The following is a 59698-nucleotide window of genomic DNA, read 5'->3' as shown; positions in this document are numbered from 1 at the left end:
CATCACTCTCGGACCAAACCCAGTTCCCGGTTTGCTGCCAACTTTTGAGTGGGACTGGGGAGGGGTGGGGAGCCCTGGAGGGGATGGTGGATGCTCGAGAGAGCTGGAGTCGGGGGGCAGGGGGGGACACGGCCGGGGGGGTGTCTGCCCCCAGGGACAGGAGGGTGACAGGGAGGGTGACCAAGGCCGGTGTCTGCAACGAGGGGTGGGGGTGGTGAGGGGATGACATGGGGAGGCTTCTGCCTCTGGGAACAGGGGTGGTGGGGGGTGACCAACAGGGTGTCCGCAGCCGGGGCATCGGAGTGACCACCGGGATGTCCGCACCAGGGGGATTGGGGTGACCAGGGGGCGTCCGCACAGGGTGGTGAGGTGTGTCCGTGTGCCAAGGATAAGGGTGAGGGCGAGTCTCCGCGGCACGGAGCCGGGGCCTTGAGTGCTCAGGGGATGTCCGGGCCGGGGGCTGGCGGCCAGGGATGAGCGGGGATGTCCGGGGGATGCCCGGCGCCGGGACAGGCGGTGGGCCCGGCGCTGCCCGCGGCTCCTCCCCGCGCTGCGGTAGCTCCGCACCGGGGCCGCGCCCCCCGATCGCCCCCCCCCGCGCCAGGCAGGGCCGGAGGGGCGGCCCCGCAGCCAGCCGGCCCCGGGGGGGCCGCGCCGCAGCCCCCGCCACCTACCCGCAACCATCCGGGGGCCACCGTCGCGCTGCCGGGCGAGCGGGGCCGGAGCTTTCCTCCTCCACCTCCTTCTCTCCCTCCTCCTCCTCCCTCCCCGCCCCCGCACCGGGAGCGTCCCCGCCGCAACGCCGCCGGTGCCCCGGGCGAGGGGAGGAGGCAGAGGAGGAGGAGGAGGCGGGGGCGATGGAGCCTGGGCGCTGCGGGCTGCGAGGAGGAGCCGTGCCCGGCCGGAGTGGGGCTGCGCCGGGGGGGCGCGGGGGGGATGCCCGCGCTGCTCTGCCGTAGGCGCCGCCCGCCCGCCCCGCTCCCGGGCTTTATTTTTTTTTTTAATTATTTTTAAATTTTTTTTCCAAAAAAAAAATTTTTTTTTTTTTTTTGCTTGCCTTCCGAAAATACCCATCGCGTCCCCCCCACCCGCCATCCCCCAGCCCCGCCACCCCCACAGCGCATAAGGCCGGGCCGGGCGCGGGCTCCGCGCTCCCGCCGCCCGTCACCGCCGCCCCGCGCCCCCCGCCCCGCAGCCCGGCCCCCCGCCCGGAGCATGGCCCGCGGCAGCGCGACGGAGCCGGAGCGAGGGTGACCGCCCGCGGGGGACACTGTGCTGTGCCGCTGGCCTCGGAGGACTTTTACTATAATTACCATCCTTGTTGTTATTATTATTACTGGGTTTTTAATTTTTTAATTCTTTCGCGGGGCAGCGGTTTTTTTCTCCTCCTTCGGCGCGGTGGAAAACACACGTTTTAGACCAAAGTCACAAACCAGCCCATCCATCCTCTTTGCTTTGCGCTTCGCAGCAACTTGGAGCCCGTTAATTGCACTTGGCGATGGTAGGTCCCATGACACTTTCGTTTTCTCTTCTACTTCCCCCCTCTCCCCTTCACCCCCCCGTGTGCGCGTGTTTGCGGGTGCCCCCACGAGCAAAAGTTGCTCTCGGGGAGGGGGCGGCGGGGAGAGTTTAATACGGTGTCGGGGCGGGGGGGCGCGGGGCGGCGGGGGCGGGCGGGGGGAAGCTGCCGCCGTCTCTCCTCCCCCTGCCCACCCGCCCCGCGGTACCGAGGGGCGGAGGCGGCGGCGGGAGCCGCCCGGCGGGGAGGTCGCGGCGCGGCGCGGGGGGGAGCCCTCCGCAGCCAGCGGAGGGCTGGATGTAGCTGAAAATGGCCGCTAAAAAAGGGGCGGAGAGGCCGCCAGCCGCACCGACTTGAACTTGGAAGTGACGCCCGGGAGGGTCGCGCTCAAATCCGCGCTGCGCGGGGCCGCCCTGCCCGTACCGGGGTGGGAGAGGGGAATCACCGTCCTCGATGTGAGAATAAAAGCATTTCCCGCGGCCCCGCTGTGCGGGTCTTCTCCCGCTTCTCCTCCTGCCAGGCCACGGGGGGAGCGCGGCGACACAGCCCGAGCTGCCCCGGGAAGATGCAGGGAGCGGGCCCGCACGGCCAAGTTTGCGCGGAGCCGCTGCATCCCGCGGGGACGAGGATGTCCCTGCGGGGGGAGTGTGCGGGGTGAACCCCAACCCTGGGCAGGGCTGGGGCGCGGGATCCGGCAGAAGTTGAGAGTGAAAATCAGTTCTGCGGGGAGAGGCGCTGCGAGGGCTTGTCCCCGGAAAAAAAAAAAAAAGAAAAAAAAAAAAAAAAAAAGCGGTTTTCTTATTTTTCGGGGGGAGACAGCGCTGGAGCCGCGGCTCCGCGCCGTGAGCGGCCGCGCTGCGGGTCAGGTCCCCGAAGGGAGCGGCGACCGCCGGTGCGGGAGGGGAGCGGGGCGCGGCGCGGCGCCCCGGCCCGGGAGATGCCCGGGGATCCCCTTTGTGTTCCGCCCGTGGCGCTCCCTGCGCGCTCTCTAATTAGCGTCATTAGCGCCCGCGATCGGCCGGGGCCGGGGGTTGCGGAGTGAGAACTTGAGGTTTGGACTTTGCCGAGCGCAGGCTCCGCTTTTTTCGTCTCCCGCTCTCTTTGTGCGGGGGTGGTTGCGGGGCTCCCCGGGACGAGGGGGGGCGCGGGGCTGCCCGTGGCACCGTGATACTGTCGGTGGTTAAATAACGCGGGGGAGGGGGCGGGGGGGCGGGTGTGGAATAAGCGTCTTGGCGGGATGAGCGGGATGCGGCGGGGGCAGCGCGGGGCTGGCGGGGCGGCCCCCCCGCACCAGGGCTGGGTGCGGGCAGTAACACCACTACCAACCCCCTGCGCCAGGGCCGCTGCCCAGAAGTTGCACATGAATCTGCAGGGTTTTTTTTTCTCTCCCATCGCCGGATTTGCTCCGTTAAGTTAAAAAAAAAAAAAAAAAAAAAAAAAAAAAAAAAAAAAAAAAAAAAAAAACTAAATACCCAAAGCCGGGCGCTCGGCGCTGGCCGCGCCGGGCCGAGGGGGGATTCGCCGTCCCGCGGGGGCCCCGTCCCTCCCCCGCCCCCCCCCCCGCTCCGCAGCGCCTCGGCCCTGCGAGCCAAAGGGGGTTCCTACATCTTTAAATGGGATGTAATATTTTGGGATGGGCTTTTTTCATAACGTCACTTCATTCCTCGTTTTTTTTTTTGGTTTTTTTTTTTTTTTGTTTTTTTTTTTTTTTCATTTTCTCATTCTTTCTTTCCTCTCTCTCCGCTGCCCGGGTCTCGGATGAAGCCGCTTCCCTTCTAACTTCCCCGCCGCCCGTGCCTGCAGGCTGGGTGCGGACCCCCGACCCCTCCCCGGGGTGAGGATGACCCTTCTGCCTCTTTAAACCGCCTCCCCAAACCCCCCAAACAATCAACCACAACAACAAAAAAGCGCTTTATTTTCCAAGGGGGGGAATTTTGCTTTTTATTTTTTTAAGGGTTGGTTTGTTTTGGGGGTTTTTTGGTGGTTTTTTTTTGTTTTGGTTTTGGTGTTTTTTTTTAGTTTTTTTAGGTTTTTGGCGGGGGGGTGGAAGTTGGAATCTTTTTATTTCCTCCTCGGCCCCCCCTCCCGCGGGGCCGCCCCCCCGTGCCCGGCTGCCCCCCCCCGGGCCCCGCAGAGCCGCTCCGGAGGAGAGAGAGAGAAAAAACGCCCGGACTGCTCCAGCCTCCGAAATGACTCAGTAACTTTTACGCCTCGAGTCTCAGCCCTGCAATTAGGCACTTTCCCAGCACGGCTCGGGATGTATTCGTCTCCTCTCTGCCTGACCCAGGTAACCGGGACCCCCCCGCGTCCCCCTCCTCCTACCAATTTGCTCTTTTCGCTGCAGCAGACTTTAACAGTTGCAATACCAAAAAAAAAAAAAAAAAAAAAAAAAAAAAAAAAAAAAAAAAAGCGCAACACCCCCCTCCCTAAAAATAATCATAACAGAGAAAGGCGGGTTGGGGCCGTGCAGGGCTGCTCAGAGGAGCCGCGTTCCCCTCTTGTCCCCCTCCCTCGCCTTTTGCAGGGTTTTTTTATGGTGTTTCTGGTGCTTTTTGGGTTTTTCAGCCTTCACTTTCACTTGGGGCGTGGGGGGGTTGGAAGATTGCGTTGTGGTTTGGGTTTTATTTTTTGTTTGCTACACCCAGAGGTGTGTGGTGTGGGGAAGCCGCCAGCTTTGGGGGTGAGGGGGGACACTGTAGGGTGCAGGGGGTCCTCGGTGGGTTCGGGGAGCCTCAGGAGGGGCTCGGCATTGCAGGCTCGGGCTCGGCCGTGCTGTCTCTTACGTAGTGTGAAACTTTTTCCTTCCCCCCTAGTCTAGCTGCACATGGTGGGGTGCAAAGGGTGTGGGGGGCACGGGCATTTTGTTCTAAATCCTCCAGCTTTGGGACAATGTGCACCCGGCCATGCCACGCTGCGCCAGTGGGCGAGAGGGCAGGGGGGGCTGTGCACAGCAGGATGTGGGGGGCACCCCCTCAGTATCCGAGGTGAGGGGCAATGCCAGCCCCCGTCAGGGTGTCGGAGTGACGAGGGGCAGCCCCAAGCCGTGCATGGGGACACTAGTGTCACCCCAGGCCACACTGCCGTGGTCCAATGGCATGCGGCAGGGTGGCTGTGCTGGGCCCACGGTACAGGGGCGTCCCCGAAATCTCCCCGCAACAGCTGGTATGGCCACAGTGGGGAGATTCAGGAACCACCCCCCCCCCTGCTTGCCCACAGCACGACCACTGCGGCTCTGCCTTTGCATTGTGCTTATTGATCGCTGATATTTATTTAATTATTGAGCAGGCAGCTTTCCCCGCGTCATAACCTGTTCCCTGCTGGCAGACGCTGCCCACTCTGGGCCCGGCCTCGTGCTGCACCCCGCGGGGGCTCTGCTGTGGGGAGGGGGTGCTGCTGCAGGACCACCCTGCCCGTGCCAGACCCCCTCCCTCGGGACGGAGCTGCGGGCTGGGTCTGGCTCTACCTCGGAGCTTGGGCTTTGCTGCCCATGGGGCCCGTGGGGATCCCCTCGTGGCATTGTGAGGTGTGGGGGCAGTGCAGGGTCTGGCCCCGGCTCTCCCTGGCAGCAGCGTGAGGCTGGTGAGGACACGGGCAGGGTGGACAGCACCAGGGCTGCTCAGATGACCCTGAAGTGGTACTCCCTGTCGTGTGGTTGACTTGGCAAGGGTCACACCTCAATCTGGCTTATTTACTTCTCTTTCTTTCTTTCTTTCTTTCTTTCTTTCTTTCTTTCTTTCTTTCTTTCTTTCTTTCTTTCTTTCTTTCTTTTTCTTTTTTATCTCTTCTTCTTTCTTTTTCTCTTTCTATATTTTATTTGTGCTTTTTTCTTTTTTTCCCTTCTTATTTTTTTTTTTTATTTTCCCTTGCTTTTCTTCTTGCTTGCTTGCTTTCTTGCCCTTTTTTTTTTTTTTCTTTTTTTTTTTCTTTTTTTTTTTTTTTTCTTCTTTTTCCTTTCCTTGCCATCCTGCCTTTCCCACCCTGACTTCATCCCTCCCAGGGGTCCCACCACCTCCCAACCCTCCCAGTCCCCAGCTGGTGCTGGTTGGCAGCGCCTGTTGTTGCCAGCTCACAGTGCTGGTGTGATGAGGGAAGCCGTCGCTGGCCGGGCCGGGGCTGGCAGGAGCCCTTCTCACCAACCCGTGCTGTTCCCAGCACTTCTCCTGGCCGACGGAGGAGAGCTGGTTTTTCCTCCACGGATCCTCTGCCCCACTGCCTGGGCACGGGGAAAGCTCTGGAGTCCTCCCCCTCACCCTGACATAGCCTCAGCTCCGATCCAGCCCGGCTCGGATGGGACCAGCCATCGTCCCCCACCGCCAGCCCAGCCATTCCCGTTCCCATCCCACCCGCGCGGCGGGCAGGCTCGCCCGGGCTCGAGAACTGCGGATGGTGATGTGGATACATTGGAACGTGCGCGGGAGCCGCCCTGCCTTAGCCTTTGCGCATCTCCCCACCACCACCACTGCCAGCCCCTGGAGCCCGGCACGGCCGCTGGGACCGCGGGACCCCTCAGGCAGGCGCCCTTCCCAGCCGGAACAGGCCCGAGCTGGAGAGCCCAGCGGCACCAAAATAGCCCTGGCAAAGGCATCGCCCATGACACGCTTCTGGCCACGGCCTCGGCCGTGTCTCCCATCAGGGAAGAGGGTGGCTTTGTGCCCTCCCCAGCTCTGTGTCCCTGCTTGGGGACTTCCTCCCGCTTCTGCAGCTCACCTCTGTCCCCTCTCAGGGACAGGCCGGGAAGTCAAGAGGGAGCTGCCTAGATTAGCAGGGAAGCAGCACCGGAACTGCCGCCACTCACAAGGCCTCACCCTGCCCACGGGGAAGCAGGGCGGGGTGCAGGGGGTGTCCGGCTGCCCAGGCTCCAAAATAACCCTGGAGCTGAGCACCTGCCAGGGACCTGTACATGTGTCCCCTGGGATCTGCTGCCGAGAAGCCGAAGGGATTTCCAAAGCCATAACGGTTATCCTTGGCTCCTGGATCTGCAGTGGGGAGAGATTTGGGATATTTCTGGTGGGGGAATATTGCAAGTTTTATGACTGGTGATGCTCCTACACCTCTGGCTCATGCCTGGTACCTGGCAGTGCCCCCAGTACTCCCCCAGCCCCCCACCCTGGTACCTGCAGGATGGGAATGAAGTGAGATAGGCGCCATCCTCCAAGGCAGACGCAATGCTGGAAGCTGAGCATCCCGCCAGGATCTGATCAGAGACCCTCTTCCCTCTCCCCAGGCTCTATGCTAGGGGTGCAGAGCTGATTTTGGGATGGCAGAGGCAATGCACCCGCACTGCCTGACCGAGAGCCAGTGGCCAGGCATGGACCCCCATGTGTGCCACAGTCAGTGGCTCAGCATCTGAGGGGCGTTGGACTAAACTGGCCTGGCACAAACGTCGGTACCAGCAAACGGGCACAGCTCAGGGCCTGGGGGTGGAGCTGGGCTGCCAGAAGCATTGCAGCTACGTGGCACGGTCACAGCCACATCTCCAGGCATCCGAGGGGATCCCACCTCTTCCCGGCCACAGCCAGACTCTGGACATCACTCGGCTGCCACCGCTGCTGCAGGCATGTGGCTGGAGAGGGGAGCTGCCTGCTGGGAACATCTCAGGGGGCATCCTTTGGCAAGCTCGCTTCCCAAAAGCACTGGGGCTTTTCAGCACCGGTGCTCACCCCCTCCACCAGTAGCTCCGGAGAACTGGTTTCCAGCCGGGAGCTCAGATCAGCTGCCAAAGGATGGGAGCAGCAAGCCGGGCATGGCGGGGGAAGAGAGGGAAGGTTGCAACACACTTTCAATTCTCCCATCTGCTGAGTATTGTTTGGGAAAAACAATGAGGCTGTTCTTTAAATGCAACCTTCGGGAGATCCTCGCTTTCCCTGCGGCGCCCGCCACGCTGTGCCCGCCTGCCCTGGTGAGCCCTGCCCCACTGCTCGTGCCCACTGCTCCTCCTGCCTGATCCCATCTTAAATCCTCACCCAGGAAAAACTGATCCTGTTTTCAGTGAGGTTTCTGATGCTGGATTGGAGGGCCGGAATGGGCATGTGGAGAGGCAGACGGGATAAAGCCAGCTGCATGAGGGGCTGCTGGCCGGCGCTCACGCTGTGCTGCCCTCCCCCTCATCACCTTGAACTTGTCTGGGGCCTCGTGCAGTAAATCAGCTGCCCTTTTTGAAGATACCTGCCGATTTCTCTCCTCCCTGGGCAGCTTTGCCTTGCCCACGGTTCCCTCCCTGACCATGGTTCAGGTCCCTCATGCCTGCAGTTCCCTCTGTACCAGGGCAGGGAGTGATCCCACCGCATGCCCAGCGCTGCCGGTGTGCACACGCCTTTGCAGACTGCTGAACAAAGCCCAGCTGCCAGAGCCCAGAGCACTGCCTAGAGCTCTTGGAGCAATTGAGAATGGCTCCCTTTGGCGTTTTTCTATTCCCCTGAGCCTGGTAGGACTGGGGATGGATGCTGGGAGCCGTAGTCTGACTCTGTTTTGACCTGGTGGATTTCCCCCCTTGCAGGGGTGGCTGTGGCATGGGCAGCATGGCCAGGGCAGTGCTGGCGTGGCAAGGCTCGCTGGGCAGAGGAACCATAGCAAGGGCCAACCCAGCCAGCCCTTATCAAGGCACAGCAAAGAGCAAGAAAGGCGGCTCCCCGAGGAGCCCTGGGCAGCCCTGGAATGGGGAGCTCAGGGGCCCAGGGCAGAACTGCCACAGTGGCACTGAGGGATCCATCCCAACCCAGGGCTGTGCACTGTGAGGAGAGCCTGAATAGGGATTTGGTACTCACAGGGAAAGGGAGAGTCAACGTCTCCTGCCTTTGGAGGTGGTAGAGGTAGATCCCTGCCAGGCAGGGCTCTCTGGGAATGGCCCCAGGGACAAGGACAGCCCACCCACCTTCCTTGCCCAATGGTGCCTGTGCTAGCCATCCCTGTGCCTGGCCCCTGGGTATGTCCCTGCAGCCCAAGGGGTGCCCATTTCCCCCCATCACTCCCATTGTGCCTGCATCTGTTCTAGCCACAATCCAAGCCCTTGGTGGCAGGATGGGGATGGTGACAGTGATGGGGAGCATCCCCAGAGTCCCTCACTGGAGGGGAAGAAAGAGGGTTGTCGGGGAGGTAAAATCCCTCCCTGTGAAGCTGGCATGCTGCCTGCCACCCCCAGCTATGCTGTGGCTCCTCTGTTTAGGGATGGCAGTGCTGCTACAGAGCATCTCCAAGGGGGCTGGCTTCCCGTGGGAGGGGGCTGGGGGGACTGCTGTCCCCATAAGTCCTTGCACCCAAGCCGGGAAGTGTAGGCAGGGCCCTGGGGCAGCAGGGATGTGCTCCTTAGGGACCCATGGGGAGAGGATTTCTCCCACAGCTCCTTGGGGTGTGCCGGGCAGGTCGAGGCAGGGTGGCAAAGGCAATGGGAGCAGCCAGGGCATCAGTGGGGGCCAAGCCCTGCCAGAATCATGTGGCATCACTCTTGACATCCGCATGTCATGGCTGAGGGCTGCTGGTGGGGCTGAGTCTGAGTGGGGCACCCCTTCACCAGGGGTGGGTCACGAGTGCCCAGTGCCAAATCCTCATGGATTTTTGGTACCAAGATGCTTTTGGATGCACCAAATTGGTGCAAGCAAAAGCCTGAGCTCAGCCTCCCTCCCTACCCTGCAGCCAGACACCCTGAGATCTTCCCTGCGAGGGGGGTATGCAGACCTCTGGGATGCGCCAGCTGCAGGCAGGGGTACCCCTGGGCATCCCAGGGCCTGGCTCACACTCGGGCGGGCGGCTGAGCTCGCCATCCGTCATGTTGGCCCCGGGCAGGCATCCCCCGCGGCCGGGCGCTCTGTGCCAGCTTGGCCGGGACCCAACACCCAGCGCCGGCCGCCAAGACCCGGAGCTTCCCAAGTCCTGGAGAGGAGCTGGGAAAGGATCCCGTGGCTCAGGTGCGGCAGCGCTCACGCGTTGGGGGACCTGGGGCCAGCCACTGCCAAGGATTGATTTCTCGGTTAACTCACCACTGCTCTAAAAGCGCATTAATCCTCCTTCCCCGGCCAGCAGCCAGTGCTGAGCAGCATTTTGGGTGAAATTTCCAGGTCTGGGCTTTAGGCTGCCTGGCGTGGACATTGCCCTCCCCACCACCACCACCACTCCAGCAGCACTGCCTGGCACAGGAACACTGGGATCCGTCCCTCCTGCTGACCCCTCTTCCCTGGGAGCTTATTCAAGTCCAAAGCCAGGTGGATTTTTTTTTTTTTTTTTTTTTTAACTGGGGGTTTTATTTTGTTTTTTAATAAGGCTTTCACTCTCCTTGCGAAGGGCCCCTGCATTCCCTTCATGGAAAAAATGGTATTTGACCGGCTGTTGTCCAAAAAAACCCCCAACATGTTTCTGATCACGAAAAACCAAGAAATATTTTTGCTTTCAAAGGAAAAAAAAAAGTCCATGAGAGAGAAATGTTGATTTTCCACTCAGACACTTCCCCTTTCCCCAAACCAGCCCTGAAAAAGGGAGGCACCGCTGCACCCTCCACACCCCAGGATGTCATCCTGGGGGTACAGTCCCACCAAGGGGCACGGTGGATGTCACCCAGGGTTCATCCAGGTGCTGGTAGGTGGTGGCAACGCCAAGTGTGTACCCCTCTATCTGCTCAGACCCCCTTTTCCAGGTGCTCCCACGTTGCACAGGCACGTGGGGCTGCCGGGAGGACGGCGAGTGCCGGTGACCTGCTGGCTGTCCCCAGGGAGCCACCCATCACTGTGTGCTGCAGAACCGCCGCTGCCAGCCCGCCTCACCCCGCTGCCACAGGCGACGAGGCTGCTTGGTCCCACGGTTGCCTGGCGGGAGCTATGATGTGCCGGATCCTGCACCCCCTCCCGCCGTCCCTGGCTGCTGCCCAGCGATTTGGGAAAGCGAGACGGCGCAGGCTGAAATGTGACCCCCGCCACGCTGCGCCGCAAAATCTCCTTTAGTAACCTGTGCGCCAGGACAGCGAGCGCGCAGCGTGAATACCAATGAGGAGAAAAGTGCCGAGTAAAGAGTTTTTGATGGAAATGGCATCGCATGAGAAAGAGAGCGGGAGCGAGCGGGCGAGTGCGTGCCCGGAGCCTGCGCTGCGCACGGGCACAGTGGGGCAGACACGTGTGCGCACCTGTGGCCCGGGAGGTTGGAAGCTGAGCATGGCACGGTGCCAGGGTCGTGCCACCCCGGCGAACACGAGGGAGATGGGAATGGGGGTGATGAGCGGAGGGGGCTGCGAAGCAGCAGTTCAAGAGACACGTGGCAAATAGTTGCCAGGGGCAGCGTGTCCGCAGGGTCCGGGACACTTCCGCGGCACATCGTGGTCCCGGCCACAGGGAACGGTTCCCGTCCCCCGGCGCAGTGCGCTGCTGATCAAAGGCGCAGGCGGGGAGGGAGCGGGCCTGTGTGAGCAGCGCCCTGGCCGCGCGCCACCCCACCTTCCCGCTCCGCTCCCCCGGGAGTTTGTTAAACAAATTTCTCTAATTGCACAACCCAAGGAGTTTGTTGGAGAAAAAAGCCGGGGAAATTCCCCTCCTCTGGGCCACCCCTTCCCCGCTTCCCCCGGGGCAGCTGGCACAGAGCGAGCAGGTCCTCCCCACGACCCCCGGCTCTGCGGGAGGCTGTAACCCCGACGCCTGCAGGGCGCAGCTGCGGGGTGTCCTCGTGTCACCCCTGCCTACGCAAGGACGTCCCCTGCTCGACCTCTTCGCAGCCGGGTCATACACATTCCCTCCCGTCCAGCCCCCGGGGTCAGACTCTGTCACCTAACGCGGTGACACCCAGCACCGTCGTCTGCCCTTCCTGGCTGACGTTCTCCATCGCTTGGCTGAGCACCCCTGGAAACGGCCTTTGTGAGCCTCCCGTGGGCAGCCCCTGACATCGAATCCTGTCGGATTAGCAAATGTACGGGATAAAAGCCTCGGCTTGGCGGCAGTTCTGTGCCGGGTGGGGGCTGAGGCGGTGGCCCTGCCAAGAAGGGACGATGCGCGGCCGGGTCCTGCCCCGGCTCTCGCTGAGGTCATGGCTATAGATAGCCTGAGAGGGCGCAGCGCCGAGGGCAGGATCCTCGTGCCCTTGCCAGCTGCACCGAGAGCCCTGTGGGCACCCGCTGCCTGGGAGAGACGCTGCCAGGGCGCTGGGGGTTGCTGATGGACAGGTTGGCTGCGCCAGCCACTGGCCATCGCCAGGTGACAATCTGGTGCTGCAGGGTTTGATTCTACACCTGCAGGGATGCTCAGACTCAGCCACTCTCCATCCTCCATGGTGAGTGGGGTCCTGCAGCCTCCGCTGATGCAGTGACTTGGGGTGGCTTTTTCTGTGGCTTCCCACCATGTTTCTTTCTTCCTCTGCTCCCAAGCAAATGCCAGGCTGAGGCATTTGCACCCCCAGGGTGCGACCATGGATGCAAAGCTGCTGGGTTGAGGAGTGCAGGGCCAGGGTTTGTCCCCTCCAGCCACCCAGTCTGTGTGTAGCTCAGCTCCCCGCAAAGCCAGGCAGGCGTGTGCCTAGGGTGCCTCCGCCAGCCCCATGGGGCTCTGGAGCGCCAGGGTGGCTGGGAAAGGCGTTGTTGATGAGGGCACTAAAAATAGAGTGGGACTGGGATCTTAATGGGACTTTGTGGGAAACCTGGAAACATTTTCTCATCCCCATAAATGAGTCCAGATGCATTAACGATGACTGCATCGCATCCTGAGGTACCGCCGGAGGGAACCGGGACGCGCTCACCAGCTTCCTCGCCTTGCGGTGGGGAATTGGTTTGAGAGAGCAGTCAACCAGCAGCAGCTGGGGCTGAGCCATGATTGCTGTGCCCTATGTGGGGACAGGGGCAGGAGCTTGCCCTGTGAGCAGGAGGTTGTCCATCACCTTAGTAAGCACCTCAGACCCCATCCCAGGGTTTCTGTTCCTAGTGGCTGTGGGCGCTCACAGCTTGGAATGTGGCAGGCAGCAAGCAATGTGCACAGGTTGGTCATGGCGCTGCAGCCCCACAAGCTTCCTGGAGCCCTCTAGGCCCTGAGGTGGCCAGTGGGGGGAGAGCGAGGTGATCCAGGAGGGCCCCCAGTCCCAGGGCCAGTGGTGCTGCTATGCTGGTACCCCAGTGTGCCCTGCGGTGGCATCAAGCTGGTGGGATTCAGCCTGTCTAGGGGTTTTTCCTGTTCTGTCATAGAGCTGTGACAGGGATATTGGCTCCCAAAGCGCCCGACCCCACTGGGGGACCTTGGACTCCCCTAGAAGATGGCTCGGGGCCAGCCTGGGCAAGTGGCCCAGGGCGGGTGGCTGTTGGAGCCCACGTCACGAGGCAGGTTGGCACGGCCGTCTTCGCGGTATGGAAGTGTCACTTAGCGGTTACAGTGGCACCTGGGAGGCAAGGGCAGTCCCACCCCGGGCCTCAGTTTACATCCAGGTGGGGAACAGCACTTGGCACGGGAGGACGGCACTCCCCCTGCCCCAGCACAGGCTGCTGACTCATCATGTGGGGGACAAGGGGACTGGCCACAGCCACCAGCCTCCATGCCGGGCACCGCCAGAGCCCAGCGTCCCGAACAGAGTCCCTTTGTGCAGGTCAGCCCCCACCCACTTCTGTCGCTTGGGAGGCATCCAAAATCCTCCTGAAATAGGACCCAGCCGTGCTCAGCCTTTGAATCTCCCCAGGAAGGCTCTGCTGAGCTGCCGAAAGCAGATGAACATCCCCCTTCCACCCCGTTGAACCAGTCCCATCCTTCAGTGCTCGGGGTTCAAGACCTGGCTAGGCTCAGAGGTGACCCTTTGGGGACACACCCAGCCCCTTTGATCTTCAGGCACAACCCCATGCCTCAGTTTCTCCATCTCTCTGTGGAGAGTCCTAGCAGGTTGTCCTGAGCACCCAGGGAGCCTGTGAGATGCTGGAGGAGAGGCTGAGCCTTTGGCACATCCATGGCACAGCAAAGGCTGTGGGGCTGTGGTGGTGGCCCATGAACTCTTCACCTCTAGGGCCCCAGGGTGGCTGATCCTCCTGCAAGGTCGCTGATTCTACAGCAAAAGGCCGGGGCTATTTTTAACCACTGACTTGCTCCAGGGATTGGATTTGCAGCAGAGTGAGCCTCACAAACCCATCACAGTACTGCCCATCATAGAGTACAGAGATACCTCCAAGCACCAATCGCCCCCAGCAGGCACCCCCAGGAGAAAGCTGAGGACACCTCTGTGCACCCCTACACTTTTAATGGTGCATGATGGGGGAGAATTAATCTCCCTCAGAAAGGCCAGGACAAAGCAGGCAGGGCTAAAAATATGTTGAGAGGGAAATAAAACCTCCTGCGTCAGGGGCTAAAGCCAGACTCAGAGCCCTGGGCCTGGCCTAGGGGGGCTGGAGGGACCCTTTCTGGTGGTGCCCCCTCTCCAGAGTGGACACGGTGCTGCCAGCCCCAACACGTCTGCCTCAGTTTCCCTCTGTGCTCCTAGGAACAAGCTCCATCCCTTGGTGACATCTTGGCAGCTCCCAGGCTGAGACACTGGGAGACACTGGGATCTGTGATGGGCAAAGTGCTGGGTCTCGTACAGTGCAGCCCCCGCTATAAGCCAGGAGCAGGGATGGTGGGGACGGGCCACCCCCAGGACCCCACGCTGATGCAGGGAAGAGGAGCTAGCAGAGCCAGGACCCGTTGGCAAAGCTTTTTTTTTTTTTTTTTTTTCCCCAGTTCCATGAAATATTTCCCTTCCTTGGAGCCCCGGGGGGGGGAGGGGTTCGGCTGGGAAGCCACGTGGCTCTGCTGCTGCTGGCCACGGGATGCTTCCCAGGACGGGGGGACATCTCCTTGGCCATGGGCAGGGTCCCCCTTGTGCTGCTTCCAGACCTCTCCAAGACCTCAGAAGTCACCGTCACATCCTGCCTCTTCTGTGGGCTGGCCTAGCCTGGCAGGTGACATGCCTCAGTTTCCTTATTTTTAGAAAGGCAGCGCCTCACCCTGGGGGCAGGAGGGGTCACCCTAGGAAAGTGACTGAGCCGTCGGCTCCCAAACCCCAAAGGGGACACATAGAGACGGCATCTGGGGAAAGTGAGGCACCTGGGAAGTCCAGGTGTGTCTCCAGGAAGGCAGCAAGTGGCTTTGGGCTCTCACACCATCAAGTCTCCCTCAGCAGAACCCTCTTGGCTCCTTCACCACCCAGTGCTAGCCGTGTTGCTTCTGGATACATCCCTGGGGCATCCATACCCCTCCTTGCATGCTGGGCACGCTGCTCACTGATTTGGAGTGCATTTAGGAAACCCGGGGACCGGCAATGCCAGTTGTTGCTGGGGTGGGGAGGCACACAGACAGACCAGAGGCTGTGCTGGGCACGGTGTCGGGGCACGTACCGTGCCACCGGAGAAGCCCCCTCCGGCTCCATCCCACCTGGGCCACCCCCAGCTGCCGTCTGCGGGGCGGGCTGTGCTGGCTGGCGGGGGCCCAGGCAGCACTGGCACCGGAGCCTGGGGCTGCCAAGAGAGCTGCTTTTCTTCCTGCTGTTTTCCAAAGCAACTGGCAGGTTCTCTGCCGCCGCGGCCTCCTGTGACCCGCGGCCTCGGCGCGCTCCCCGCGCCCCCGCTCGCAGCCGCAGCACCTGCGAGGGCGAGCGCCGGCACCGCTCCCGCCCCGGCACGTAGGCGCGGGCAGGTGGGCACCGGCCCGACACCCAGGGGGGGCAGGGACCTGCCTGCTCTGGGGTGGTTCAGAGCACCAGGCGGGGCGTTTTTGGGCAGCGCCAGGTGTGGGGACCCCAGGGCGGCTCAGTGAGGGGTGCGTGGTCACCGTGGTTCCGGGTGCATGGTGAGCACCAGAGGATGTATGAGCCTGCTCACCCCCTCCTGAGCTGATCCTGAGTGGGACTGAGCATTGCGGCAGCAAATGAGGGGTAAGAGCCCCTCTCTGCCCACCCTTCCACCAGAACCCGTAGTGGGAGCAGCCCAGCCCACCCACAGCCCTCAGTCTTGTGTAAATATTATCCAGGGGATGCTCTTGGCCCTGGGGGAAAAAAAGAAGCCACAGGGTCTGGAGAGAGAAGCTGCGAGGAGGCTGCACGGTGTCCTGCCTTCACCTCCACCTGTGCCAGTGGTGCCAGCCAGACACCCTGGGCACCGAGGCTCTGTGCCCCGACGTGGGCTGCTGGGGGGTTTTGCAATTGAGGGGCTGGGTCAGCCAGGAGCTGGGGGGGAAGGCGGCTGTGACAGAGTGTTCTGCCCCACGGGAAGCTATGTCGTGGGGCTGGGTGTGCACAGGGAAGGCCTGCACAGCACGTACCTGCCCTGGGAGCCTCAGCTGCCCCCATGCCGCCTCCTGCCTCCAACCCAGCACAGCATTGCCGCTCTCCGCGTCCGGGGAAACCGCGTTCCGATGCGGAGCAGGCCGGGACGCCCGGCTGCGCCACACCGGCGAGCAGCAAAAATTATGAATAAGCTCTTGTTAATAAATACTTTATGATGAATCCAAATAGATTTCCTCCTCTAGAGCAATTATTGTAAAATGGGCTCTAATAGGGTGCAGGGCGGCCCCGGGAAGGGCTGGGTGCCTTTCAGGGCCTAAGTGCCTCCTTCCATCCCCTCTAATGAGCACTTCCCAATCATTTGCATCTGTCTCGGCAACAGGTCTCATTACCAGGTTAACTCATTATCCAGAGGCGCTTCGGAGAACAGTTATAAGCGGCTACCAGAGGGCCCGTGGTCTATGCTAAGGGCATTTGCAGGCTCTGGTGAGGGGAAAGTAAGTCCCCACTCTGCCCTTTTAAGGTAGCGGGATTTTCAGGATTACTGGAACCTCTGTAGTCACATTAGCCCTGCCACCACGCTTCCCATGAGGGCACGGAGCCCAGCGCCTGACTTGCCAGCCCCTGCCCGGGCTCGCAGGGCCTCGGGGAGCAGGACCTGGCAGCAGCGGCGGCCGTGGGAGCCAGCAGCGGTTCGGAGGTGTGCGGCTCCTGGAGAGGTGGCTGAGCATCCTTTCATAGAGTAAACTTTGTGGGGTCCCTGCAGGGCTGTGATGCAGTAAGGTTGTCCCGCATCGTGCCCTGCCCGCGGTGGGGATGGCATCCCGCTCCTCCCCGCAGCCGAGGCCGTGCTGGTGGGGAGCAAAATCAACTGCCAAGGTGTCTGACCCCTCCCGTCCCTCTCCTCCTCCTCTGCCCCTCACCCCCAGCGCCTCCCCCGTGAAAACTGCTCCGGAATTTCCTGAGGAAATGTTTTTTGTTGTTTTTTTTTTTTTTTTCATTGGGAAATTCAAGCTGTTTCACTGAGCCCGACCTGTTTGGACAAGGTGCTGGAGCGGAGAATGCTCGGAGGGTGGCCAGCCCATGTCGCGGTGCCCGTGCCAGGTGCTGTGCCCCTGCGTGGCACAGAGCATCCCCCGTGTCCCCAGGGTGGAGGGTTCCCGGTGTGCAGAGCCTCAGCGCTGCCGAGCCCGTGGCAGAAGCATGGGATGAGGCAGCGCCTCAGCTGTGCCCCTTCCCAGTCCCTGGCACTGCCAAGCCCTGGACTGCGGAGTTAATCTTCCATGGCATACCTAGCTCCACACAGAGCATCCCTCCTTCCTCTCTCCACTCCACCGCAAGACAGAGCCGAGCTTGACCCGTGCCTCAGTTTCCCCTCACAACACCTGGCATGGAAAGCCAGCGCTCCAGCAGCCCCTGGAAAGGGGGTGCAGGGGGGCCCGGAGCGGGGCCGGCAGCACCCGACGCAGGCGTGCTCCTGCCTGGGTTTCAGGGCTTTACAAGCCTGGATTGGATGAGGCCCAAGCGCAGGCTCCGCTGCCAGATTCCCATCCGGAAATGCCCCGGGAGCAGCCTCGTCTGGGGTATTGCAGCACGTCTCTGCTTCCCAGCCCCGCAAAGGAAAAACAGCAGGAGAAACACTTAACCAGTCCTTTGCCGGCACTGGGGCTGCTGGATGGGGGGAACCCGCTGTTAATCAGGTACTGGGACGGACAGACAGTGTATCCCTGCCTTTGCCTTCCCAAGTGGATCCAGCGTGAAGCCGGCTGTTGCCAGCCGGGATGGTGTGACTGGCTGAAAGACTCACTGGCTGCATGGCTGGGGACAGTCCCCACGTCCCTTAGCGTGTCCCCTCAGCCCCCACCAGCAGCTGTTCCCGTGTGGTTGTCCTGGTGCCCCCCAGCCGCCTTCGCCTGCCCTGCTAAAGCGGCTTAACCGCGGCATCGCGGCGCGGGTTAAGCCGGGCGGGAGGGAAAGTTGGCGAGGGGCTGATTGGCTTTGGGTGCAGCTCCCAGCCTGCCGTAATCCCGGGGAAGTGGCAGGGGGCGGGGGACTGCGATGGCTTCGGGGGCACCGAGGGCCGCAGAGGCTTCTGCACGCAGCGGGTTTTTAGAGGGTCTCAGTTGTGGGTCCAAGCGAGAACTGTAAATTCTCCTCCACCGTGGGAGGAGAGGGCACAGAAACTAGGGTTTGCTGCTGCCATGCCGAGGCAGAGCACCGAGCACTCCCCGGCCCCCACAGTGAGCACAAGCAGCACCCTAGGGTGCTGCCTTATCCAACCCGGATAACCTGGTTCCTGCCACGCTTCTCTGCAGTGGTGCCTGGGGTGGCACGTCCCAAGCGGGAGAGCAGGGATGAGGACAATGGCATGGTGTCCCCCCCGGCCCTGCGGCCAGCCCTGCCGCCGGCTGCCTGGGGAGGGTGGCGGGGCCAGGGGATGGCAGCAATTTGTCGGGCTCGTCTGAATAACCGGCCACCAAGGAAGATCAGCCGCCCACCGCCCCGGCCAAGTATTGTTTTTGGAACTCACTGCTGCTTTTTTCGGCTCCTGTCTTACTTTTCTTTGACCTTCTTCCCTGATTTAAGACACATGCCCAGCCCTTGCCCAGCTGCACTGAATTAGCGGCTGCTGCTGGGGAGGGAAGCGGGAACTGGACCCTATGGCCGCCCTGGGAGCAGCTGGTGGGAACAGGTTCCCCAAGGCAGAGACGGGTGCTCCAGGCAAGGAGGGGTTCCTCTGGCAGGATGAGGACCCTGGGCAGGGATGGGTCGCCACGGTTAGGATGGGTTTGCCAGCAGATTTGAGTCCCTATGGGTACAATGGGCTTCCCGGTGAAGGGACAGTCCCTTGTCCCTTGTTGGGCATGGGAGGGACACATGTGGGACCACAGCTCTGGGTCCAGAAAGGGGCTAGTGATCCCCAGAAGTGGCAGAATCTGTCCTATGAAGAAGGATCTGTGCTTGCAGGGACTTTTGGGGGGATTAGTGGGGCTGTGCCAGGAGTTGAGGCTGGGAGTTACTGGTGTCTGTGCTGGGTTCAGGGACAATGGAGTCTGTACTAGGATGTCTGTGCCAGGTCACAGCAGAGTCTGTGTAGAGGTCACTGGTTCAGAGGACACCCAGACCTGTGCCATGGGACCCACACTGGCTGTTGTCAGGGTTTGTGTTGGGGGAGCAGATTTAGGATTATTGGGATCTGTGCTAGACTTGGGCACAAGTGGAGTCTGTATGGGGCCAATTCTTGCCAAGAGCCTGCTTCAGGGGACATTGTTCCCTCCAGGCAGGGTCACTCTGGGACACAGCTGCTTCAGCCAGGGAATGGCATTGCTGCTCTGGGATGAGTGGGGCCAGATCTGGAGTGCTCGCCCTATCCCACAGCCACAGCTCTGTCCTTTCCCAGCTTCTGCCCATGGCCACCTTCTCACTGCAGAGCAGCACTTGCCTTTGGCACCCTCCCCAGGCATGACCTGTGGCATGGCAGTGGCAGTTGTCACCAGCCACCTGTCTCTCAGCCCTGACACTCTGCAGTGGGAATCCAGCTGAGCTCCTTCCTCCTCCTCCTCCTCCTCCCCAAAGTGATGAGGGACCTCAAGGGCCAAATCCTGCCCTTGGGGACCAGTTTGGCGCTACCCTGACTACACGCAGGGATGTTCAACCCTCTGCCTGCTGCTTTCCAAGCTGTGCTGCTCCTCACCAGGAAGGCTCCCAACACTTTTCCATCCCATGGTGGGGTTGTGGGCCCCCCAGTCAGGAAGCACTGATTTTCCAAATTGAAAAAAAAAAATGAGATGCAGGAAGGAGGGGCCAGGGAGAGGGATGCATTTTCCTTGTTTTCTTTTTGGAGCCGGACCCATCCAGCAATGCTCACCAAATGGAAAAAGGCAGTCAGAGCACGCCTTGTATGCCGGGCCAGGCGCCAGCCGCTGAGCTGGCTGCGACTGGGGCAAACTGGGGGAGTTTCCCACTGGTCCAGAGGGAGTGGAGAGGTCCAAGGCACCCACAGCTTTCACAGGAGCACCCAGTGTGCTGCAGGCATGGAGGCCTGATACCAGGGTGTTGTGGTCTGGCAGCGCCTGACGCCGACACAGTAGCTCTGGTGGGCACAGTGTCAGCTGGGATTTCAGGTGGGATTTCTGCACCTGGTGGGAGCAGATCCTGCAAAGGAGAAAAGGTCCAGGTGCTGCTGAGGTGGCCAACCTTGGGCAAGTGCCTGTCCCCCTGCAGCACTGGCTCCAGTATTGCCCAGCCACTCCCCACACGTTCCTGGCCTGGGAAAATGGCAGCCAATGGGATTTTTAGTCTGCTGGAATGGGGATAAACTCGCTGTGTAGTCAGAGGATCCCCATCCCTCGTGGGCATGTGCCTCTGCCGCAGCTTTTTCTTCTGGTTGCACTGGGACACAGCCCAGTGGGAATGAGGCTGGCAGGTCCCCAGGGCTCCACAGCCACACAAGGAGGGAGCTTGGAGGGACTCGGCCAGGAGTGACCCCCTGTCCCTCTGCTCCCACAGGATGAGTTCCACCCCTTCATTGAGGCGCTGCTCCCTCACGTCAGGGCCTTTGCCTACACCTGGTTCAACCTGCAGGCCCGCAAGCGCAAGTACTTCAAGAAGCATGAGAAGAGGATGACAAAGGATGAGGAGAGGGCAGTGAAGGATGAGCTACTGAGCGAGAAGCCAGAGGTGAAGCAGAAATGGGCCTCGCGCCTCCTGGCCAAGCTGCGCAAGGACATCCGGCCCGAGTGCCGTGAGGACTTTGTGCTCTCCATCACGGGCAAGAAGCCTTCATGCTGCGTCCTCTCCAACCCCGATCAGAAAGGCAAGATGCGCCGCATTGACTGCCTGCGGCAGGCGGACAAGGTGTGGCGCCTAGACCTGGTCATGGTCATCCTCTTCAAAGGGATCCCGCTGGAGAGCACCGATGGCGAGCGCCTGGTCAAGTCAGGCCAGTGCACCAACCCCATCCTCTGTGTCCAGCCCCACCACATCAGCGTCTCGGTCAAGGAGCTCGACCTCTACCTGGCATACTTCGTCCGTGAGAGAGGTGGGTGCTCATCTGCCTGCAGGGCATAGCCTGGCTGTGCCCTGCCATAGCCAACTCTGGGGGGTTTGTTTTAGCTTTCCCTTCCCATCTGTCCCATCCTCATCTCCAGCTGGGGACACTGTTCCCAAACACCTTTCCCACTGCAGATATTGCAGTGCTTCCCTCTCTCCAAACTGCTTCTTGGGTGGGTGCCCCCACCCCTGGCACCTTTCCCCCAGCCAGGATTGATCCCAGCTGCCCAGGAGCAGGAGGACGCAAAGGTCCCTGAGGATGCTTCTCTATGTCTGGGCATTCCCAGCATGGACTTGTGGGGATTAAACCCAGAGCTAACCCCACATCCTGCATCTGCCCAAGAGGAGTGGGTGGGCAGCCTGGGCATGGAAAGGGCAGCCTGTTCCTGGCACATCCCCAAGGGCTGGATCTGGGAGAGGTCCAGCAGTGCCCATTTGCCATGGGCTACAGAGCAAAGCCCTCAATGCCAGAGCAGGGACAGGGGCAGCAAGGCCGGCTGGGGAGGGCACAGCAATAGCATTGGTGGGGGCAGCTCCTGCTGTGCCCTGAGGGGATGCTGGTCCCAGCCCTTCACCTGCCTGGGGGTCCCATGGACTTGCTGGGAGAACTGGCTGCTTTCATTGCAGCAAGGAGGGTCAAACATGTTCTCAAAGCTGTCAGTCAAAAGGGGGAAACTGAGTCATGATGTGCAGTGCAGGCAGCAGGTCTCAGTTTGGGTCCCTGAGCCATTGTCCTCACCACCAGCTCATGTCACCTCCCCACATGCTGGAAAGGGGAAGCTCATAAGTTGGTATTTTGCCTGGGCAGGTTTGTTGTTCCTGCCTGGTGATATGCTGGCACAGACACCCTGTCAGCAGCTGGGGTCCCCCACAGACCCTGCCACTCCCCCAGCATCCCTAGGTGTGTGAGGAACCAGGGGAGATGCTGTGTGATCCTGGGTGAGGGCTGGGCTGTTGCACAGGGCTACTTCAGACAGGAGGGTATGTGACTCGCAGCTGTAGGGGCGATCAAGGGGCCTATGGCCATCTCTGGCCAAGCCAGGCTACCAAGGTGTGCGGGGGTAGCAAGATATTGGTCCCCTCCTGGCAGCACCTCCTGCCCATGCCCACAGCATCGGGTGATGTCCCCTGGCCCTGTGAGCCCCCCCTCATCAACACCACAGCAGGGGAAACATGGGACTGGTGGCTCTTTGCCTAGTACTGGCCAGAGCCCAGGGACAGACAGTGACACCACAGAGGCCACCGTGGTGTCGGCAGTGCCAGCAATACAGGTGCCAGTATTGTGAATCATGGTGGACACATGCTCTGCTCAGCCATCCGTGGGACATGCTGGGTGTCACTGGGGAAACTGAGGCAGGGCAGGCATGTGACCTCCTCTGTTACCCAGAGGAGGGATTTGGCAGGACTACCAGGCCCTCGTGGCTTTGGCGAAAAGTGGGGCACAGCCTCCAGCGTGGAATTGCCAGGGCCAGACCCTGCTCCTGGTGTGGGGCACATACGTAGTGGCACATGCATGTGCAGCCAGGACCTGCCTGCCCAGCCCTGTCTCCCGGTGTGTGGGCACGTGTGCAGTCAGCACCGCCCACCCGTGCCTGTGCATGTGACTCACCTGCTCCGGGGTAGCAAAGACCCAACGGGGACTGGCACTGCCGATTCCCAGGGGGCACTGGGAAGGGTGGGTGCTCTGCTGGGAATAGGGGGGGGCCAAGGCGTAGGCTGGGGGCTGCGGGTGTCCTGTGCACCTGGGGAGGGAATGGAGTGTCTTGTACTGCGCTGAGACATGGCCGTGCTGGGCTGAACTGGGGTGCTGTGTGCTGTGTTGGGGGCACAGTGTACTGACTGGGGGCACCCTGTGCTGGCTCCGCTGGAGGTGTAGTGTCTCACTTAGCTGGAGTACCCTGGACTGGGCTGAATTGGGAGCACCCTGATGGTGGACTGGGAGCCTTACAGTGACCAAGCCGAAGGCAGGGACCAGGACCCCCACTACATCTGCAATGGGGTCCCCACGTGCCATCTGGTGTGCCTCTCTGGGGTGCTGTGCCAACAGGTTCCCTGGCCATGCCATGTCCAGCTGCTGTCCCCAGGAGGTGGCTGCCCCTCTGCCACCCCCCCACGCCCCCCCCCCCCCCACACACACAGGCGACCTTGACCCCAGTGTCTGGGTCCCCAGCAGCCACAGTCACCTGACTGTCTAATTGGGAACACAGCGGCTGTAAATACTCTCTGATAAGGCCTGGCAGCCTCTCACTTTCACTGTTAAGGTCGCTCTGGCCCTGGTTAAGGGGGACCAGAATGGGCCAGGAGCAATAGTGTGGGACCACTGAGGTGCTGTGGGGTGCTGCAAGGTGCTGGGTGGTGGCTGCTCTGCATGGCCCAGTCCTAGCCCACAGTGGGCATGTTCTGTCAAGCTGTGGCTGATGGGAGGGGTCTCTGGCCTGGCCTCCCACCTTGGTGGGGAAACTGAGGCAGAGAAGAAGCCACCACATCAATGGGACCCTGCATGGCATGGCCAGGCTGGTGACAGCACTCGAGGGGTCCTGGAGATCACTGTACCACAGCCTTGTGGGCTCAGTGAGCTTCTCCCTGCCCGACGTGCTGCCCTCCTGTCTGATTCTGCCTTCTCCCTCCTTCCTGCTCCCTCCTGCCTGCCCGCTCCTGCCCTCTCCTGCCTCCTCTCACCTGCCTGCCCGCTCCTCGGAGCTGCCCGCAGCATCTCCAGCCTCCAAGACAGGGGGCTGGGAGGGTCTCTCCCGCGCAGGGCCCCCCGGCCGCGTAGTCCGGGCTCCCCGCAGCCCCTGCGGCCCACCGTTATCAGCCCGAGCACGTGCGCCCGCGCTCCCCCGCCCCCGCCGCCCGGTTTTGCCGGTGTCAGCACAATTTCCCAGCCGCTGCTCTGGCAACGCTGGGGAGGCGGGGGATGGAGGAGCCCCCGCCCTGCGCTCCCCACCTGCGGTCTGGGACAGCCTCGGCAGGGGCTGAGCGCACGGACAGCACCCCCAGGCCCATGCCAAAGGCGCGATCTGCCCCTCGGCTCTTCCCCCTATCCTCGGCTTTCCGTGTCCCCGGATGGGCAAACTGACACACGACCTATGCCGGGCTGGGGGAAGGTTCCGTGCCCGTCCTGCTGGCCCTGGGGGTGGCTGGGGGTGCAGGGATTGCCGGGCGCCTGGGTCCTCCCCAGAGCAGCACCGGCCCTGCTCCCATCCGGCACCAAGCCCTGCGACCGCCACCCCCGGTACCTTTGGGGTAGGATGGGATCAGGATGGGTGCAGCATAGGATCAGGGGATGTGAGGAGGGCTGGATGCAGGATGGGTGCAGGATAGAAGCAGGGCTGGATGCAGGATGGGTGCAGGATGGGTGCGGGGCTGGGTGAGGGCTGGGCTGTGCACACCGCAGTGGGGGAGGGGACAGTGCTGCAGCCCAGAGCTGGGTGTGCGGCGGGGGGGGGGGGGGGCGGGGGGGGCTGGGGGGAGCTCGGAGGTCGCTGGTGAAAGTCAAAAGCATTGCAGTAAAATGGTAATCAATCTCCCCAGCCAATGGTGCCAGGACCTTCGGAGAATAACGGAGAGATTCCTCCCAGCAGCTCCCGTCGGCAGCAGCCAGTCGGGCGGAAGCGGGGGGCAGGAGAGTGCTCCCCTCCCTGCATCTTCCCGCCAGTGCTCCCCACCTCCATGGGCTCCCTTGCTGCGCCCTCACAATAGTGCCTCCATCCCTGCATCCCCATTTATGCATCCACCGTACTTGTATCCCCATGCTGGTAGCTCCAATCCTTGGACGCCACTCCCATGGCACCCAGGCTCCCATAGCCGGAGAGAGGCAGAACAGGGTCAGTGCTGGCCCCTCGCACCCTCTGAGGTTCTCTGCCCCGCCAGCCTGGGGCAGGGAGTCGAGGCTCTGCCCTGCAGTGAGCTTTTCCCGGCAGTGCCCCTCGGCTGAGCCCCCAGGCCGAGCGGGGTGGGAGCAGATGGATGCCCAGGGCAAGCAGGCAGTGGACCCCAGCGTGGCATCGAGCTCCTGGCAGCCCCAGCCCTAACGACGCCAGTGGACAGCACGTGGGGGGAGGCAGGGCCCCCCGCGCTGTGGCAGCATCTGCGTCTCCCACCGCCTGGCAGCCGCTTATCTCCCCCCGCCAGCCTCACCGCTGGGTGCGGTGCGAGGCAGATGGCACCAATCTGCCGGGGAGCCCGTGCCAGGGCTCTCCTCCCAGGCACGCTGCGGCCATGCCAGGCCGGCCGTGCCAAGCGTCTGCTCAGCCCCTCCAGATGGAGGGGCAGGCGTTTCCCCGGGCACCGCCGCTCCGCCAGCCCCCGCGCAAATATTTATCGCTAGGGTCCTAAGAAGATTGATGGGGTTCACAATATTTGGGATCTGCCATTCGCAGAGCTGGGCACCGGCGGGCAGGCAGGCTGGCTGGAGAACCCCCCAGCACACAGATGAACACGGGCAAACCCCCTCCCCCTGTTCCTGGTATCTCTACCAAGAAGGTCGGAGTTGAGGGGAACGAGATAGGCAGAGCCCAGCAAGTCCAGGAGGAGGACTTCCCGCCCAGGAAAGGATAGAAGGGTACGAGACAGCAGAGAATCCGCAGGGGCTAGGTTTCTGCCCTGAAGGCTGCGTGCTGAAGAAGCGGGATGAAAAGTGGCTCCCCGGGGTGCCACCCCCCCGCCACCCCTGTCTTCTGCAGCGTCACTGCCCGCGGTCCCGCCGTTCCTGAGCCCGGCTCCGCTGGCACTGCCGGGGCGGTTTCCATGTGCTCGAGCTCTCCGGATCGATGTGCCGGCGACCTTGGGGAGGTCAGGGCTTCCCCGGCTCTCCCGCAGTGCGCCGAGCCGGCGGCGTGCCGGAGTCGGACGGCTTCCCCGCAGTGCCCGCTGCCAGCCCCGGCCTCGCGTCACCACTGAAGCGAGTTGCGCCGTGCTCAGCTCGGCGGCCGCGGTAGCGCGAGCGGTGCCTGCCGGGGACCTGGCACAGGGTGCCACATCCTGTGCCGCCGGAGGGGACAAGGAGCCAGAGCGGTTCCGCGCACCGTTAGGCACCCGATGAATAAAAGATGAGCGAGCTCCTCTCACGAGCACCTGCTGTCCCCCGCCCTCGCCACCCGCCGTCCCCCCGCGCTGGCAAGCGCCGTGCCCTCCTCGGGGCCGCAGTTGCCATCCTGGCCGGGCGCCCGGTTTCGTGCTGTGCTGGCAAGGGACAGCTGGGGTGGCAGATGCCCACGGTGCTCCCTCCTACCCGTGGCCGCGGGAGGGGGGGAACAGACGCCCGCAAGCCCCTGGTGTGCCCCTACACCCCCGATTAGGGTTGGCACTGCCAGTTGGGGCATGGGGACAAGTCCCCTGTCACACTGGCCCCCGCACTGGGGTCTTGGCCAGTCCTGGGCAGGGCTTGAACCTGCCACCTCAGCCCTGCGTGGTGGTGATGCAGGGGCTGGTTTTGGGGGAGCATGGGAGGGGCCATGGTAGGGGCCCATCAGACTCGGGGACGAGGCTGGCTGTTCTGTGGGGCTCTGGCACGGGGCTGAGATTGGTGGGGCAGCAACATAGTGGCAGAATATTTCCCTATCCCTTTTCCTTTCCCTTTCTCTCCACTTTAATGTCTTTCTTCCTTTCCCCCTCCCTCCCCCCTGCCTTTCTTTCTCTCCCTTCCCCATCCGTCTCTCTCCCACCTCCTCCCTGCAGCTGCACCCCCAGGTGCCCCCAGCCCAGGGCTCAGGGACAGGATGCCAGCACCCCGCAGTGGAGAGTCCCAGGGAAGGGGGGGTTCAGCCTTCCCTTTGTCTGTCCCACTCTTCCCATCCCTTTCCCTGCTGCCATCTGTCCTCGCTTGCCTCCGCGGGCGCCGGCAGCCCTGGATGGAGCCCAGGCCTGGCAGGGCTGAGCGAGGGGGCGGCCGCGCCGCCTGCCTGGGGGGGTTCCCCTCGGCCGCTGCCATCTCCCCGTTACGGCCGGGGTCGGCCGAGGACAAACCCGCTCGCTCCCAGCGCCGCTCGCTCGCAGCCGCCGGCCAACGTGCTCGCGCCTCCCAGGCTCCCGCCCGGGCCAGCTGGCCTCCGCCGGCGTACGTGGCAGCGGGGCGCGTCCGTTCCCCCGCCACCGCCCCGCCACCTCGGGGGATGCCTCCGGCCAGGACCTCCTCGGGGCTTCGCTCGGCAGGGGGAGGAGAAGCTGCCGCCCCCGTAGCGTTCGTGGCTAAGGCCCAGCAAAGTTGGCTCACCCCGCAGGCCCCGCAGCACTCTGGGCATGGCGGGGGGCGCCGGGGGCCGGGACGTTGGAAGGAGCGCGGAGGGGGGGTCCCGCACCCCGGCGCGCCGGCCGGCCCGGCTCAGCCGGGATTTACCCGGTACACGCGGCGGTTCAGGGTATTATATAAAGGAGGTTACACAAGCAGGACTGTTCCGGGTTTATGTAAGGGCCACCCCAGCCTGGCGGCAGAGGAATGGATAGTGGGACGGGCAGTGTCGCTCGGACCTGGGGGTCACTGTGAGACTGGGATGAGGAGTTTTGGGGGTCTGACAGGGTAGGGCCCCCAAATCACACCCTCCTACAGCCGCGCTTGCCCCAGCTCTTGCAGTGGGATCTACCCCATGGCACATTGTCTCCCTCCGGTGTCCAGGAGTTTTCCATCTGACCAGGCTGTTCACTCTGTCCACAGTGACTGACTACTGGTCCACGCTGTCGCCATGGCCAGCCAGAGGAGTGCAGTGACACCTGAGGAGGTGCTGGGGCTGTATGGCCACGAAACATGAGGAATGGGGGCAGTTCCCCCCAGCCAGCCCCAAAGGGAACTGAGGCACGGGGCAGAAGCCTGCAGGCAGCAGTGCTCAACCCTTGCCCATGCCCTACCCTCGGCTGGCAGAGCTGGGGAAGAAGGAGGAAGGCTGCTGCCCTCGATGGGGGGCTGGGACTGCTCACACCGGCGCCAGCAGTTCCCCCAGCCCCCGGCATCCTCCAGCCTCTGCGCCTGCGCCCGCGCCGTTGCCGGTAACACCGTGCCCTGTTACCGTCAACACTCGGGCACCGAGCCAGGGCTCTCCCGCAGCTGCGCCAGCCCCGGGGGGCACCCATCCTGCAGTGACACCCCCCCGGGCCGGCCCTGCTGCCCGAGGATCGTTCCCATGCGCTGAGACCGCGGGCGGGTGTCGCCGTGGGGCCCGGGGGCACCGTGCCAGCCAGCGGGGCCGGGGTGCGGGATCCATAATTCAATGGGTGGCACGGGGCCAGGCTGCCAGCGCGGCCCAGAGCCCAGGCAGCCCGCGCCTCCCCCCTCCCCCCCGGGCACACACTTGGCTATTTTTAAAAGAGATTGGATCGACCTGTTTGGGCACTGAGCGCTCTCCTCCGCCTCCTGGAGACGACCCTGGCACTGAACCCCCTCCCCCCTGAGCTCCCCCAGTGTGGCTCCCCCTCTGAGGGGGTGTGGAGGGCGCAGGATCAACGTCAACGAAGCAGCAGGGGCATGGCAGAGCTTTACAGGCTTCTTTTTCCCCTCTGGTGCAGTCGAGCCACTTGTTGGGTCCTGGATTTGGAGTCTCCTTAAAACACCCATTGTGGGGAGCAAGGCCAGTGAGCCCAGGGCTCCTTTCGCCATTTTAGCACGCCAGCCAGTGCAGGCGGCTGTCACATGGCGGTGAGAGCAGCACTTGGCCGCCCCACGCCGAGGAGGCAGCCAGAAATCTGCTGACGAGCTCGCCCGCCCAGCCACGAGGAGCACCTGGGGTACCGAGCCCACGGCCCCGGCCTCACACCCACTGCCTCCATCAGCCCGGACACAAGGGTGCTGGGAGAGGCTGGCCCTGCTGCCAAACCTCTGAGCTCCGAAAAGTCCCCGGTGCTCCTTGGGCTGCTGTGGGAGCAGAGTGCTCAGTTTGAGGGCAGGTCCCCAAAGAGTCTCTCGGGAATAGGGGTCGGTGAGGTGGCATTGGCGGTGCTGGGTCAGGGTGGTGCCGTGGGATGGTGTGGAGGTCCAGGGACATGGGGCCCACCCAGGGGGCACCCAGAGTTAGTGATGGCCCTCCTGGGTGCCCTGGGTGAACAGGGACCAGGCTGGGGTGGTTTGGCATGGGCAAAGGTCCATGTGGGGCACCTCAAGACAAGCAGTGGTGCAAGTCCCTGGGCTGAGCCAAGGGCTGTGTGGGTACCTCAGAGGTACCAGGCAAGGGCATGGCCTGAGGGGGCTATCCAGAGGCCAAGCACCCCAGGACTGGGCAAGTGGGTGCCATCTGGGAGGCAAGTGGGCTCCCAGGAAGCCCTGAGGCCACAGTGAGGGATTGTGGGGAGCCGGGCCAGCCTCAAGCTGTGACCGCCAGCCTCCGTCCCGCACCTTGGCTGTGCTCCACCACTAACCACTTCCAGAGCTGCCGCCAGATTTGTTGTTTTTAGAGGCGAGGAGGGGCCATGTCCGGCCACACGGTGCCCGTGGATGCAGGGGGGTCCCCACTGCCACTCCCCCTGTCCAAGCTGGTTTGTGGTCCTCGGACTCCCACCACCTACACCCCAATATTTGGGCGTGCAGACGCTTCAAAATGGGGGAAAAGGATTAGAAAAAGAGAAATGGAGAGAAGGGAAGGAAAAAACCCTGTGCCTGTCTCCAGGGGGAGTTTCTGCTCCCTAAAATGGCTGCCTAGAGGGAGCGAGGGGTGTGGGCACAGGGGTGGGGGCTGGCGGTGGTGAGCAGCATCAAGGCAGGATGTCACGGAGCTGCCAGCCTGGTGCCAGGCTGGTATGGGATGGGTGGTGGGGATAGTGGCAGCTGGGCAGGGAGACAAAATGGCTGATTCAGCAATGGCGTTGAGCAGTGCCAGGGGAATGTGGGCACACAGCAGTGTCAGGCGGGGAGGTGGCACAGTGCCACTGCCTCCATGGATAATCTGCCCGGTGGGCAGCACACAGGGGTGTCAGAGTGAGGAGTGGTATGGGGCCCCCATGGATAACTTGCCCAGCCAAGGATAACCAGTCTGGGAGCCACATGTGGGTGCAAGGGACTTGAGAGGAGAAAAAGGAGGAGAAAAACAGCCAGAAAGGGAAAAATCCCAAACCGGGCACATGGGGTGGCAGTGGCAGCTGCGTGGTTTTGATGGTGTTTTTGGATTGTCTCAGTCCTTTCCTGGCATCCGCTAAGGCTGCCAGAGAGAAATACCGAAGGCCAAGGTGTGGGAGGAGGAGGAGGAGGATGGAAAAGCAGGAGGAAGAGCGAGTATAGGGGAGAAATATATGGCAAAAGATGGGCTTTGGGAGCAGCCAGGTGAGGAAGGATGCTCCTGACTGCAGTGTCTGGGCTGTGCCAGGCCATGCCAGGGCAGCTGAGCTCAGCATCTGAGCCAGGATATTTTTATCCAAGAGGGAGCAGAGCCAGAGGAGGCTCCAAGGGTCAGAGCAGGTGCTGCCCCAAGCCCTGCTGCCCTGCAGGAGCTGGGCAGAAGCAGGACAAGGTGCCACAAGGTGCCATGCTGTGGTGACACTACCTGGTGGAGCAGCACTGGGTCATGGATGTGATTGGAGAGGAGAGGACGCGGGAGGCTGGAGCAGGGCTCAGCACTGGATGTTCCACTCCTGCAGGGAGCAGTGCCCAGATCCTGCATGTGAGGCTGTCCCTGCTCCTGTCGCTGGCATGGAGGGCAAGGGGGGCTGGTTGGTGACTGTTCCTCAGTGGCTGAGGGTGTGCCAGCTCGGTGGTGAGCCTACTGTGTAGTAAGAGCTGCTGGGCAGCCTATGCCTCAGTTTTCCCCAGTACAGCCACGAGGGCTCAGTCAGCTGGTGGGCAGCCCTGGCATGGAGGCTGACACTGGCATGGGGGGCTCATGCTGGTGGGTTTTCCTCTTGCAGATGCAGAGCAGAGCAGCAGCCCTCGGACAGGCATTGGCTCAGACCAGGAGGACAGCAAACCCATCACGCTGGGTGAGTGCAGCGGGCAAGGCTTGGGCAAGAGGACGAGGACATCCCAGCCTGTCCCCAGGGTCCCTGCCAATGGGGAGGTCCCTGCAGGGTACAGAGGCCCATGACACATAGTCAAGCTGCCTGCGCTACAGCTCTGGTGTCCCGCAGCCCCAGCCATCCACTGCCTGGCCTCTGCTATGAGCTGGGCATAGCCTGAGCCTTGTCCTACATCCAGCAGAGTCCCACTGAGAGCACAGCCCTTGGAGACAGCAGCTGCCATGGAGGTCCCACTGTGGGGGTGCAGCCTCCAGCCCTGCTAGGACTCTCAACCACAGGGAAACTGAGACATTGAGCAGGTCCAGGGCATCTTTGGCACAGGGGACCAGCTGGGGTGGTCTCTTGCTGGAGCAGGGAGTGGAGGCTGAGGAAGGGGACAGATGGGAATTTGGGGTGCCCTCAAGCATTGCTACAAGGCAATGCAGGATGGGAGGGGTGATCCTGTTGCCCCCTAAGCATGCCCTCCTCTCTCCCACACAGACTCAACAGACTTCCAGGAAAGCTTCGTCACCTCAGGGGTGTTCAGTGTCACCGAGCTCATCCAGGTGTCCCGAAGTGAGTGTGACTGTGATTCCACAGCCCAACCCTCGGCTACCTGGGCACAGCAGTGTCCCAACAGCCCCTCCCCACCGGCCCCCCTGACCCCCCTCTCTTCCTGCAGCACCGGTGGTGACAGGCACAGGGCCAAACTTCTCCCTGGGGGAGCTGCAGGGCCACTTGGCCTATGACCTGAACCCCTCCAGCACCGGCATGAGGAGGACACTGCCCAGCACGTCCTCCAGCGGGTAGGTGCCACCAGAGCTGTGCCAGAGCGGTGCCGGTGCCAGCCCGAGCATGGCCATGGGGAAGGCGAGGGGCAGCCAGATCCTGCCACAGGCTGGCACTGACCCATGGCAAGCTGGAAGAGCTGGGGTGTTCAGCCTGGAGAAGAGGAGGCTCCAGGGAGACCTCAGAGCCCCTTCCAGTGCTTAAAGAGGCTCCAGGAGAGCTGGAGAGGAAGTGTGGACAAGGGATGGAGGGATAGGACAAGGGAATGGGTTCCCAATGCTAGAGGGCAGGGTTAAATGGGTCGACTTCCCTGTTAGGGTGGGGAGGCCCTGGCACAGGGTGCCCAGAGCAACTGTGGCTGCCCCATCCCTGGAATTGTCCAAGACTAGATTGGACAGGGCTTGGAGTGACCTGGGATAGTGGAAGGTGCCTGCCCATGGCAGAGGGTGGAATGAGATGAGTTTTATGGTCCTTTCCAACCCAAACCATTCCATGATTCTGTGACCCTTCCCTGTCCCCAGGAGCAAACGGCACAAGTCGGGGTCCATGGAAGATGACATCGACACCAGCCCTGGGGGCGAGTACTACACCTCCTCCAACTCCCCCACCAGCAGCAGCCGCAACTGGACAGAAGACATGGAAGGGGGTAGGTGTCACCTCCTTACCAGCGCCCTTCGGTGCCCCAGGGCCCCCATCCTGCTCCCAGCCTTCGGCAAACCACTGGCAGAACCCCCTGTAGCCATCTGGGCACTGTCCATGCCCTGGTGTCCCTATGGGCCTTCAGGTCACAGGACACACTGGCTGTGGGGGCTGCAGTGCCACCCTCAAGTCCCCCAGAACACCCCTGCTGCTTTTCCACTGTGGGGTTGCTGTCAAACCTTCCTGATTTAGGCACAGGGTCTCCATAGGTTCCCAAGAGTGTCTGTGGCCCCCTACTTTGGGCAGGGCTCTGTGGGGGCTGCAGTGTTGCTACAGGGACCCCCATTTCAACACAGGCTCTCTCTGTAGGGTCAACCCAGCCTCTACCCCATGCTTGGTCCTGCAGCCCCACACCAGAGTCTCCCAGCCCCAAGTCGACTCCCCCAGCCCCACATCACTGTGGACAGCTTTCTGGCTTGGTGGTTTTTTTTCCCTTTCCTGTCTAGACAAGCCCCAATTAGCTGTTCATTAAGAAAGGGGGGGCTGGGCTAATTAAAGCGATGCTGCAGGGCTGGCAGAGCAGCTCCCCCCCACACTCCGAGGTGCAGGCAAAGAGGCTGGTCCTCTTCCTCCTCCCTTGGCTCTTCTCTTGCCTCCCCCAGCAGCGGGGTGGGCTCCACACCAGTTCCCTGGCCCTGCCAAAGCCTGATGGTGCCCGCCTGGAGGGCCAGAGGCACCGATCCTGTTGGAAGGAGGTTTGGAGGGTGCAGGTGTGTGCGAGGGACTGTGCCCCATCCTGCCCCATGGGGCTGGTGCATGGGGGGTCCTGGGGAAGGTGCAGCCCCCTACCCAAAGTGGTGCATGGAGGCAGGAGGGAGTTATGCCACTGGCTGACCTGGGCAGGGGTGAGGGTGGCTGGTGGGGGGGCTCAGCCTAGGCAGCAGGGGGGCTTGGCAATCCTGTAAGGGATGTTCTGGGAAATCCTCCTAATGCTCGGCTGAGAAAAGGCTCAACCCATTACCAGGCATGGGCCAAATGGCCAGAGCTAAAGCCACAGCAGTGGGGGATTAATGTGGCTGCCAACCCCTCCATGCCCCAGGGTGGCCTCGGGGACCGGGACAGCTGCTGCTTCCAGGGGTCTCTGGGGAGGTCACCCCCATGCTGGCACCTCTCTGCCTCCCCAGGAGCTCCTGTAGCCCCCAGCCCCATGTGCCAGAGAAGGTGTGTGCCATGTAGGGGCTGCAGGGTCACAGTGGCACTCATAAGGGCACCCATTTCTGCCATCAGGATGGGACACACACACACAGAGCTGTGTGCACCCGCATGCACTCACCTGCAGGAGTGCACACCTGTGCACAGGTGTGCACATACACACACGAAGGTACACAGAGCTGTGCTAGTACAACACATACGCACATGCACACACATTCATGCACGCAGATGTGCCCCCAGAGGTGCCCACACAGGTGCCCACCCTCCTGCTGGCACACACACACAGTCACACCACCACCCTCCCCACGCCCACGCTGACCCCAAGGCACCCCCGGAATGAGCTCCCCCAACACTGCACTGAATGGCAGCAGCCATGGGATTTGGAGTCCCATGGCAGGTCCTGACGTTGCACCCTGCTTTCCCCAGGCATCTCCCCCACCGTGAAGAAGACAGAGATGGACAAGTCCCCCTTCAACAGCCCATCACCCCAGGACTCCTCACCCCGGCTGAGCAGCTTCACACAGCACCACCGTCCTGTCATCGCTGTGCACAGTGGTGAGTGTCCTGCCGGGGAAACGAGGCACAGAGCAAGTGCTGAGCGATCGGGGGGCTAGGGCAGCCACTAGCTAGTGACACAGCTGTGTGTCCCCTTTTGCTGTCGCCCGCAGGTATCGCCCGAAGCCCTCACCCATCGTCTGCGCTGCATTTCCCCACCACCTCCATCCTTCCCCAGACGGCCTCCACCTACTTCCCGCACACGGCCATCCGGTACCCACCTCATCTCAACCCGCAGGACCCGCTCAAAGATCTCGTCTCGCTGGCCTGCGACCCGTCCAACCAGCAGCCCGGACCGGTAAGGACGCAGCCCTGTCCCCTCAACTATCGCTCACTTTGCTGTGGGCACCGGGGGCTGCTGCCAGCCGGGCTGCCCGAGGAGAGTTCCCTGGACCGGCACCGCCGCTCTCACCTCTGCTGCCGCACGGAGGGGTCGGGGTCTTCTGGTGGAACTGGTGGGATGTTCTCTGGGGCTGAGCTCCAGCCGTGCCGTGTGTTGGTTCGGGAGTGCTGCTGCGCCTGCTACTCCATGTTGGCACCTTGTGTCTGTGGCGATGGAGGTGCAGTGCCCCAGTTTAACATGGGGCACTGTGGGTGTTGGGGTGCTGGGGCTGAGCTGTCAGCTGGAGTTGGGGTGTTGGAGGGTAGCGAGGTGTCTGTCAGGGATGTGTGACCATCTTGTGGAGTCACCGTCCACCAGCATGTCCAGGAGAGTGATGGGCTTGACATGTCCCATCCACCTGTAAAGCCCACAGGTTACCCGTCAACTCCTCACTGTACCTGTGTCCTCAGTGTCCCCACAGGGGTGGCAGAGCCACACTGTGCTGCTGTGGGCCTTCCCTTGCCACAGCGCCCTGCACCCTCATGCACCCAGTGCACCCCAAAGACATAGGACCTCACACACCCCACACACCCAGTGCCCCACACCCCATGCTCCCATCACCAAACAAGCTCTGTAATCAGCACCATGCACACACAGCACCCAGTGCATGCAGCACCCAAACCATCACCCCAAACACCCAGTCCCCCCAACACACAGCGTGCCCCACACCACCAGCACCCCACACACCCCATGAAGGGCACCCTTCATACCCGAAGCAGGAGCCTGGGGGTGTTTCTGCTTCCATACCATCCTGTACCCCACTTTTTCTTCCCAGATGCAGAGCTTCTGGGGAGCCCCTCTGACCTCTGCCCACCACTTGCCTGTTTCCCCTCACCTGCAGGGCCGGATGCCAGGGTGAGGGGCATGGCCACTGTTCCCCTATGCAGTGGCTCAGTGCTGGGCTGATGGACACCAGATCAGGAGCAGCCCACAGCTGGGTTGGGCATGGAGCACTGGTGCAGGAGCCTTTGGAGGCTCTGGGTGCCCTTACCCTTCCAGGGACTGCGTCAGAGACCCCTCTGTCACTGTAGAGAGGAGTCCCAGCACCTTGGCTCCAGTATGTGCCACTGTGGGTCATGACTCCTGTGGGACATGGCCTCCACCATGCCCCAAATCCCTCCTGTCCCGCCGTCATTTCCTACCTGCCAACGCCGACCGTTCAGGGCTGCTCTGAGACCCAACAAACTCATGTCTGTAGTGAGGGACATCCCGTGCCTGTGCCGGGGGTGTCCCTGGGGCTCCCCGGCCGTGCTGGTGTGCGTGTGCGTCCTAATGGCTTGTGCTGTTTGTTTTTTGTCTGTGTTGTCCCCAGTTAAATGGAAGTGGTCAAGTGAAAGTGCCCAGCCACTACCTGCCCACGCAGATGCTGGCACCGCCACCTCCCCCCGGCATGCCCCGCTTGGCCGTCTCTCCTGACACCAAATCCACCACGACAACTTCCGAGGGAGGGACGACCTCGCCGACATCACCCAGTAAGCACCCGCGGCGCCCACCCTGCTTCCCGGCCCGGCTGGCCCCCTCCTCCTGCAGCCCCCCAGGGTGTCCCCCTGTCCCAGTGCTGGGGGGATGTTGGCGGAGGTGGCCTCCTCGGCAGCCAGGGAGAGGGTGGCAGCTGGCACGCCATGAGTTTGCTGGGTCTCAGGCAGGTCGGAGTGGACAGGGTTTGGGCACGTGGCTGCTGTGGCCGCTGAGCCAGGGGGCTGCGTGCTGGTCCCAGGGACCAGCTTGAACCCCTTGTCCCTCTGAGCATGAGAGGAGCCATGGCAAGGCTCCCCAAACCAGTGTGACCAGACCCTTGGTGTGGGCATTGCTGTGGGGGAGGCTGTGGCATCTCTGTGTCTGTTTATCCCACCATGGTGGTGGCTGTGCTGCCGGGAACGGGGACCAGCTGGCACACGGGTAGCACTGGGACTAGGGACAGTGTGCCTGGTGCGTTATGTGGGCTGTTATACTCCTGCTGCCATAGGGTCCTTGGCGCCGGGAATTCTGGTCTTGTTGGGGATGTGAAGTGACACCAGAGCAGAGACTGTGTGCAGGTCCCCCAGAGCCCTTGGCAGGTGGCACCTGAGGTCTTTGTTAGGACAGGTCACTGACAAACTCTTTGCCCTCCACTCCACCTCAGGGACCATAAGTGCCTTGTCCAGGAAGGTTTTGGGTGCTGGGCCCAACAGCCAGAGGGGAGCTGATGTCACCCCAGACTGGCATGGGGGTGCATGCTGCAGTGGTGGGACACTGCGCTGTCACCACACTCTGCGAGGGGGTTGTTCCTGTTCTTGTCGTGCTGTACCCATGGGACGTGGTACCCCAAGTGGCTGCTGTGTCACCACACAGTCAGGTCCTGCCTGATCAAGCCCTTACCCTGTCTCTGGGTAATGGGCCATGACTGTCAGCAGCTGGTCAGCAGGTGTGGAGATCCCATGGTATGGAGAAGCCAAATCCTGGACAATCTGGAGGGGACAGCATGAGATAGCATGGGGTGGCCTGGCTGAAATGGGGTCACAGCCTTGGAGAGGGACAGAGGAATGCAAGTTCCTGCAGGCTCAGGGAAGGATGTGTTAGGAGGATACTGGCTGTCCCCAAGTTGTGCAGCTGGCTCCAAATCCCCCATTCCCCTTGACAGCACTTTGCTTCCAGCAGGGCTGAACCCATAAGCTGAACAGGGCTGGAGGTCCCACTGCTGGATACCCAGCTAAGGGATGGAGGTGGCAGCAGGGTGGCGTGGCCAAGTGGAACTGGTGGCTGCCATTGTTCTCCCTGTGGCAGCTCAGCTCCGGAAGCTGCAGTGTGGGCACAGCCAGGAGCACCATCTGCGCCTGCACCTCGGGGCACTTCGCCCCCCCAGCCTCGGTCATTGCCCTGAAACCGTGGGTGGTACCGTCTGAGCACAGCACCCCTGGTGCAGCACCCCTGGGCACCATTCGCCTGTCATCAGGTCACAGCCAGGGACGTCGCCTGGTCGCCAGCACCGGGTGCCAGGGAGCTCTATCTCAGCAGTGCCAGGGAGAGGGCCGGGCCTGGCCCCAGTGGGGACAATGGCAGTGCCACCTGCAGCCCCGTTAATGAGCTCTCATTTGTTCCCCAGCCTACTCTGCACCAGGCACGCCCCCTGCGAACCGTTCCTTCGTGGGATTAGGACCAAGGGATCCTGGGAGTATCTATCAGGCACAGGTGAGAGCGGGGATGCTGCTGGGGGGATCCTCCTGCCCTCTCCCTGGGCAGCCTCGCCATGGCATCACCGTGGGCATCACCATGGGCATGGCCAGTACTGGCACCACCATTGTGGCTGTCACTGATGTGACACTGCTGATATGGGCAATCCCCGCCACAGCGCCCCTGCCATGGCATCCTTGCTGAGGGCATTGCCACCATGGCATTACTGCCTTGGCAATGCTGCCATGTTTATTCCTCCTATGGGCATTGCTGCTGTGGCCACTACCATGGGTATCGTCACTGTGGCATCACTGCCATGTGACATTGCCGCTGTGGATTTAACCTCTGTAGCCATTGCTGCCGTGGCCTTGCCACCATGTCTAAAGCCATGAAGAGTGTCACTACAGCAGTGGCATCACTGCTGTGGGCATTGCCACCAGTGGCATGGCCACTGCGGACAATGCTGTTGTGGACATCCCCATCATGGCATCACTGCCATGGGTGTTGCTACTGTGGACAGTGCCACTTTGGGCACCACTGCTGTGTACGTCACTATCGTGGGGTTATTTCCATGTGCAATGCCACCACGGGTATCACCATCATGGCATTGCAGCTCTGACACTGCCACTGCCAACTTTGCTGCTGTGGGCATCACTGCCTTGGCATCCCCACTGTGGCTCAGGGGCACTGCTGCCATGCCATCTTCACTACAGGCATCCAGTGCCAGGGCTTTAGGCACTGCTGGTGGCTCAGGGCCACCACAAGTCCTCTGTCATAGAGGGATGTCACTGCCATGCTCTGGCTGCACCCTGCCTGGCACCACCCTGCCTAGGTGCCCACAACATCCCCAAAGGAGGAGCACCACAGCCATGGGTCCCTCTCTGTGTGGGCACAGGCACCTGCTCTCACTCAGCTGGGCCCATGGCCACTCCACCTGCAGCAGGAGATCATGTGTGCCTTTCCAGGGGCTTTCCATTAGTCCTGGATTCTGGAGCAGACACTGCAGCTAGTGCCGTGGTGCCAGGACAGGGGTGGCAGATCCTGGCCTCACTTGTGACATGAGTGGTTTGGCCTCAGCATTCCCTGCAGGGGCAGCTGCAGTGGCTGCAGCTGGTAGCCTGGCAGGGCTGGCAGGAAAGACAGGTGACAGGACAGAGAGATGGGGGTGTGGACGGTGCCATGTTGCAGCACCCTGGGGTGCTGCCCTGGCTGGGGAGGAGTGCTCAGGGTGCTGTGCCGTGCCAGGATGTGGGCACTTTGGGAACTGTGAGCGGTGACACAGGGTACTCGGGGGTGCTTTGTTGTACCAGGCTGTCAGATTTAGGTACCATGAGCTGGGACACCCAAGGGTGCTGTGCCGTTTCCAGAGGAAAAACACAGGTGACCCGGCTCTGATCACAACCCTCACTCTGCTTCAGTTTCCCCAATCCTGTACATGAGGTGGGCACCCCAGAGGCCTTGGGTACATAAAGAGGAGACCTGGGGCAGCACCAGGAGAGCCTTGGAGGAGCAGAGGGGCCAGAGTCCTTGTCCAGAGACAGGGGTCACAGCCACTCGCAGTCCCAGGACCGCCAGGGTTCTTGTGTGTATGTGTCCCTAGTCATGCTCGGGGGGGCTCCCCAGGGCTCAAGGATGCTCTGCCTAGGGAAACTGAGGCGCGGGGGAAGGAGGCGGTGTCCCGGAAGGGGCAGCTGAGGCCTGCCGCGCTCTGGTCATGTGTGGAGGGACCTGGAAGGGTTAAGGGAAGCAGCCGCCCCGAGCTGTCTCGTTTCCAACGGAAACCAGACATGAGCTAATCAGGAATGAACTTGAACTTGGGGCTGGGGGGGGGGCGGGAAACAATGGGAGGGTGGCAGGGGGCCACCTCACGGGGTCCCCAGCTGTGCCACCCCCCTACCTGTCCCCAGGCAGCACCATTCTTTGGGGAGAGTCGCCTTTGCCGTGAAGGTGCAGGGCAATCGGCCCCAGAGGAACTCGGGTGGCCGGGGTGCAGAGGACAGACAAATTCAGTGCAGGAGTGGGGACGCCAGCCCCGTGCGCCGGGCAGGGGACAGCGCGGGGACAATTGTCTCGGGGTCTGGGGACCGGCCGGGGGACGAGGCAGCTCCGTGGGGCAGAGCACTAACGCCGGCCTCTCTCCTCTCTCCCGGCAGTCCTGGTACCTGGGATAACCGCCGCCGTGCCGCCCCTTCGCCTCCCTTCTCCTCTGCTTTAGGCACCCCCAGAGGAACATCCCCGTCCCCGAGCACCAGGCCCAGCCTTGCGGTGACGACGGAGAGCGCGGCCTCACGACGACGACGACGACGACAAGCAAAACCCAAACCCGAAGGAAAGAGCGAGGGAAAGGAAGAACAAACTGTTTTAAAATGGAAAAGAAAAAAAAAAAAAAAAAAAAAAAAAAAAAAAAAAAAAAAAAAAAAAAAAAGAAACAAAAACCAAACAAACCAACAACCCATCCCAGGAGGAACTTTCCCCCCACCCCGGCTATGCGCCAGAAAACAAAGAAACAGGAAAAAAAAAAAAAAAAAAGATAAAAAAGGAGAAAAAAAAAAAAAAGAAGAAAGAAAAAAAAAAAGAAAGAAAAAACACTATTATTTACCCCGTCGGCCGGCGCCGCTCTGAGACCTGACACAAGTCGTGCCAGCAATGCCTCCCGGAGCGGCTGCAGGGCCGCGACGCCGAGCCCCGCCGGCCGCTCGCCGAATATGCAAACGGCTTTGACTCTCTCGTTCTTTATGTGAGTAAAAAAGATCAAAACCTCCCCTGCCGACCCCCCCGGGCCCAGACTGTCGGGGGACCCCGGGGCTGGGGTGGGGCGCGGCGGGGCGGGGTGGGGAACCCTTCCTTGCTGCCGCAGCCCCGCGGACCGGGTGTGCTCGCGGTCGGGGCGGGTGATGCTCCGTGCTATGCAAGCGCCTCGAGGACGGTGACATCGTGCTGCAGTGACACGGTGACGGTTATGCGGTGGCATGGAGACATGGTGGTACAGTGGATCGAGCGGGTGGCACAGGAGGAGGGGGCTTGTGACCACAGAGGGTCCATGGGCACGGCCAGAGGTGGTCGCGGCGGCGGTGGCACCTCGGTTCCCGCGCAGACACGGTGTCGGGATTCTCTCACCACGGCCCAAATGTCACAGCGGCGGTGGCACCCTGATTCCATCGGGGACACGGCATGGGGACTGTCGCAGCCCGGCCCCAGTGGCTCCCGGGAGGCCAGCGTCGCGCCGGGGCACGGTCAGCATCTCCCTGGTCGCCTTCCTTCCCCAAGCCTGCACCGGCCGGGGCCTCGTGTGTTCCTACGCGTGTCCCTCTGTCCTCAGGCGTGTCCTCGCGCCCGGGGTTCCGTGGGGTTGGGAGGGCGTACGTCTGTGTGTTTGAGCTATGCATTCCTGTGGACAGGTACCAGGTGGGAGGCAGGAGAGGGTGCGCTTGTGTTGCACATTTTGTAGGAAATGCACTTTTAAGAGGGAATCGTCAAAAAAAAAAAAAAAAAAAAATCACAAAAAAAGGAAGAGGAGGAGTCCCCGAGTCCCCGGCACTGGCTTGCCAGGACGGCTGGTTTAGGGTTTTTGGGTTTGGTGGTTTTGTGTTTTTTTGTGTGTTTGTTTTTTGTTGTTGGGTTTTTTTTGTTTTTTTTTTTTTTTTGGTTTTGGTTTTGTTTTTTGTGGGGTTTTTTTGTTTGTTTGTTGGGGTTTTTTTGGTTTTTGGGGGTTTTGTTTGTTTGTTTGTTTGTTTGTTTTTGTTTGGTTTTTTTTGTTGGTTTGGTTTGGTTTGGTTTGGGTTGGGTTTTTTTGCGTACAGAAGGATGGAGCAAAGAAGCCCGAGCAATGGCGAGGGTATAGCCAGACGCCGGAGTCCCTCGAAGTCCCCCGGTGTCCCCGGGAGCCCCTGGCCCCGCGTCAAGTGCCTGAACTGCGGCGGGGAGGGGTCCCAGTCTTCCCGGAGGAGCCCCCGGCCGGGGGACAGCGCGGGAGGAAGCGCTCGGCCGTCTCCGTCCCGTGCGGTGACAGCGTGGCCGGGAAGGGGACGCAGGGACGTGGCAGTGCCTTAGAGCAGAGGGACCCTCGCGACGGCCGAGGCAAGGAGGAGGAAAAGGACGAAGGTGCCCGTTGTCCCCAGCGAGATGAGGAGACTGGTCCCCAAAAGATCTCCGGCACAGGAGACACCCGAAGTGTAGAGAGAAGCCGCCATGGGATGTCCAGAAGCTGGGAATGTCACCCGAGGCCACCGTTGCCACCCGCCTGGTCCCCTCCCGTGGCATCCAGAGCCGCCCCGAGGACCACTGGCATCGCATTCCCCATCCAAGTGGCCCCTACTTCCCCCCGCTTGCCACTCCCCGGGACGGCACAACGAGGCACCGGGGAAAGGGCTGACGCAGGAAATCCCGGGAGACAGAAAAATAATCAGAAAGGACAAGAAAATGAGAAAACCCACAAAAAAGGAAAAAAAAAAAAAAAAAGACAAAAAAAAAAAAGAAAAAAAAGAAAAAAAAGTGCTTGGCAGAGAGGGAAACCTGTTTTTTAAAAAGATCTGAGAAAAGAAACACATTAAAAAAAAAAAAAAAAAAAAATAAACTGCATGGTGCTTTAACAGGATCTGGTGACCTGGCTCAACCCAGCCGCGGCTGGCTGATGCTGTGCATGGCAGACTCTTATTAACCGGCTCTACCTTCCCCTTCAGCAAAAGAGAAAAAAAAGAGAGGAAAAAAAAAACAAAAAACAAAAAACACACACACACAAAAAAAATCTGTATATAAAAAAAGCCGTAAAAAAACACACAAGAAAAAAAATCCATGTTTTCTTAATTTGCACGAAATTTTATACCACATGATGTGCCTTGCCTTCGAAGCCTAAGTATTACTGGACCCGATATCAGTGCGAGGGAGTCGCTGCATGCCCGGGGCTCCCGGGGGGCCGGGGGCGGCGGGGGCCGCTGCCCCCCCCTCGCCTCCTGCATGGCTTCTTCTCGGCCGGAAAAGTCCCTTTTTCTCTCTATTCTTCTTCTTTTCAAACAGATTTTCCCCCTCAGAAACGTCTTCCAGTTGGTAATACCGATGCATCCTCTGCGCCAACACACCGGAATATGCAATAGCTGTTGGGGGGGCCGGCCGGGGGGGCGGCCACCCCTTTGCTTTGCTTCTCTTTTCTTTGTTTTCCTTCCCTTTGGGGGGATTTCTTTTTTCTGCTTCCAGCAACCAAAGGCAGCGAGGCGGGAGGCGGCAGGGACCCCCGGGCCAGAGACCCTCCCAGAACGCTCGGGGGGGACCTAGTGTCCGGCATGGCAAGACTGACCGGCATGTGGTGGGGTCCGTGCGGGGAGGAGCAGGCATGGAGACCCGTATGGGCTGATCCTTACGGGGGGGGCACAGGGACTCGCCCCTCTCCCTTAGGGGACTCACTTTTAAGTTGATTTTCAATGGGGGGCCAGGAGGGCTGAGCCCAGCTGCTCTCGTGACAGGAATGGAACCGTGTGAATGTAGCTGTGCCCCCCCCGGCCTGGTGTCTGGGCGGTCACAGCCTCCCCCCCACCTCCACCCCATCGGCTTCATCCCCGGGGGTCCGGGTGGTCCGGCTGGCACAGCAGGAGGTGCCTTCTCGCTACCTCTCCCTGCTGTGCCCGCTGCCGAGAAGGGGCCCGACACCCCCTAAAAACCCAGAATTTGCCTTAAAACCCCAGCGTTCCGCCGGCTGGAGAGACCCCCCCCCAACCTCCCTGAGGCTGAGTACTGACTGACGCGGGTTGACACATCGGTGGGCGGGTGGCACCAGCGTTGCTGCTGCTCGAGCATGAAGAAACGTCATCGTGAACAGTTTTTAATTTTTGGTTGGTTCGTTTGGGTTTGTTTTTTTTGTTTTGTTTTGTTTTGTTTTGTTTTTGTTTTGGGTTTGTTTTTGGTTGTTTTTTTTTTAGATTTTTTTGTTTGCTTGGTTGTTCTTTTGGTGTCCAAAAGTATTAGTGGGGAAGTGACAGGACGGTCGCGTCCCGCCGGGTTTCGCCTACAGTTTAGGCTGATTTGAGGGTCCCAGACCCTTGGGAGGAGCCCTGGGAGACGCTTCTTTATGCAAGGTGCAGTATTGATTTCTGCAAGGACAATGCAAGGAGGGAACGGGGTCAGTGTTCGGCTGGGGAGGAGGAATGAAAAATAGAATTAAAAAAAAAAAAGGGGGGGGGGGGGAAGAAAAGACAATTTTTTTAAAAAGAGAGGTTTTTTTTAATAGAAAAACAAAAAAAAAAAAAAAGAGAGGGAGAGTAAGGCTGGAAAAGGCTCAGCTCAAAGCAAAAAAAATTTTTTTTTTTTAAAGCAGTTTTATACGGTGACAGTGGCAGCGGAGAGAGGGAGCGAGGGGCACTGGGGCAGCCCCTTCGGCCAGCCCCGGGGAGGCGAGGGGCGCTGGCGCCCCTCGGGCCTGGGTCGCCTCCCCGAGGAAGCCCCGGAACCCCCTCTCCCCGAGGGGACACCACCGGGACTGTCTCCTGCCCCCTCTTTGCTGCCTCCCCACCCTCCGGGCCGGCATCAAGTCCGGCCGGGCTGCGGCCGCAGCCTCCCAAAACCCGCCCTCGGCAAGAAAAGCACCTTAAATCAAATTAATAAAAAGCAAAAAAGAATCAACTCGACGCGCCCCAGCCCGTAGGGCGGCATTCGAGGGGGTGTGCTGGGGTCTTCCCCTTGCGGGGCCGGGGAACCCCCCGTGTCCCCGGGGTCTTTGCACTACTCCCCCGACACTTGCCGGGGCCGCACTCCTGGCTCTGCCCAAAGGGAATATGCAACCACCCCGGGTCCCTCCCCGGGGGGGACACCACTCATTTTTATTATTTCTATTTTTTAACCATTCTCCCTTCTTTTTTTTTTTTTTTTTAAATCTTCTGGCGGCCTCCTTGGCCACGGTAGGGGTGAGCGCAAAGCCGGGGTGGAGGACATCCCATCCCTGGGGAAGCTCCGAGGGGTTCCCCTGGAGGATGGGGATACGAGGGGACTCCGCTCGACAATCACCGTGGGGGTTTCATGCACTACAGTCTCTCCTAGAGGGTTTTTAGTCTGGCTCGTCGGCTTAAAAAAATTAATTAAAAATGTCCTTGTGACCTATAAATAAAACAAATAACCTGTGCACACACACACACACACATATATATATATATATCCACATATATATATATATATATATATATCCACATATATATATATGGGGCTGCAGGGCCGGGGGGGGGGGGGGGGCGCGGGCCTCCACACAGTTAAGGTACTTTAAATCGCAAAGGAATATATATATATATATATAAAATCTCGTATATATATATATGTCTTGTTTCGTGGTGTTTGGGCTTTTTTATTTTGTTTTGTTTTGTTCTGTTCTGTTTTGTTTCGGGGTGGTTTTTTTCCTTGTTTTTGTTTGTTTGTTTTGTTCGGTTATTTTTGTAATCGGGGTTTGGAATTTGCTGCTTTCTGCCGCCGCCTCCGGGGATCCCGCCACCGGCTGGGATGGGTGGCCCAGGAGAGGCCCATGGGTGACCCACTGGGTCCCCTGTGCGGTGCCTATGGGTGACACGCGTGGGTGCCCCACCGGGTACCCCTATGGGTGCCCACGGGTGTCCCTCTTGGTGTTCCAGATGATGCCTCTCTGGGTGTCCCTTGAGCGCCCCAGGTGATGCCCATGGGTGCCCCTCTGGGTACGCCTTTTGATGTTCCAGGTGATCCCCACGAGGGCCTCTCTGGGTGTCCCAAGTGGTGCTCACAGGTGCCCCGCAGGGTGCCTCAAGCAATACCCACGAATGCCCCTCTGGGTGCCCTTTTGGGCCCACGGGTGCCCCGGTCCATGGGTGCCGCTCTAGGTACCCCCGTGCCCCGCTGGGCGGCCCGTGCGATGCCCGGTGGCAGGCGGGAGGTGGAGCCGGGATGGGGGGAAATCCCACCCCTGGGCAAAGAGCGGCAAAAGGAGAGAAACCGCCCCTAAAAGGCGCCGAGGCGGCAGCCGGCCGGACCGCGCCTCTTACCCAAACCAAAAATCCCGCCGCAGTGCCTCCGCGCCGCCGGCTGCCCCGCCCGCCTTTTCGGGGGGTTCCCGCTCCCCCTGGGGGGCCGGGGCTGCCCCCTCTCGCAGTTATATTTTACTCGTTCGCCGGATTCTCGCTTTCGCTTTGCCGCAGCCGATACACACCGCGAGTGCACCAGGGCCGCGAGCCGGGGCCGGGTCCTCCCGCTGTGCCCCTCCCGCGCCCCCTGGCCCCGCATGAACCCCCGGGCCTCCGTTCGCCTCCCTGGTGCTTCATGATATTTGATTATACCATTGTACGCAGCCATTACCCATAGCGCTCCTGCCTACATACACTTACTGACCCTGATACGGATTTTTGTGGTTTTTTTTTTTTTTTTTTTTTTTTTTTTTTTTTTTTTGCTTTGTTTTGTTTCTTTTGTTTTTTTCCCCTTTTTGTTGTTGTTGTTGTCCCCCCTTCCCCTATGCAAAAAAGAGAAAAAAGAGACAAAAAAAGAAGAAAAAAAACACAAAAAATAAAAAACTGGCACATAAAAAAAATATTAAAAACTGAAAAGGAAAAAAAAATACAAAAAAAAAAAAAAAGTATAAAAATTAAACAAGCTATGCTTCAACTCCAGCTCGCCTCCGCCCTTCTTTTGCTGCCCCGGGGGAAAGTGAGGCACGGCGCCCAACCTGGGAAGAACACGGGTGTCCCAGCAGAGGAGGAGGGCACTGGGGGGGGCACCTGGGAGAGCAGAGCCTTGCCAGGCAGTGGGCACCCATCATCTCAGAGGAGGGACTCCCACCCATGACTGCTCTTGTCCCGGATGAGGAGGGTGACAGAACTGGGACCCCGCAGGGTGCATCCCCAGCCCCAGTCCCAGGCGGGGCTGCGAGGCGGCAGAGAGAGAACATGTGGCAACAGGATTTGGGTGGGGGCAGCCGTGGTCCACGTGGGGGTTCAGAGCTGCTGCCACGTCCTCTGTTTCCAGGCCTTGGCCACGGGATGTCACCACCTTGTGCGCGTGACGTAATCGCTTGGCGGTGTGACGTCACGCTCCTAACCCGTCGGTAAGCGTTGGCCGAAGCTGTGCTTCATCCCCGCGGTCCCCACGGTCCCTGTCCCCAAGCACTGCTCAGGACAGCCATGGAAGCGAGGGCCCCCACCCTCCTCGGTGCTCCCCAGCCCCCCGTGTCCCTCAGTACCCACCCCTCGGTCCGAGACGGCCGGGCAGCGATGTGGCGGGACACCGGCTCCCGCCCTGCCGAAGTCGCTGAGGTCTGGCAGCTTGGAACTTGCCATTGTTCCCGGCCCTAGTGGCCCCCGGGCGGAACAGCCCCGTCTCCAGCACGGTGACACAAGACGCTTGACGCCAGGGTAGGCTGGGGAAACCTTTACTGGCCACGTCTGGGAAGGGGGTCTGTCCTCTTCCCCCGGGCTGGGACCCCCCGCTGGCCCAGGGCTTGGGGACACAGGGAGGCCCCGCTGCCGTCCCCGGCCGCCACCCCCACCACTCCGCTCCGGCGAGCGGGTGATCCGCGCCGGGTCTTGGTCGCAGCCAGGATGGGCGCGGGGCGAGAGGTGCCACGGTGGCCACGGCTGTCGCCGAAACCCGGCGTGGACTCCCGCACCGCAGACGGAGTGAGGGTGCGGCGCCCGTCAGAGGCGCTCCGAAGCGGGCAGAGGGGCGCAGGGGGGACTCAGAGGGACGTGGCCTTGCTCTCCTGCTTGTCATCGCTCAGCTCATCCGAGTTCTCAGCCGCCGGGTTGACGTGGCCGGAGCGCCCCAGCCTGCGGGAGGGAGCGAACGTCGGTCAGCCGGGCACTTCACCGGCACCGAGGCCGTGCCAGGGACACGAAGAGCACCAAGGTACGGCCGCCTCCGGCCATGCCGAGGGCACACAGTCACCATGGCACAGCCAGAATGTGGCCACCCTGGAGGGAATCCAAGCCCCGGGCTGTGGTACCTGTCAGTCTCCAGGGTCTCCGGGCAGTCATTCTCCTTCCTGCAAGGGGAGAGAGGCTGAACACTGCCCAGGGACAACCCTGCTCCCAGCCCATGGCAACTTTCCACACAGTTTTCCCCTGGCCCCCGCCCCAATCCAACCTGTGCCTCCTGAGATTCCAGAACCGGTTAACGAGCAGCGCCACGAAGACGACGAAGAGGAAGACGACAACGGCCGTGAGGCCAATGAGCCACGGCTGCAGCACCTTGGGGCCTGTGCCTGCATGGCCAGGGGCAGGGAAGGGAAAAGATGGGGATGGGGACAGCTTCAGGGAAGCTCCATCCTTCAGGGAATGGGACCTCCCTCCATGAGACAGGACCCCCCCCTCATGGGATGGGACATTGGCAGACAGTCATTGTTCCCTTTTCCCACTGTCCCTTTCATATCAAGGAAGCCACCCCCAACACAGCTCACCTGTCCCCAGCACAGTTGGGAGCACTGGGGCAGCAGGTGGGTGTCTCCAGATCTTTCTGCTCTGCCCCCAAAAGTTACTGTTGGGTCAGACTGGCCCCACTACAAAGGTCTCCCAGGAGCTGATCTGATGCCTGGGGGAGGCCTGGCCACCTCCCCAGGCACCCCAGGGCACAGATGGTACAGAGGGTCATGGAGGCACCTACCAGCTTGTCCCTGAGCGGTGGCAGGGAGGACGAGCAGGACCAGGAGCAAGAGGGGCTGCAAAGGCTTTGGCATTTTTGGGCAGAGGGCTGGGGCACGTCTGGATCCTGCTCCTGAAAGTGAGCTTCTGTCCCCTGCTGCTATCATGCTTGCACTCTGCACCCAGGACAACAGGCACCTTTATTGGCTCCAAGAGGACAAAATCGCACAAAGCACCATGGCAACAGAGCTCCTATCACCCTTTGGAGGTGGTACCACACCCTTGGCTCAGGCACTGGCACCCCACAGCACTCAGTGGCCACCACCTCCATGACCACAGTGGCAAAAGACAGGCATGTTCCTGTGCCCAGGACTGAGGACCACTGATGGATGGAGGGAGAGACAGACACATGGGGGGGGGGGGTGGGAACGACACAGGTGGAAGAACAGATGGGTGATGGGGGGAGAAATACCCACCCTGCCTGGTTCCCCCTGGTCCTGCTGGCAGGGCTGGGGCAGATCCCATGGGGATGGGGCAGTACAGAGGGGTGGGCAATGCCAGACATCTCCCCCCCGAGCCCTCCCCTGGGCACAAGCCAGCTGCCTCCAGACAATCCCAGGTGAGACACCATCATGTCCTCCTCAGGGTGTGAGTGTCTGTGTATTGTCAAGAGTGAAATACTGACAAGGTTAGCTCAGAGAGACCATGGCAGGGGGCCCACCCACCAGGGCAAAGGAAAACTGAGGCAGAGGGTGGCCAGCAGCAACCCAGGGAGGTACAGTGGACTTTGGCAGGGCCACCCTGCCTGTGGCAGTTCCTCAAGGGGTGAAAAAGACTGGGGGTGCAGGGATCCAGCCTCAGCCTAGGTTTAAGACAGGGGGTGCAGGTCCATATAACAGCCCCCACCCCAGTGTCCTCACCCAGAACTCATATGAAGCTTCAGGGTGCTTTGTCCCCCAAGACTGCTTTGGGGCCACCTTTGGATGACACTGAGCATGGTCTGGCAGTGCCAAGGCACTGAGGGGGTGGTGGGAGAAGCCAGGCTCAGCATCCAGCTGTCCATCTGTCTGTCCCTACTCATGTGTCCATGCTGACTTGACCCATCCAGAAGTGCATCTGTGCTTCCATGTGCAGGTGTGCACCTGTGTCTGGGCTGTGCCCCTTGCCACCATTGGCTCTCCACCCACACCATGGGTTTGCACCCCCAAGTGCCCACTTTGAAATATCCATGTGCCCATGGCTGTGCCAAAGGGTGCTGTTGCCCCAGGCAAAGGCTGGGATGTCCCAGCCCTGCTACTCCCCACGCTGTGCTGAGCCAACAGACTTGCAGGACTGGGGCAGGTGGCTTTATTGGTGAAAACAGCCCAAGAGGAGCCCCAAGAGCAGGGGCTAGGGAGGGGTAGGCTGTGTTCCAGTGTTGGGTAGTGCTTATGGCCAGGGCCACACTGTGACCCAACGGTCAGGCAGGGCTGCAGGGTCCTGCTGGTAGCAGGGGTGTCCCCTGGCCCTAGAAGAACCCCTTCTCAGGGGAGTCGGCAAAGGAAATGGAGCTGTGTGGAGCGAGCAGCCCCACTGGGATGTCTGTGCCAGGTAGGACGCCGGTGCCTTCATCCTCTGCCTTCTGCTCCACCAGCACCTCATCCTCCTCCAGCCACTCTGCCTCCAGCACAGTGCCTTCAGCCATCCCCGCCTTCTCCTCCGGCTTGGGACCAAATGCCCAGTCTGCAGGGGCAGAGACAGAGCTGTCAGCAGCACCAGCCCTGCCACAGCATAGTCTCAGGTGGGGGGAATCGCCCTGGTCCCCTGCCCATCCCAAAGCCCAACTCTGCTTGTGGGTAGCACTCACCTGTGAAGTCATGCATCAGGTCCTTGATGAGGTGCCCCACGATGGCATATGCCACCACCAGCACCAGTGTTGCTGCCATCATCAGGTACAGGACATAGCGGGGCAGGCGGATGCTGTCCAGGGCGGGGGGCTTGTAGTCCACGTACAGCACCCCATCCTCCTCGGGGGCGGACTGCAGCAAGTGCCGTAGTCCCCTTGCCCCCCCGGTGCCAGGGAGGGGGATACCCCCCACCAGGGCCATGGCCAGCTATCCCTGCACCTCCACCCAGAGCCACCAAAGCCTCTGCCACGCAGGGGACTGCAGAGGGGGAAGTGGCATCAGGTCCACAAGACTCCTCGGTGCTGGCAGATCACAGGGACAGTGGTGTCCCCACGGATGGTGGCAGTGCGACTCACCTGGTGACAGAGTTGTGTTGCTGAGGAGCTTAGCACCTGCTAATCCAGCCACAGCCCAGCTGCCTCAGCATGGGGGGTGACCAGTGGGCTCTGATGTGGGTCAGGGTCCCCAAATCCTGCCCCTCTGGGAGCGCAACTGGTACCCCTGCCCCCTCCCGGAGTGGGGAGGCACCTGCAGCTGGAGAACCCCCAAACACAGGGATGGGGAGGGATGTCTGAGGTCTTTCCTCCTTCCCCTGGGCTGGGTTAAATCCCTCAGCAGGCCCCAGATCCCTGGAGCAGATGGCTGAGATCCCAGAGGACACAGCACCCTCGGAGCCGGAGGCAGAGAGGATGGGGATGCAGTCTCAGCCACGGGGGCTCCCACGGGGCCCCTCTGCTCTACAGTGAAGCAGCCTGTGGCAAGAGGCTATCGCCTTCCCGGATGGCTGCCACGTGTCACCCCAGCACCCAGTATCAACTTCCCAAGGCAGAGCAGGCTGCAGAGGGGTGCGGAGTCCATGCTTCTCCCAAAAGGAATTCCCTCCCCCACACCAAGAGGGTGCAGAGTTTAGCCCAGACCAGCAGCAGCTTGAGAGAAACCCAAACCCTTCCCAGCACAGGCTAGACTGGGAGGAGTGAACGTGCTGGTGGGATTCAGTGTCAAGTCGAAGCTCAAGACTCAGCCCTGCTTCACTCCAGCACCTCCCAGCTCTGTTGCACCAGGTCACCCCTGCCCAGATCCCAGCCTCGGAAATGCATTTTATTCTAATTCTGTCTTAAAAGGTGTTTGGGGGAGCAGTGACAAACGTTGGCACAGAATGATTGGCAAACAACTCTGCAAGGTCTGAGTGAGTCACCTGTGGAAAAGGTGGTGAACAAAGGTGAAGGCAGCCGAGGTGATAAGTGGGGATAAATAGCCTGGCAAACTCCAGAGTGCTGGAAGCCACGTGCCAAGAAGTGAACAGTGAAAGTGATAACATGGCCTGGGAGAAATCACCCATCTCACTGTCCTGGGGATGGCTATAGACACAGGGACACACCAGAGCCTGAAGTGCCAGCTGGGTCCTGCCCATCACCCAGGGGCTACGGAGGGTGAGGGATGGGGGACAAGCAATCCACAATAGCTGCTAACTCCAAACAGTGTGAAAACGTCATATGTTTGTCCCCAGTGCTGGGAACTGCAGTCTGGAGCCCCTCACCCTCCACATCACACACAAGGTGACCCTACTCACAGCACTGGGGCACATATCACTGACTCTCAGTGGGTACAGGTAACCAAAACTGGTGACATCTTGACCAAGAGCCCTTTCCATGGAGTCCTGAACTGGGTCAGACTGGGCCACGGCCAGCGCTGCTCCTTGGCTGTGTTCCGGAGCACCAGAGCCCTGGGGATGCTGAGCTGGCTTCAGGGATTAAGAGGACTGAGCCTGGGAGTGACTCACAGGGAGCCCTTGGACAAGGGGAAAAGGTATGCCCAGCAGGATGCCAGGCCCTGCAGGGCAATGGGACCTACCAGGGCACCCCAGACAGTTCATCCTCCTCCCCTGGGCTGGGGGTTTCACCTCATGTCATCAGGGACCCCACTCCCTCCTCCCAATGTGGCTGGACTCGATTTTAAAGGTCCTTTCTAACTTCAATGGTTCTGTGATTTCATTTTGGCAGCCCCCAGGCTCCTGACCAGGGCTTGACCCCATGGTGCTGGGTTTACTCCACACCTGGGCACAGGTAAATCACAGCTTGACTCACTCCAGCTTGCTGTGCCAATACTTTATTTCCTGCCAGACCCCAAATCCCAGTGTCCAGGCTGGGCTGGCTGAGGGATTTGGTGCCAGCAGCAGCCTCAGCCCTCCTGGGTGTGGTTAAACATAGAGAAAGCCCACACAGGCCCAACCCCTGCCTATTCTAATGACAGCAGAAAAAAACCTTTTTTTTCTTCCCCACAGAAAAAACCCAGCCATATCTTCCCAACTTTGCCATGAAACAACCGCCATCCTGGGGCAGAGGCTGCCACAGGCTCAGCTCCAGCCTGTCCCAACAGGAAAAGCCAAACCCACTGCGGGGGTGAGGAGGGCCCCGGCTCAGCACCAGCACTGACAGCAATTTCAAAGCATCCTAACACCATAGCCCACAAGAGCGGGTGCCCAAAGCCCATTCTAGCCCCCAGCAAAGCTCCGCTGGGGAGAATGGAGCTGCCAATGTGGCAGCACCAACCCAGGGCAGGCCCAAGCCCTGCAGAGCTGCAGCAGGCTCTGACATGCCAAGCAGAGCCCACCTGGTCCAAGCCCCAAGCCATGCTGTGGGCAGGCAGTGCTGATCCTGGCAGGGAAAAGGGGCAGATCCAGGAAACAGTAGCTGGCAAGGAGTGATGGGGAGGCAAGTAGCAGCTAAGCCAGGATTTGGAGGGAAAAGGTGGTTGTAATTGTGCCAGAGAGCAAACTCAGTCCCTCCTCCAGCTCTGCGTAGCAAGGCATGGATCCATGCCAACAGAGGTGCTCCCAGTCCGGCCTTAGGAGGAGGCCTGCAGCTTGCAGAGCCCATCAGCATACTGGAACTGGGCACTGTTCTCATACTCGTACATGTCCAGGGCCACCTGGCAGCTCTCGCGCACCACACGCTCCTCGTCGCCGGCGAAGGTACGCAGGGCCTGCAGACAGGAAGGCCGGGCGATGGAGCCCAGCGCCTCGGCGCACTCGTGCCGCACCATGGGGCTCTCGGCGCGGCTGTGCAGCACGGCTGTCAGCTGAGGGACACACGCCTCATCCTGCAGCTGCCCCAGCACGTACCCAATCTCGTGGCGGAACAGCGCGCTGCCATAGCGCAGCCCTGCGGGAGGGGGAACAGTGAGCTGGGACGCCCCAAAAGGTACCAGCAGGATGCCTCAAAACACACCAGGATGCCTGGATGGAGCCCCCATCTGAAAGCTGGGGATGCCAAGGGTCACCACCCCAGCCCCATGTACAGGAAGGGGTGTCCCACCCTGCTCCCTCACCCCACCCTGATCCCAGCCCTGTCCCAGTGCCTCCTTTGATGGCAGCACCCACCCCCAGAAGAGCTGCTGCCCTGCACCTGCCCCACCACACGATGCTTCGGGGGACGGCAGCATGGTCACAGACTCCAGCCCTCTGGGACCAAGCAGCTAGAGCAGGATGGGCCTCAACAGTCCCAGATGGCTGGAGAGCCTGATCCACTTCTCTCAGGCTGGGGGTGGATCCACAGCTCCTGTGGTCTCCCACTTTCCCACTCATGTAACATTCCCCTCTCCAGAACTATTCCCAAACACCAGCAGTCCCTGACTTTCCAGGCCAGGAGAGCAGGACCCCAAAAACCCTGGGCCAGGTCTAACAATGGGTCAGACCAGACCAGTTGGTCCCAGATCACCATCACAGCTGGTGCCCTCCCTCCCTCAGGGAAGAGGGTCTGGAGGGTGGCAAGAGAGCTCTAGAACACCAGAGGCCACTCAGCATTCTGTAATGTGGCAGGGAACAGCAGCCCTAGACACAAAAACATGAGAGTAGCTCTGGCAGTCCTGGATTTGGGAGGGACTCATCCCAGATTAGCCTGGATAGACCCACAGCAAGGACAGGCCCTCACCTTCTGCCAATGCCAGCACAGCAGCCTGGCTCCCCACATTCCGCAGAGCAAACATGGCCCGGTAGCGGTCAAATAGTTCCTGGGACTCATCCAGGAGGATCTCCCGGAGCTTGGCAACATCTGTCTCATCAGCAGGGGGAGCAGGATCTACAGAGAGGTATGGGCTAGTGCCTGAATTCTCTTTGTTGTTCTGCAGCCACTCCAGCCTCTTCAAGGCTAGCTGACACGTCTCTGCCACCTGTGGGTACAGGGACACGGCCCTGGCTGCAGAGCAGCACTGGACAGCGCCAGGAGAAGCCCAGCATGCAGCAGGATGTCACTGTGATATCCCCACCCACCTGCCCAAGCAGGACCTGCCTCGCTCTCCAAGACCAGCACTGCTGCATCCCAGAGGACATGACCCCTCAGGAACCTCACCTCGACCACAGGATCCTGGGAATAGCGTTTCAGGATATCCAGCACGCCAGGGTTCCCAATAGCACCCAGGGCTTCACCTGAAGGATGTATCAGGATGTTATCAAAGTGTCTGTATGAGAAGAACCCTGCTGTGTCCTCTGGCAATGCCTTGTCTTGCTCTAAAGCACAGACACAGGCTAACTGATCAATCCCAAATGGGGCAAACACGGACACAGATTGCGTTGACCAATTCCAAACAGGACAAACACGACAGGAGAAGCCTGGCCAGCAGGAACAGCAGGGCTTGGCCAACCTGTCCTGTCAGGTCTGACCAGGGGAGGTGGGGAAATCTTATGTGACTCAGAGTTTGACACCCAAGCTGGATCAGGCCCCCATGAACTGCTCTGTACAGTGGGGGAAAGCTCCCCCAAGCCCCACTTGCCAGCCAGCCCTGCCCCCAGAGCCGCACGAGCTGCCGCCGTACCTGCCTCGTGCCTGACCATGGGCTCCTGGGCCGTGTCCTCAAGCACGCGGATGAGCACCGGAATGGCCGCCTCGTCCTGCATCTGGCCGAGGCAAAAGGCCAGCTCGTGCTTCAGCAGCGCCGAGCTGTCTCCAAAGGCGCGGCTGATCCACTCCACAGCCGCGCGGCCGCCCAAGTTCCGCAGGGTGAACAGGGCTCGGAACCGGGCAGGCAGGGGCTGCGCCGCGTCCACCAGCGTGCGGCCGATGGCCTCCATCTCCTGCTCTGTCACCATGGCGCGGACGGGTTCGGGCACACTGGGGACTCTGGGAGGGCTCCTCGGTCACACTCCTGCATCCGAGGAAGGGAGTCAAGGTGTGCCCTCAGCGGCCAGCGGGTCCCGCGGCCGAGGACAGGGCGAGCGGGAAGGGCCGCGGCCCAGCCTGTGCCAGAGAACCGGACCCCGAGGCCGACCCCACACCGCGTGTCCGTACTCGGTTTCACCGGATATCCGGGACGGACATAGACCCCCTGCCGCGACCGCGCCAGACGGAGCCGCCGGGCCAGCGGAACCGGGGCCCGAGAGGAGCTGCCCAGGCCGGGGGATACCAGGGGAGTTCGGGGAGGGCCCGGCGGTGCCGGCGCTGCACTCACCGCACGCCGCCATCTTGCTGCTCCGCCACATGACTGCCCGGCGGCGCCGCCTGCGCAATACGTACGGGCGGGGCCGCCCACGAGGGGGCGCTGCCTCCCCTCCATCTGAGGGTGCTGCTGTTCCGCCCGCCAGGGGGCGCCGCGGGAGGGGCAGGAGCCGCTGCTCACCATGGCCGGGGAAGCTTCGGCTCCAGCCGGGCCCCGTCAGGGATCCAAGAGCCGAGCAGGGGCAGAGGGACCCCGGAACTGAGCCATAGACCCCTCCGGAGAGGGGCAGGGGTACCAGACTGGGCAAACCTCTCCAGAGAGGGGCTAGAGTGTTCCAAGAAGGCCAAAATTCCTCTGGAGAGAGGCAGGGGGTGTCAGGCAGGGCAAACCCCACCCTGGAAGGGCCAGAGAGTGCCAGGCTGGAGAGGGTTTGGGCAGTGCCAGGCTAGGCAAACCCCCTGCCTGAGAGGGATCTGAAGTGCAAGACTGGACAAAATGCCTCAGGAGAGGAGGCAGAAGTGCCAGGCTGGGCAAACCTCTCCGGAAAGGGGTCAGGGATGCCAGGCTGGGGAAAATCCCATTGGAGAAGAGCCATGGGTGTGAGGCTGGGCAAACCTCTCCAGAGAAGAGCTTAGGGGGTTCTAGGCTGGGCAAACCTCCCTGGAAAGGGGCTGGGGGGTGCCAGGCTGAGCAAAACCCCTCTGGAGAGGGGCTGCACAAAGCCTGAGGCCAGCACATCCCTGAGTTTGTGGATGCAGTTTAATTTCAGGCTGGTGCCAGCCTTTGCAAGTCACTGCTCCACCTCTTCCTTCCTTCTCCTTCCCATGTGTGTTTACACAGCAAGTTTCAAACCTTCAAAGGAGTTTTGCCTTATTTTAAGGCTCCTGCTGATTTTGGCCTAATGGAGAGGCCTTGAGACAGAGAAAAGAGAGATCCCAGCAGCCTCCCCCTCCCAGCCCTAATCCCCACTGTACTCCCGCAGCACACAACACACCACCAAACAGTTTCGATCCTGGGAGAGAGAATGGGCACAAAATACATTCCACTGCCTGAAACCTCCACAGCAAACCCAACACGAGCATGACACAGCTGCCCCTCCCTGCCCTGGGTCCACCTGGTACAGCTGGTAGCACTGGGTCAGTTTGCCAGGGTCTACGGCAAGTCTACAAGCAGGGATGTGCAAGGCAGTTGCTCTCCGGGCCCGTCAGCCCTCCCCGCAGCTCTCAAAGTACTGGCACATCAGCTCACGCACTTGCTCAGCCCGGTTGTCCTCCATGGCGGCCGGCGCGGGCTGGGAGGGCTTGGGCAGCTCGGTGGGCTCAGTGCCCTCCAGCCACTCCTCATTGAAGGGGTTGTCGTGGGCCTCACAGACATTGTGCAGGATGCAGCAGGCAAGGACGAGGGTGGGCAGCTGCTCCAGGCTGCAGTCATCACACTTGAGGAGGATCTGCCAGCGTGCCTTGAGGCGCAGGAAGGCATTCTCGATCACACTGTGAGCCCGCTTCAGGCGGTAGTTGAACTGCAGCTGGCGGTGGGTGAGGTTCTCGTCCTCCTGGTAGGGCTTGAGGATCCAGTCTTGCAGGGGGTACGTGGCATCGCCCAGCAGCACGTACTTCTGTGCCTTCCCCATGAAATGCTTGGGAGGGTTGGGGCACAGCCGGCCCTCCTTGGCCAGCACCCACAGGCTGGAGCTCTCTAGGACTGCGCTGTTCTCCATGCTGCCTGGAAACGCAGTGGAGACATCCCAGAACTGCCCCAGCCCATCCACAGTGGCCTGCGTGAGGATGGAGTGCCAGCCCTGGCCGTTGCAGTAGTCGGCGGTGAGGCGCAGGGGGGGGTGGATGGGGATGTGCAGGCTGTCCAGTGCCCCAATGCAGTGTGGAAAGCCCCAGCGTGTGCAGAAGATGCGCACCATGTTCTCCAGCTCCTTCTCATCAGGCAGCCGGAGGTAAAGCGGCTTCAGCAGCAAGACGACAGCATAGCTCACCTCCCGGACACAGCTCTGCACGGTGGAGGGCCCCACGCCAAAGAGTGGACTCAGAGTCTGGTACTCCACGTTGCTGGCCAAGTGCCACAGGGCCACAGCTACCCTCTTCTCCAGGGGCAGGGTGGGGTGGAAGTGGGCACTGTGCGGAGCTAGCCCAGGCCGCAGCTGGTTGCAAATGTAGAAGAAAGTCTCCTTGGACATCCGAAACTTCTCCAACCAGTCCTGGGGCCCAAACTCCTTCAGGACCACCCGCTCCCACCAGTCCGTGCTCCTGAGGCTGGGCCAGGCGCGGGGGTAGAAGCAGCAGCTGGTTCTCCTCCGGTGAGCGATGAGGAGCTGCAGTGCAGGGGGAGAGAGCAGCAGTGTGAGAGAGTGCTTCCCTGTACTTCACTGGGACCCTCTTCTGAAGACCACCCAGCTTGAGAGACTTGCTCAAGGCAGGAGGATGGCCAGTGCCAGGTGGCCAGTGGTTCCAACTGGTCTAACACTGGTCAAATCTTCCTGTTCCTGGGAGGCAAACCAACCAGGCAGTAGGTGTGACTTCAGACAAGACGCCCAGGTGTTGCAGACAGTTTTCCGGAAAAGCCCCTTTTTGGGGTGGCCACTTGCTCTGGGGGTTTGTATTTTAATGAACATTACTGGATTTCTGAGGGAACTGTGGGCTAAGTCCTGATTTGGAAGGAGAGAGCACCCCTCAAAGATGGGAATCATGATTTGGAAGGGGAAGCTCCTGGCCTCTCCACAGGAATTGCTTTCCTGTTATTAAATTCCACAATACAACTTTAAACTAAAAAGAAGCTTTAGTCACCTTCTTCAGCCACTGCCCAGGCCAGCAGGTTCCTCATGTTCCCCACCATCTTGTCCTTGCTGCCAGGGATCCCTTGTATCTCCCATTGCATCCCTCATCTTAGACATCACCCACTCCTTCACATCCCCATGTCCTCTGCATCCACCAACCTTTGTGTTCAGGATCACATCCCGTGTCCTTCAAGTCCCATCCTTTGTGTCCCTGTCTTTGTGTCCCACAGAATCCTCACGTTCCCCATCCTTTGTGATCTCCGTGTCCATGTGTCCTTGCAGTCCCACATCCCGTGTTTTGGGTCTCACATGTCCCCCGTGTGACTTCCCCGTGCTCCCCATCCTTCCCAACACCGCATCCTACACCCACCCCCCCTGTCCATTTTTTGTGTTCCTGTGCCCCAAATCCCCCATGTCCATGTGTTCCGTGTCTCACGTCCCATATCCTGTGTCCCCGTGATTTGTCCCCGCATTCCCCCATCTTCCATGTCGCCGTGAGCTTCGCGCGCCTCCAGTATGCCCCACCCTTTGTGTCCCCGTGACTTCAGTGCATCCCCCGTGACCCTCCCTATCCTTTGTGTCCCCGCGATCTCCACGTGTCGCCCGCATCCCCGCACGCTCCGTCCCCCGTAACCCCTTCCCCGCATGCCGTTGTCCCCACGTCCCGTCCAGTCCCCTCCCATGGCGGCCCCGCCCTGGTCACCGTCATGAGCCGCTTCTGCCGCTGGCTGTAGTAGTGGCGGAGCCAGGCGCGCCGCTGCGGCCCGTCCCAGCCCCCGGCGCCGGCGCCGCTCCCGCTGCCGGTGCCGCTCCCGTTCCCGGCCATGGCCCCAGCGCGCCGCCGCCGCCGCCGCGCCAGCGCGCACAGGAGCACGAGCAGCCGCTCCCGCATTTTCAAATCGAGTGCCGGGGCCGCCCTGGAAGTGATCGGCGGCGGGGTCACGGTGGCATCGCGGGGCGGGACGGGGCGGCGCCGCTCTGCTCCGCGCGGCACGGATCTGCACGGCGCCTTACAGATACCCCCATCTCCGCCTGCATCTCACCGTACAGACATCCCCGTCTACACCGCACCGTCCTCCCCATCCCCACATCACCAGCATCCCCGCATTTCCGCACCGCCCTGCACAGCTCTGCCATTTCCATTTCCACCACCATCACCAACTCTCGCCAAATCACACCGTCTCATCATCCCCATCTTCACCACCATACCTATCCCAACCCACTCCTTTCCTGCCTCAGGCTGGGCTGGAAAAAGGTCACTGGGCTCAGCTGCTGCAAGGACTGGCACTACAAAAACAAGGAAAACCGCAGCACCAGATTCCCCAATCTGCCTTGGATTTGCAGGAAGTCTTGAAAAGGCTGGGAAAGGCTGGACAAAGCTCATTGGGTTCAGCTTGGGCAAGGACTGGCACCAGAATGAAAAAAGGCCCAACCACAGACAGGCAGTGCCAGTGCTGTGATGGTGCCCGGTGAAAGGAAAAAGAGGAATGTGTCTTTACAAACAGACTGTGTGAATCTGCTTGTAGATAGGGCCAGGGACTTGTAGATAAGGAGGTAACAGGAGAAACTATCAGTTTCAGAAAGTGTTGTTAATTCACATGGACTGCTGCTCAGCCAAGATCCTGCTAAATT

The 59698-nt window shown here is 61.0% G+C and overlaps 5 protein-coding genes across 10 annotated transcripts; 1 reads left to right on the top strand and 4 right to left on the bottom strand.

Annotated features, from left to right (window-relative positions):
- The first annotated feature begins 666 nt into the window (after positions 1-666).
- On the top strand, positions 667-39837 carry NFIC (nuclear factor I C). 6 transcript variants are annotated; one of them, XM_083880031.1, is made up of 11 exons: positions 667-1501; positions 20219-20750; positions 30584-30655; positions 31172-31246; positions 31353-31476; positions 31981-32105; positions 33737-33865; positions 33979-34163; positions 35560-35719; positions 37330-37415; positions 39613-39837. In XM_083880031.1, exons 1-11 carry the CDS (start codon positions 1499-1501, stop codon positions 39664-39666), a joined length of 1545 nt encoding a protein of 514 aa, XP_083736157.1. In that variant the 5' UTR covers positions 667-1498; the 3' UTR covers positions 39667-39837. The 6 variants fall into 6 exon arrangements, with proteins under 6 accessions (XP_083736157.1, XP_083736156.1, XP_083736158.1 ...); XM_083880030.1 differs by lacking the exon at positions 667-1501 and adding an exon at positions 2739-3806; XM_083880032.1 differs by lacking the exon at positions 667-1501 and adding an exon at positions 2741-3806 and having other exon boundaries at positions 39551-39837.
- A 6610-nt stretch (positions 39838-46447) lies between these two features.
- Positions 46448-48347, bottom strand: SMIM24 (small integral membrane protein 24). Its single transcript, XM_083880106.1, has 4 exons — positions 47988-48347; positions 47472-47589; positions 47332-47370; positions 46448-47155 (listed from the first exon to the last, which is right to left on the bottom strand). Exons 1-4 carry the CDS (start codon positions 48130-48132, stop codon positions 47065-47067), a joined length of 393 nt encoding a protein of 130 aa, XP_083736232.1. The 5' UTR covers positions 48133-48347; the 3' UTR covers positions 46448-47064.
- A 1125-nt stretch (positions 48348-49472) lies between these two features.
- Positions 49473-50052, bottom strand: SMIM44 (small integral membrane protein 44; the record flags this gene model as incomplete). The annotated part of the gene is made up of 2 exons (XM_083880057.1): positions 49473-49687; positions 49812-50052. The coding sequence occupies 2 exons, from the start codon at positions 50050-50052 to the stop codon at positions 49473-49475; spliced, it is 456 nt and encodes a 151-aa protein (XP_083736183.1).
- An 879-nt stretch (positions 50053-50931) lies between these two features.
- DOHH (deoxyhypusine hydroxylase) lies at positions 50932-55339 on the bottom strand. Its single transcript, XM_083880139.1, has 5 exons — positions 55294-55339; positions 54661-54990; positions 54198-54274; positions 53781-54018; positions 50932-53012 (listed from the first exon to the last, which is right to left on the bottom strand). Exons 2-5 carry the CDS (start codon positions 54932-54934, stop codon positions 52696-52698), a joined length of 906 nt encoding a protein of 301 aa, XP_083736265.1. The 5' UTR covers positions 54935-54990; positions 55294-55339; the 3' UTR covers positions 50932-52695.
- Positions 55340-55690: 351 nt separating this feature from the next.
- LOC310920302 (uncharacterized protein) lies at positions 55691-58958 on the bottom strand (the record flags this gene model as incomplete). The annotated part of the gene is made up of 2 exons (XM_083880177.1): positions 55691-57604; positions 58770-58958. The coding sequence occupies 2 exons, from the start codon at positions 58956-58958 to the stop codon at positions 56486-56488; spliced, it is 1308 nt and encodes a 435-aa protein (XP_083736303.1). The 3' UTR covers positions 55691-56485.
- Between the last annotated feature and the right edge of the window lie 740 nt (positions 58959-59698).

The sequence above is a fragment of the Zosterops lateralis genome (assembly GCF_965231275.1).
Source record: "Zosterops lateralis genome assembly, chromosome: 29".
NCBI lineage: Eukaryota > Metazoa > Chordata > Aves > Passeriformes > Zosteropidae > Zosterops > Zosterops lateralis.
This window is presented reverse-complemented; position numbering and strand designations above follow the sequence as displayed.

What these genes read in the sequence shown, in the direction of transcription:
- NFIC (XM_083880030.1), top strand. Translation starts at nt 3,777, where the DNA reads ATGTATTCGTCTCCTCTCTGCCTGACCCAG. An exon ending in CCCAGCACGTCCTCCAGCGG is followed by an intron (nt 31,477 to 31,980) that starts GTAGGTGCCACC and finishes CCCTGTCCCCAG; the next exon opens with GAGCAAACGGCACAAGTCGG. An exon ending in GACAGAAGACATGGAAGGGG is followed by an intron (nt 32,106 to 33,736) that starts GTAGGTGTCACC and finishes TGCTTTCCCCAG; the next exon opens with GCATCTCCCCCACCGTGAAG.
- SMIM24 (XM_083880106.1), bottom strand. Translation starts at nt 48,132, where the DNA reads ATGATAGCAGCAGGGGACAGAAGCTCACTTTCAGGAGCAGGATCCAGA. An exon ending in TGGAATCTCAGGAGGCACAG is followed by an intron (nt 47,371 to 47,471) that starts GTTGGATTGGGG and finishes CTCCCCTTGCAG; the next exon opens with GAAGGAGAATGACTGCCCGG. An exon ending in GAGACCCTGGAGACTGACAG is followed by an intron (nt 47,156 to 47,331) that starts GTACCACAGCCC and finishes TCCCTCCCGCAG; the next exon opens with GCTGGGGCGCTCCGGCCACG.
- DOHH (XM_083880139.1), bottom strand. Translation starts at nt 54,934, where the DNA reads ATGGTGACAGAGCAGGAGATGGAGGCCATCGGCCGCACGCTGGTGGAC. An exon ending in CATGGTCAGGCACGAGGCAG is followed by an intron (nt 54,275 to 54,660) that starts GTACGGCGGCAG and finishes TACATCCTTCAG; the next exon opens with GTGAAGCCCTGGGTGCTATT. An exon ending in CCCAGGATCCTGTGGTCGAG is followed by an intron (nt 54,019 to 54,197) that starts GTGAGGTTCCTG and finishes CTGTACCCACAG; the next exon opens with GTGGCAGAGACGTGTCAGCT.